The sequence below is a fragment of the Ascaphus truei genome, chromosome 3 (assembly GCF_040206685.1).
Source record: "Ascaphus truei isolate aAscTru1 chromosome 3, aAscTru1.hap1, whole genome shotgun sequence".
Classification (NCBI taxonomy): Eukaryota; Metazoa; Chordata; class Amphibia; order Anura; family Ascaphidae; genus Ascaphus; species Ascaphus truei.
In genome coordinates this window covers 426,584,080-426,655,742 of record NC_134485.1, presented here as the reverse complement: position 1 = coordinate 426,655,742, position 71,663 = coordinate 426,584,080, and the positions used below count along the sequence as shown (strand labels likewise).

Genomic DNA, 71,663 nt, shown 5'->3' with positions numbered 1-71,663 from the left:
AGGGAATGTGTTCAGACGGTCTCCCTTTCTGATAGGTAAGGGAATGTGTTCAGACGGTCTCCCTTTCTGATAGGTAAGGGAATGTGTTCGGACGGTCTCCCTTTCTGATAGGTACAGTAAGGGAATGTGTTCAGACGGTCTCCCTTTCTGATAGGTAAGGGAATGTGTTCGGACGGTCTCCCTTTCTGATAGGTAAGGGAATGTGTTCAGACGGTCTCCCTTTCTGATAGGTAAGGGAATGTGTTCAGACGGTCTCCCTTTCTGATAGGTAAGGGAATGTGTTCAGACGGTCTCCCTTTCTGATAGGTACAGTAAGGGAATGTGTTCAGACGGTCTCCCTTTCTGATAGGTAAGGGAATGTGTTCAGACGGTCTCCCTTTCTGATAGATACAGTAAGGGAATGTGTTCAGACGGTCTCCCTTTCTGATAGGTAAGGGAATGTGTTCAGACGGTCTCCCTTTCTGATAGGTAAGGGAATGTGTTCAGACGGTCTCCCTTTCTGATAGGTAAGGGAATGTGTTCGGACGGTCTCCCTTTCTGATAGGTAAGGGAATGTGTTCAGACGGTCTCCCTTTCTGATAGGTAAGAGAATGTGTTCAGACGGTCTCCCTTTCTGATAGATACAGTAAGGGAATGTGTTCGGACGGTCTCCCTTTCTGATAGGTAAGGGAATGTGTTCAGACGGTCTCCCTTTCTGATAGGTACAGTAAGGGAATGTGTTCGGACGGTCTCCCTTTCTGATAGGTAAGGGAATGTGTTCGGACGGTCTCCCTTTCTGATAGGTAAGGGAATGTGTTCGGACGGTCTCCCTTTCTGATAGGTAAGGGAATGTGTTCAGACGGTCTCCCTTTCTGATAGGTAAGGGAATGTGTTCAGACGGTCTCCCTTTCTGATAGGTACAGTAAGGGAATGTGTTCAGACGGTCTCCCTTTCTGATAGGTAAGGGAATGTGTTCAGACGGTCTCCCTTTCTGATAGGTACAGTAAGGGAATGTGTTCGGACGGTCTCCCTTTCTGATAGGTAAGGGAATGTGTTCGGACGGTCTCCCTTTCTGATAGGTAAGGGAATGTGTTCAGACGGTCTCCCTTTCTGATAGGTAAGGGAATGTGTTCGGACGGTCTCCCTTTCTGATAGGTAAGGGAATGTGTTCGGACGGTCTCCCTTTCTGATAGGTAAGGGAATGTGTTCAGACGGTCTCCCTTTCTGATAGGTAAGGGAATGTGTTCAGACGGTCTCCCTTTCTGATAGGTACAGTAAGGGAATGTGTTCGGACGGTCTCCCTTTCTGATAGGTACAGTAAGGGAATGTGTTCAGACGGTCTCCCTTTCTGATAGGTAAGGGAATGTGTTCGGACGGTCTCCCTTTCTGATAGGTAAGGGAATGTGTTCAGACGGTCTCCCTTTCTGATAGGTAAGGGAATGTGTTCAGACGGTCTCCCTTTCTGATAGGTACAGTAAGGGAATGTGTTCGGACGGTCTCCCTTTCTGATAGGTACAGTAAGGGAATGTGTTCAGACGGTCTCCCTTTCTGATAGGTAAGGGAATGTGTTCAATGGCACTGAAAGTAAATGAATTCATATTTTCCTTAGGGCACTCAGCAAAGTGTCTAGACACAGGAAATTTTCTATCTTTTTTTTTAATGGACCTTAAATGTTCCATTATCCGCAATTTAATGGTCTATTAGTCCTACCAATGTAGTTCTTTCCACACCCGCATCTCAGAACATAAATCACAAAACTTATGTTACAAGTCATAAAACTATTTATTTTATATTTATCTTTAGTAACTATGGAATTGATGTTCTTTATTGATCTGGCATGTGTACAAACACTGCAAAAGCCGCATTTGGAAAACCCTAAGGGAGGTGAGAAACGTTTGGTCTGAGTCACTGGTGTGGAGAACAGACTGGGCGATAGGTGTGCGGATACTGTTTTAGCTCGTTTAAAGACGAGTTTTGTAATGATAGACTTTATATAATCAGCATGTGTCATGCCATTGGCTGATTTCCATTGGTAGAGGCCACGCCGCCTCGTCATGCCATTGCCTGATATCCATTTGTAGAGGCCACGCCGCCTCGTCATGCCATTGCCTGATTTCCATTGGTAGAGGCCACGCCGCCTCATCATGCCATTGTCTGATTTCCATTGGTAGGATGCCACGCCGCCTCATCATGCCATTGCCTGATTTCCATTGGTAGGATGCCACGCCGCCTCATCATGCCATTGCCTGATTTCCATTGGTAGAGGCCACGCCGCCTCGTCATGCCATTGCCTGATTTCCATTGGTAGGATGCCACGCCGCCTCACCATGCCATTGGCTGATTTCCATTGGTAGGATGCCACGCCGCCTTGTCATGCCATTGCCTGATTTCCATTGGTAGGATGCCACGCCGCCTTGTCATGCCATTGCCTGATTTCCATTGGTAGGATGCCACGCCGCCTCGTCATACCATTGGCTGATTTCCATTGGTAGGATGCCACGCCGCCTCGTCATGCCATTGGCTGATTTCCATTGGTAGAGGCCACGCCGCCTCATCATGCCATTGCCTGATTTCCATTTGTAGAGGCCACGCCGCCTCATCATGCCATTGCCTGATTTCCATTGGTAGAGGCCACGCCGCCTCATCATGCCATTGTCTGATTTCCATTGGTAAGATGCCACGCCGCCTCATCATGCCATTGCCTGATTTCCATTGGTAGGATGCCACGCCGCCTCATCATGCCATTGCCTGATTTCCATTGGTAGAGGCCACGCCGCCTCGTCATGCCATTGCCTGATTTCCATTGGTAGGATGCCACGCCGCCTCACCATGCCATTGGCTGATTTCCATTGGTAGGATGCCACGCCGCCTTGTCATGCCATTGCCTGATTTCCATTGGTAGGATGCCACGCCGCCTCGTCATACCATTGGCTGATTTCCATTGGTAGGACGCCACGCCGCCTCGTCATGCCATTGCCTGATTTCCATTGGTAGAGGCCACGCCGCCTCGTCATGCCATTGGCTAATTTCCATTGGTAGAGGCCATGCCGCCTCATCATGCCATTGCCTGATTTCCATTGGTAGAGGCCACGCCGCCTCATCATGCCATTGCCTGATTTCCATTGGTAGAGGCCACGCCGCCTCATCATGCCATTGCCTGATTTCCATTGGTAGGATGCCACCCCACCTCGTCATACCATTGGCTAATTTCCATTGGTAGAGGCCACGCCGCCTCGTCATGCCATTGGCTAATTTCCATTGGTAGAGGCCACGCCGCCTCGTCATGCCATTGGCTAATTTCCATTGGTAGAGGCCACGCCGCCTCATCATGCCATTGCCTGATTTCCATTGGTAAGATGCCACGCCACCTCATCATGCCATTGGCTGATTTCCATTGGTAGAGGCCACGCAGCCTCGTCATGCCATTGCCTGATTTCCATTGTAGAGGCCACGCCGCCTCATCATGCCATTGGCTGATTTCCATTGGTAGGATGCCACGCCGCCTCATCATGGCATTGGCTGATTTCCATTGGTAGAGGCCACGCTGCCTCGTCATGCCATTGGCTGATTTCCATTGGTAGGATGCCACGCCACCTCGTCATGCCATTGGCTGATTTCTATTGGTAGAGGCCACGCCGCCACGTCATACCATTGCCTGATTTCCATTGGTAGAGGCCACGCCGCCTCATCATGCCATTGCCTGATTTCCATTGGTAAGATGCCACGCCACCTCATCATGCCATTGGCTGATTTCCATTGGTAGAGGCCACGCAGCCTCGTCATGCCATTGCCTGATTTCCATTGGTAGAGGCCACGCCGCCTCATCATGCCATTGGCTGATTTCCATTGGTAGGATGCCACGCCGCCTCATCATGGCATTGGCTGATTTCCATTGGTAGAGGCCACGCTGCCTCGTCATGCCATTGGCTGATTTCCATTGGTAGGATGCCACGCCACCTCGTCATGACATTGGCTGATTTCCATTGGTAGAGGCCACGCCGCCACGTCATACCATTGCCTGATTTCCATTGGTAGAGGCCACGCCACCTCATCATGCCATTGCCTGATTTCCATTGGTAGGATGCCACGCCGCCTCGTCATGCCATTGGCTAATTTCCATTGGTAGAGGCCACGCCGCCTCGTCATACCATTGGCTAATTTCCATTGGTAGAGGCCACGCCGCCTCGTCATGCCATTGGCTAATTTCCATTGGTAGAGGCCAAGCCGCCTCATCATGCCATTGCCTGATTTCCATTGGTAGGATGCCATGCCGGCTCGTCATGCCATTGCCTGATTTCCATTGGTAGGATGCCACGCCACCTCGTCATACCATTGGCTAATTTCCATTGGTAGAGGCCACGCCGCCTCGTCATGCCATTGGCTGATTTCCATTGGTAGAGGCCACGCCGCCTCGTCATGCCATTGGCTAATTTCCATTGGTAGAGGCCACGCCGCCTCGTCATGCCATTGGCTAATATCCATTGGTAGAGGCCACGCCGCCTCATCATGCCATTGCCTGATTTCCATTGGTAGGATGCCACGCCGCCTCATCATGCCATTGTCTGATTTCCATTGGTAGAGGCCACGCCGCCTCGTCATGCCATTGCCTGATTTCCATTGGTAGAGGCCACGCCGCCTCATCATGCCATTGGCTGATTTCCATTGGTAGGATGCCACGCCGCCTCATCATGCCATTGGCTGATTTCCATTGGTAGAGGCCACGCCGCCTCGTCATGCCATTGCATGATTTCCATTGGTAGAGGCCACGCCGCATTATCATGCCATTGCCTGATTTCCATTGGTAGAGGCCACGCCGCCTCGTCATGCCATTGCCTGATTTCCATTGTTAGGATGCCACGCTGCCTCGTCATGCCATTGGCTGATTTCCATTGGTAGGATGCCACGCCACCTCGTCATGCCATTGGCTGATTTCCATTGGTAGAGGCCACGCCGCCTCGTCATACCATTGCCTGATTTCCATTGGTAGAGGCCACGCCGCCTCATCATGCCATTGCCTGATTTCCATTGGTAGGATGCCACGCCGCCTCTTCATGCCATTGGCTGATTTCCATTGGGAGAGGCCACGCCGCCTCGTCATGCCATTGCCTGATTTCCATTGGTAGAGGCCACGCCGCCTCATCATGCCATTGGCTGATTTCCATTGGTAGGATGCCACGCCGCCTCATCATGCCATTGCCTGATTTCCATTGGTAGATGCCACGCCGCCTCGTCATGCCATTGCATGATTTCCATTGGTAGAGGCCACGCCGCCTTATCATGCCATTGCCTGATTTCCATTGGTAGAGGCCACGCCGCCTCATCATGCCATTGCCTGATTTCCATTGGTAGGATGCCAAGCTGCCTCGTCATGCCATTGGCTGATTTCCATTGGTAGGATGCCACGCCACCTCGTCATGCCATTGGCTAATTTCCATTGGTAGAGGCCACGCCGCCTCGTCATGCCATTGGCTAATTTCCATTGGTAGAGGCCACGCCGCCTCATCATGCCATTGCCTGATTTCCATTGGTAGAGGCCACGCTGCCTCATCATGCCATTGCCTGATTTCCATTGGTAGGATGCCACGCTGGCTCGTCATGCCATTGCCTGATTTCCATTGGTAGGATGCCACGCCGCCTCGTCATACCACTGGCTGATTTCCATTGGTAGGAGGCCACGCTGCCTCATCATGCCATTGGCTGATTTCCATTGGTAGAGGCCACGCCACCTCATCATACCATTGCCTGATTTCAATTGGTAGAGGCCACGCCGCCTCATCATGCCATTGCCCGATTTCCATTGGTAGAGGCCACGCCTCCTCATCATGCCATTGCCTGATTTCCATTGGTAGGATGCCACGCCGGCTCGTCATGCCATTGCCTGATTTCCATTGGTAGGATGCCACGCCACCTCGTCATACCATTGGCTAATTTCCATTGGTAGAGGCCACGCCGCCTCGTCATGCCATTGGCTGATTTCCATTGGTAGAGGCCACGCCGCCTCGTCATGCCATTGGCTAATTTCCATTGGTAGAGGCCACGCCGCCTCGTCATGCCATTGGCTAATTTCCATTGGTAGAGGCCATGCCGCCTCATCATGCCATTGCCTGATTTCCATTGGTAGGATGCCACGCCGCCTCATCATGCCAATGCCTGATTTCCATTGGTAGGATGCCACGCCGCCTCATCATGCCATTGGCTGATTTCCATTGGGAGAGGCCACCCCGCCTCGTCATGCCATTGCCTGATTTCCATTGGTAGAGGCCACGCCGCCTCATCATGCCATTGGCTGATTTCCATTGGTAGGATGCCACGCCGCCTCATCATGCCATTGCCTGATTTCCATTGGTAGATGCCACGCCGCCTCGTCATGGCATTGCATAATTTCCATTGGTAGAGGCCACGCCGCCTTATCATGCCATTGCCTGATTTCCATTGGTAGAGGCCACGCCGCCTCATCATGCCATTGCCTGATTTCCATTGGTAGGATGCCAAGCTGCCTCGTCATGCCATTGGCTGATTTCCATTGGTAGGATGCCACGCCACCTCGTCATGCCATTGGCTGATTTCCATTGGTAGAGGCCACGCCGCCTCGTCATACCATTGCCTGATTTCCATTGGTAGAGGCCACGCCACCTCGTCATGCCATTGGCTAATTTCCATTGGTAGAGGCCACGCCGCCTCGTCATGCCATTGGCTAATTTCCATTGGTAGAGGCCACGCCGCCTCATCATGCCATTGCCTGAATTCCATTGGTAGAGGCCACGCTGCCTCATCATGCCATTGCCTGATTTCCATTGGTAGGATGCCACGCTGGCTCGTCATGCCATTGCCTGATTTCCATTGGTAGGATGCCACGCCGCCTCGTCATGCCACTGGCTGATTTCCATTGGTAGAGGCCACGCTGCCTCATCATGCCATTGGCTGATTTCCATTGGTAGAGGCCACGCCACCTCGTCATACTATTGCCTGATTTCAATTGGTAGAGGCCACGCCGCCTCATCATGCCATTGCCTGATTTCCATTGGTAGAGGCCACGCCGCCTCGTCATGCCATTGCCTGATTTCCATTGGTAGGATGCCACGCCGCCTCACCATGCCATTGCCTGATTTCCATTGGTAGAGGCCACGCCGTATCATCATGCCATTGCCTGATTTCCATTGGTAGAGGCCACGCCGCCTCGTCATGCCATTGCCTGATTTCCATTGGGAGAGGCCACACCGCCTCATCATGCCATTGCCTGATTTCCATTGGTAGGATGCCACGCTGCCTCGTCATGCCATTGCCTGATTTCCATTGGTAGAGGCCACGCCGCCTCGTCATGCCATTGGCTAATTTCCATTGGTAGAGGCCACGCCGCCTCATCATGCCATTGCCTGATTTCCATTGGTAGATGCCACGCTGCCTCATCATGCCTTTGCCTGATTTCCATTGGTAGAGGCCACGCCGCCTCATCATGCCATTGCCTAATTTCCATTGGTAGAGGCCACGCCGCCTCATCATGCCATTGCCTAATTTCCATTGGTAGAGGCCACGCCGCCTCATCATGCCATTGCCTAATTTCCATTGGTAGAGGCCACGCCGCCTCATCATGCCATTGCCTAATTTCCATTGGTAGAGGCCACGCCGCCTCGTCATGCCATTGGCTAATTTCCATTGGTAGAGGCCACGCCGCCTCATCATGCCATTGCCTGATTTCCATTGGTAGGATGCCATGCCGGCTCGTCATGCCATTGCCTGATTTCCATTGGTAGGATGCCACGCCACCTCGTCATACCATTGGCTAATTTCCATTGGTAGAGGCCACGCCGCCTCGTCATGCCATTGGCTGATTTCCATTGGTAGAGGCCACGCCGCCTCGTCATGCCATTGGCTAATTTCCATTGGTAGAGGCCACGCCGCCTCGTCATGCCATTGGCTAATTTCCATTGGTAGAGGCCACGCCGCCTCATCATGCCATTGCCTGATTTCCATTGGTAGGATGCCACGCCGCCTCATCATGCCATTGTCTGATTTCCATTGGTAGAGGCCACGCCGCCTCGTCATGCCATTGCCTGATTTCCATTGGTAGAGGCCACGCCGCCTCATCATGCCATTGGCTGATTTCCATTGGTAGGATGCCACGCCGCCTCATCATGCCATTGGCTGATTTCCATTGGTAGAGGCCACGCCGCCTCGTCATGCCATTGCATGATTTCCATTGGTAGAGGCCACGCCGCATTATCATGCCATTGCCTGATTTCCATTGGTAGAGGCCACGCCGCCTCGTCATGCCATTGCCTGATTTCCATTGGTAGGATGCCACGCTGCCTCGTCATGCCATTGGCTGATTTCCATTGGTAGGATGCCACGCCACCTCGTCATGCCATTGGCTGATTTCCATTGGTAGAGGCCACGCCGCCTCGTCATACCATTGTCTGATTTCCATTGGTAGAGGCCACGCCGCCTCATCATGCCATTGCCTGATTTCCATTGGTAGGATGCCACGCCGCCTCATCATGCCATTGGCTGATTTCCATTGGGAGAGGCCACGCCGCCTCGTCATGCCATTGCCTGATTTCCATTGGTAGAGGCCACGCCGCCTCATCATGCCATTGGCTGATTTCCATTGGTAGGATGCCACGCCGCCTCATCATGCCATTGCCTGATTTCCATTGGTAGATGCCACGCCGCCTCGTCATGCCATTGCATGATTTCCATTGGTAGAGGCCACGCCGCCTTATCATGCCATTGCCTGATTTCCATTGGTAGAGGCCACGCCGCCTCATCATGCCATTGCCTGATTTCCATTGGTAGGATGCCAAGCTGCCTCGTCATGCCATTGGCTGATTTCCATTGGTAGGATGCCACGCCACCTCGTCATGCCATTGGCTGATTTCCATTGGTAGAGGCCACGCCGCCTCGTCATACCATTGCCTGATTTCCATTGGTAGAGGCCACGCCACCTCGTCATGCCATTGGCTAATTTCCATTGGTAGAGGCCACGCCGCCTCGTCATGCCATTGGCTAATTTCCATTGGTAGAGGCCACGCCGCCTCATCATGCCATTGCCTGATTTCCATTGGTAGAGGCCACGCTGCCTCATCATGCCATTGCCTGATTTCCATTGGTAGGATGCCACGCTGGCTCGTCATGCCATTGCCTGATTTCCATTGGTAGGATGCCACGCCGCCTCGTCATGCCACTGGCTGATTTCCATTGGTAGGAGGCCACGCTGCCTCATCATGCCATTGGCTGATTTCCATTGGTAGAGGCCACGCCACCTCATCATACCATTGCCTGATTTCAATTGGTAGAGGCCACGCCGCCTCATCATGCCATTGCCTGATTTCCATTGGTAGAGGCCACGCCGCCTCATCATGCCATTGCCTGATTTCCATTGGTAGGATGCCACGCCGGCTCGTCATGCCATTGCCCGATTTCCATTGGTAGGATGCCACGCCACCTCGTCATACCATTGGCTAATTTCCATTGGTAGAGGCCACGCCGCCTCATCATGCCATTGCCTGATTTCCATTGGTAGAGGCCACGCCGCCTCGTCATGCCATTGGCTAATTTCCATTGGTAGAGGCCACGCCGCCTCATCATGCCATTGCCTGATTTCCATTGGTAGGATGCCACGCCGCCTCATCATGCCATTGCCTGATTTCCATTGGTAGGATGCCACGCCGCCTCATCATGCCATTGGCTGATTTCCATTGGGAGAGGCCACGCCGCCTCGTCATGCCATTGCCTGATTTCCATTGGTAGAGGCCACGCCGCCTCATCATGCCATTGGCTGATTTCCATTGGTAGGATGCCACGCCGCCTCATCATGCCATTGCCTGATTTCCATTGGTAGATGCCACGCCGCCTCGTCATGCCATTGCATGATTTCCATTGGTAGAGGCCACGCCGCCTTATCATGCCATTGCCTGATTTCCATTGGTAGAGGCCACGCCGCCTCATCATGCCATTGCCTGATTTCCATTGGTAGAGGCCACGCCGCCTTATCATGCCATTGGCTAATTTCCATTGGTAGAGGCCACGCCGCCTCATCATGCCATTGCCTGATTTCCATTGGTAGGATGCCACGCCGCCTCATCATGCCATTGCCTGATTTCCATTGGTAGGATGCCACGCCGCCTCATCATGCCATTGGCTGATTTCCATTGGGAGAGGCCACGCCGCCTCGTCATGCCATTGCCTGATTTCCATTGGTAGAGGCCACGCCGCCTCATCATGCCATTGGCTGATTTCCATTGGTAGGATGCCACGCCGCCTCATCATGCCATTGCCTGATTTCCATTGGTAGATGCCACGCCGCCTCGTCATGCCATTGCATGATTTCCATTGGTAGAGGCCACGCCGCCTTATCATGCCATTGCCTGATTTCCATTGGTAGAGGCCACGCCGCCTCATCATGCCATTGCCTGATTTCCATTGGTAGGATGCCAAGCTGCCTCGTCATGCCATTGGCTGATTTCCATTGGTAGGATGCCACGCCACCTCGTCATGCCATTGGCTGATTTCCATTGGTAGAGGCCACGCCGCCTCGTCATACCATTGCCTGATTTCCATTGGTAGAGGCCACGCCACCTCGTCATGCCATTGGCTAATTTCCATTGGTAGAGGCCACGCCGCCTCGTCATGCCATTGGCTAATTTCCATTGGTAGAGGCCACGCCGCCTCATCATGCCATTGCCTGATTTCCATTGGTAGAGGCCACGCTGCCTCATCATGCCATTGCCTGATTTCCATTGGTAGGATGCCACGCTGGCTCGTCATGCCATTGCCTGATTTCCATTGGTAGGATGCCACGCCGCCTCGTCTTGCCACTGGCTGATTTCCATTGGTAGGAGGCCACGCTGCCTCATCATGCCATTGGCTGATTTCCATTGGTAGAGGCCACGCCACCTCGTCATACTATTGCCTGATTTCAATTGGTAGAGGCCACGCCGCCTCATCATGCCATTGCCCGATTTCCATTGGTAGAGGCCACGCCTCCTCATCATGCCATTGCCTGATTTCCATTGGTAGAGGCCACGCCGCCTCGTCATGCCATTGCCTGATTTCCATTGGTAGGATGCCACGCCGCCTCACCATGCCATTGCCTGATTTCCATTGGTAGAGGCCATGCCGTATCATCATGCCATTGCCTGATTTCCATTGGTAGAGGCCACGCCGCCTCGTCATGCCATTGCCTGATTTCCATTGGGAGAGGCCACGCCGCCTCATCATGCCATTGCCTGATTTCCATTGGTAGGATGCCACGCCGCCTCGTCATGCCATTGCCTAATTTCCATTGGTAGAGGCCACGCCGCCTCATCATGCCATTGGCTAATTTCCATTGGTAGAGGCCACGCCGCCTCATCATGCCATTGCCTGATTTCCATTGGTAGAGGCCACGCCGCCTCATCATGCCTTTGCCTGATTTCCATTGGTAGAGGCCACGCCGCCTCATCATGCCATTGCCTAATTTCCATTGGTAGAGGCCACGCCGCCTCATCATGCCATTGCCTAATTTCCATTGGTAGAGGCCACGCCGCCTCATCATGCCATTGCCTAATTTCCATTGGTAGAGGCCACGCCGCCTCATCATGCCATTGCCTAATTTCCATTGGTAGAGGCCACGCCGCCTCATCATGCCATTGCCTAATTTCCATTGGTAGAGGCCACGCCGCCTCATCATGCCATTGCCTGATTTCCATTGGTAGAAGCCACGCCGCCTCGTCATGCCATTGCCTAATTTCCATTGGTAGAGGCCACGCCGCCTCGTCATACCATTGCCTGATTTCCATTGGTAGAGGCCACGCCGCCTCATCATGCCATTGCCTAATTTCCATTGGTAGAGGCCACGCCGCCTCATCATGCCATTGCCTAATTTCCATTGGTAGAGGCCACGCCGCCTCATCATGCCATTGCCTGATTTCCATTGGTAGAAGCCACGCCGCCTCGTCATGCCATTGCCTAATTTCCATTGGTAGAGGCCACGCCGCCTCGTCATACCATTGCCTGATTTCCATTGGTAGAGGCCACGCCGCCTCATCATGCCATTGCCTGATTTCCATTGGTAGAAGCCACGCCGCCTCGTCATGCCATTGCCTAATTTCCATTGGTAGAGGCCACGCCGCCTCGTCATGCCATTGCCTGATTTCCATTGGTAGAGGCCACGCCGCCTCGTCATACCATTGCCTGATTTCCATTGGTAGAGGCCACGCCGCCTCATCATACCATTGCCTGATTTCCATTGGTAGAGGCCACGCCGCCTCGTCATACCATTGCCTGATTTCCATTGGTAGAGGCCACGCCGCCTCGTCATGCCATTGCCTGATTTCCATTGGTAGAGGCCACGCCGCCGTTCTTATTATTCATTAAGCTTTCTTTGAATGCTTGCTTTGGAAATTGGATTTAACAAGCTGCTGTTGTTCTGTGTATGTTTATATATTTTTTATAATATACTATTAAGGTTATTATCTCCAGAGTGCAGCGTGTCCTACTTTTACAGTTAACCGCTTAACTGCCATGGGAACCAGTAACGGGATTAAGTTTGCCGTAAAAGATGACATTTTATCCGCTGCGTATTGTAGCTCAGCGTTAACCCCTCCCGTGCTGGAGTGGCCAGGAACAAATCGACATCTCTTCTCGGTCACTTTCTGGCTGTAATCGGTCTCTAGAAATAAGGGTCTTGTATTTATTAGACAAAATATTTCTAAGATAAGGAAGTGCCTTCCACCGACGCGCTTTGCACGGCACCGCAACCTTTCTGAAGGTCGAGCATCAAAGAGGTGAGCAAACGTCCCCATATTAATAGCATCATTTCTAAGTCACGGCAATAAATAAAATGTAACAGTTTTATCCATCAAACCAATAACCGTACTATTCTTCTTGTTTATGAAATCTTTTCCATGCCGCTGATCCCTTTCTTCTAGACTTCGTTTCGCTGAATTTGGCACTACAAGAGATTTAAAAGATTGATTTAAACACTAGGCACATTTCTTCGGTTCTGATCACCCCAGCACTATGTCAGTGGCTCATGCTGGACACGTAAGGAAATACTTATTTGACTAATGAGGGATTTTTTTCTTCCTTCCTTTTTTTTTTTTTATATTGTCAGCATGGGGAAAAACCCAATTTGCATCATATTGCAATGGGACTTTAAACTCTACCAAATGTAGGTCTGTTACTAGGCGCTTTGTACATAGTTACATAGTAGATACATAGTTACATAGTTACATTGTAGATACATAGTAGATACAGTTACATAGTAGATGAGGTTGAAAAAAACCATACGTCCATCAAGTTCAACCTATGCTTAATTTAGATGACAGATACTTTATCCTATATCTATACTATACTTACAGTATATTTATCCAGAGGAAGGCAAACATACAACCCCAGTGTTATATCATCCAATGATATCTCATAAGGGGAAGAATAAATTCCTTCCTGACTCCAAGAATTGGCAATCGGATTACTTCCTGGATCAACATCCTTCCCATGTATACTTATTTGGTATATCCCTGTATACCTTTCCTTTCTAAAAAAAAAATGTCCAATCTTTTTTTGAACAAATCTATTGTATCTGCCATCACAGTCTCCGTGCGTAATGAATTCCACATTTTAACTGCCCTTACTTTAAAGAACCCTTTCCTTTGTTGCTGGTGAAATCTCCTTTCCTCCAACCTAAAGCATCTGTGGGGTTCCTTATTGTCTATTTCAAGCACCCCTGTAAAAAGAATGACAGTGTGTATGTATCTATAATAAAGAGCCGTGTGTCTGTCTGTCTGTCCGAGTCGTAGCTCCAAGACCATGAAACGTAGAGACCTGGCCCTTTGCATGTGTACTAAGGGGACCCTATGGATGTGCACCTGGGGGTTATTTTTTGGGAGGGTTATTTTCTCTCTCCTTTTTTAACTGATTCCCCTCTAGTTGTTCCAGGTGGTAAAGTATAAGGGGGAGAGTGTAAGGGGGGAAGGGAGAGGGGTAGAGTGTGAGGGGGAAGAGGGAGAGTATGGGAGAGAGCAGGCGGAAGAGGGAGGGAGTGTAAGGGGGGAACAGAGAGAGAGGAAAGAGGGTTGGGGTTTCCCAGACTTTCACAATCTAATTCTAGGATTCCTTAACCAAACAAAAGGTTGAAAACCACCGCTCTAACCCCTTACCCTAAACACCTTAACCTCTCACCCTAAAAACCTTAACCCCTTATCCTAAAAGCCCAAATCCTTTACCCTAGACACTCAAGCCTTAACCCCTTAACCCCTAATCCGAATTGTTCTACCTCAGGGCTATAACTGCCGTATCTAACTGTCCCTCGTCTCCTGAACGTCCGCGGCTAATAGTCCCTTTCTGGCACCACAGAGACAACGATTGTTCCCCACATGTTGCCCCCAATCCTACCCCTAATAACCAGGTGCACAGCCTGTCCCCAGTAACTTGTTAGTCTGTCTTGGCAGCCTGTGTCCGCTCAGAGTAACAGGACCTCCTCTTCTCAGGTAACATCCTCTGTTCTTTCCCCGCCAGCAGAATGTAACTGGCCAGGACCTTCTCATCAATAATACATAGGGAGCCTGTTACACTTAAACCGGAGCCTCTGTGATGCCCCAGGGAGAGGAGACCAGAGGAGAGAGACCTCAGGAGACAGGCAGCTCCAACAGACTGACCAGGAGACGGGCAGCTCCAACAGACTGACCAGGAGACGGGCAGCTCCAACAGACTGACCAGGAGACAGGCAGCTCCAACAGACTGACCCGGAGCCCTCTTCAGGTAAGCAGCTGGCAGGCCGAACCTGCCTCTACTTCTTCGGGGGTATCTATATACTGTACTTCAATGTAGCCGAGTGGGTTGTTTTCATCTGACAATGTATAAAGGATTACCCCGTTTGTATTAAAACACTAGGTTTCCCCAGGTTTGTACTGTATCACTAAAGAGGTCTCACATACTGAATTTAATATATATATATATATATATATATATATACAGTGTTCGACAAACCTATACATTTGCACGCCCCGGGCGAGTGGATTTAACATCGTGGCGAGCTCCTATTGGCCCAAGCAGCACACGTGTGGTACTAGGTGGCGAGTAGATTTTTTTGTTCGGCGAGTAGATTTTTTGGTGATTTGTCGACCACTGTATATATATATATATATATAGTATGTGTGTATATATATATATATTTTTTTTTAAAATATATATTATTGATGTAGCCTTTTAAGAAACCATTTTTATGTTGTCCATAGTTATTTTCTCCTTTCAGTACCAGATTTCTTGGAGATATCTGCTTTTAAAGTGGCAGTCCCACACAGTAGGAAAAAAATAAATATATACAAATAAATATATATTTTAAACATCTTATCGGTGTATTCGGCTGCCTTGGAAAGACCTGGATCCGCTTAAAGTGACATCTTTGCTTCCTGTGTAACCTTGAATACAATTTCTGTTTGGTTTGGATCTGTATAATTCATGACCTTTATCATTTTGACTAATGACGGAAGCATAATTAGATTAATTTAAAAAAAAAGTCTGAATCAACAATTGAGCTGCATGCACAGAAACTTACAAACAGTATTATCACAACAGAGATTAAGTAAAGAGGATAAAGACACTCTAAAGCATTTGGTTTCTAGAGAGACAGTAAAAGAATAATAATAATAAAATTAAATTTATTGTTTAGCCGAGACTGTCCCGAATTTTCATTCAATGTCCTGGTTTGTAGCTTTCCTTGTTTGGAAAGGAGGGAAGAGAGAGAATGGGGGGGGGGGGGAGAGAATGGGGGTGAGGGGGAGAGAGAATTGGGGGGGAGAGAGAGAATGGGAAGGAAGAGAGGAGGGGGGAAGAGAAGGAGCGGAAGAGAGAATGGTGGATGGGGACAGAATGCGGGGGAAGAGAGAAATGGGGGGAAGAGAGAGAATTGGGGGGAGGAAGAGAGAGAATGGGGAGAGAGAATGGGGAGAGAGAATGGGGGGGAGAGATGGAGAGAGAATAGGAGAAGGGGCAGAGATAATGGGGGGGGGAGAAGGGGAGAGAGAATGGGGGGGAGAGAGGGACAGAGAATGGGGGGAGAGGGAGACAGAGAATGGGGGGAGAGGGAGTGTAAAGAAGAAGAGTGTAAAGCTTTAAAAGTGAGGAGAATTGAGTGTGAGATGCGGGATTTGATAGGAAGCCAGGAGAGGGATTTCAGCAGGGGAGACACTGAGGATTTAGGAAAGAGTAGAGTGATTCTGGCAGCAGCGTTTAGGATAGATTGTAGGGGAGACAGGTGAGAGGCAGGGAGGCCGGACAGCAGGAGGTTACAGTAATCAAGACGGGAGAGAATGAGGGCCTGAGTCAGAGTTTTAGCAGTGGAACAACAGAGGAAAGGGCGTATCTTAGTGATATTGCGGAGGGAAAAACAACAGGTTTTAGCTACGTTCTGAATGTGAGAGGAGAATGTGAGAGATGCGTCAAGTGTGACCCCCAGGCAGCGTGCTTGGGCTACTGGGTGAATGATAGAACTACCAACAGTAATGTGGAAGGAGGTAGTAGGGCCAGGTTTGGGAGGAAGTATGAGGCGCTCACACTTCGTCATACGGTTCTGTGCCTTTGAATACTCTGGCTCGCCAAATTCATTACATTAATTACAATTACCGTTTGAAGCACATAGAAAAGCAGCTGTACTGCGCCAATATCAAGACATTGTACAGCTGTTAAACAGTGGGACAAAGCTCATTTATACAATCACTAAAACAGACGAGGCAGCGGACTTTAGAGAATGAATAGCTTTTCTGTAAAAACAAAGTGGGATTGTATGTTTGTAACTAAAAATACCACTTGCGAGCACATTCACATGTCTCAGATCTACTGTAGGGTGACCTAATGCCCCAGTTTTACGGGCTCTGTCCCGACTTTTTTGGGTGCTGCCCCAGTTTTAGGATCCCCCTGGTGAGTGCCGACTGCGCATACGTGATCGTCACTTCCCGGCTGCTTGTGCGCATGTGCGATCGGCACTTCCCGGCTGCTCGTTCGCTCAGCACTTCCCGGCTGCTCGTGCACATGCGCGATCAGAAATTCCTGGCTGCGCATGCGTGATCGGCACTTCTCGGCTGATCGTGCGCATGCGAGATCAGCACTTCCCGGCTGCTTGTGCGCATGCGCAATCGGAAATTCTTGGCTGCTCGTGCGCATGCACGATCGGCACTTCCCGGCTGCTTGTGCGCATGCACGATCGGCACTTCCCGGCTGCTCGTGCGCATGCACGATCGGCACTTCCCGGCTGCTCGTGTGCATACGCGATCGGCACTTCCGGGCTGCTCGTGCGCATACACGATCGGCACTTCCGGACTGCTCGTGCACATGCGCGATCGGCACTTCCCAGCTGATCGTGCGCATGCGCGATTGGCACTTCCCGGTTGCGTGTGCGCATGCGCGATCGGCACTTCCCGGCTGCTCGTGCGCATGCGTGATCAGCACTTCCTGGCTGCCTGTGCAAATGCGCGATCTGCACTTCCTGGCTGCTCAAACGCATGCACGATCGGCACTTTTCCGGCTGCTCGTGTGGCATTTGTCCGTGTTTTTCACAAATATGACAAATATAGTCACCCTACTCAGGTCTGCAACCCTGCCTTTCCCAATTATCTCTTAGCATACAGTGCTTCCACTGCAGCCGGGGATTCTGGGTAATGGCCTGCAAATGAGCACACCGTGTCACCTTTTGCTTCTTGTCCACTTTAACATGGATCCCTATAAGCGCACGCCTGCCGCATTACACAGCGTTTTAGCACAGCCTGGGGTACAGAAGTGCAGAGCCAGTAACCCTACCCACCTCTTTGTAAATAAAACAGCAGTGGTACACAGGGCTAATGAATCAAATATATGGGGTAGACCATCAATCCTTAGTAACAGGTTAGTCGTCTTTTTAGAAAGTAAAGGTATATAGGGATATGCAGCATAAATTCCACGTAGGAAGGATGTTAACGCAGAGAGAATTTTGAACTCAATAGCTGTGTCTTTTATAAACCAAAGTTGTAACTCACTCAATTTAACCCTTGCGCTGCCAGAGGGGGGTCTGTTGCCCGCTATTGTCCTGAGCCCAAGTAAATAACATTCGTATGTTCTGAAAGACAAGACCGGAATTTCCATTGAATATTTCTTTGGGAGAGAACAATATGGCCGCCGGGGTCAGCCTCCCTCCAGCAGCCATTACGAAGCCACAACATCATCTACTGGCATACCGACCAACATCTGGCAACTCTCTGCAGTGAGATGTGTTAGGCACATGCAGGAGATCTCCCCACCTTCCATTGAGCCGGAGGATTTCTGTGATGTCCATTAATCACGATGGCGGCCATCTTGCATTATTTTCGTTGCGCCTACTTTACAGATGTACAAGTTATTTGCCCAGGAACCTAGCGGTCCACGGACCTGTAAATACTGTGGAGTAGTTTTTTGGGACCCCTGGTTCAGAGAATGCTGAAAAAGAGAAATAAAATCAACAATTTGAAGGTATATTATGCTTTGACCCTTTGCTTTGAAAAGACTTGCTTACCCCTCTAGCAGCCGAGGTTGAGCCATTTGGGCCACTGTTCACGTATTACAATGTCACTAACTATATCACTGTCTGTCCCACTCCCGCAGGTTAACCCCACGCAGAATGGTCTCGCCAGCGATAGCGTTGGCCTTTATTCCCTTCATAGTCACGCTGATAATCCGTTACCGCCATTACTTCCTCCTGTTCTACCGAGCGGTGATTGTGCGCAAGTTCCAGGACTATCTGACCGGCATCTCCCGGGAGGAGAGGGCGTTCCAATACGTCATCACCCACGCCATCCCCGGAGACCCCCAGCACGTGCTCAACACCTTCGATCAGTACTGTTACCACTGCGAACACTTGGGCAACATCGGGCCTCACAAAGGTGACGTCTACAAAGGCTAAAGCCCCCAAATGTCGGGAGGGTGGAGATGAGCTCCGTAGGAAGTCTTCAAGTGGATTGTAGAGAGGATGATCATAAATTAGCAAGAGATAAGTATGCAGGAGTCGGAGCTGGGTGGACAGCAATGGGGTGGGGAGATGCCAGTCTGTAATGCTCACACCTTCTCTAAAATATGGACAAGGAAGCGTGTTGACATAGTGTGCCATGAATCCAGTAACTTGATTTAACCATTGTTTTTAGAGTCCAGAAGTTGGATATATGTTAATGCTCATGTTCTTCTATTACAGTACGTGCTCTTTTTAACATTCCCTTTAAGAATTAACACCCATTGTGTCACACAGTGAGTGTCCCGCTTGGAGAAAAGTGCTGTCACGTAGGAGTTCTTGTGTTGATGTCTGTTAGTGAACCTGTGGTGATTGTTCCAGGTCTGAGGGACCTGTATGGTATCCCCAACATATTTCATATCGGTGCATTTTCTACATTTTAGAATATATTCAACACATTGCTGGATTTACAGTTGAATAATCTCTGTGTATTGGTTTTATGAGCAGTGGTGATAGTGGTCTAATTTGCTAGCGGTAACGTCATTGGAACACACACATGCCCCAGAGTTTAGAACATGGCGTCCTAAAGGCTATCATGTACGGACAGGACTGCGGGTTTGTGCTATCAAGAATGAGCTAAATATCAATAAAAATAGAAAACTAAACTAATCCCTCCCAAGTATTGGACTTGATGGTTTCCCTCTGTGTGCTTCCATATTCAGTGCTCTGCATCTCTCTGCTGTCCAGCTGTCCTGTCCCGTGATGTTCTTTATGGTTCGGCCTGTGAAAGGGATCTGTTTTCTTCATGTAACTTATTTAAACATGCTACTGATAGTAGTGCACTTTGATTCTAACAGGCCCCATTGTCCTTGAGGAAGCCCGTATGACGTACCAGTTATGTAATGACCCAAACACTTTTTTTCTAGGGGATGATCAAGCTAACAGCTCCAACGGAGCACTTGGCTCGATCCAAACAGAAGTGGAACCCTCTTCACTTACATTTCCATTAGCCGGGGCGAGGGGAAGTCATGTGATCGCGAAGGTCCGCTGGCAGTCTGTAAGGTTATTGGACCAACCTTACAGTTCTTCATAGCTACAGCATGATACAAGCTTTCAAGAGCTCATAAGTCTTTTCTTCAGATGCATTGTAGTCATATCCTATTAATCCTGTATGAAAAGAGACTAAAATAGACCCTTGTACGTTAAACAAGAAGTAGACCTCACATCACATGACGAGTGTGTACAATGATGTCATTTCCTTGCCGTGTTCTCACAGGCAAGGTTTTGGACCGCCTTATCTATGAGAACGCTCCTCTCAATGTGCTGGAGCTGGGAACGTACTGTGGATACGCCACCATAATCATCGCACAGGCGCTGCCCCTGGGAGCCCGGCTCTACACCGTGGACGCAAACCCCAGGAAGGCGGCAGTGGCTGAGAAGGTCATCCGGTTGGCCGGGTTTGACGATGACACAGTGAGTGATATCTGGATGAGGGGGATGTTAGGGTGATGGGAGCAGTGTAGGTGAGTGATGGGATGAGGGGGTGGGATCAGTGTAAGTGAGTGATGGGATGAGGGGGATGTTAGGGTGATGGGAGCAGTGTAGGTGAGAGTGAGGGGGTGTATGTATGTATGTCTTTATTTATATAGTACCAAAAGTGTACTCAGCGCTTCACAAAGAATGCAGTACAGGGAATTATAATAATACAATAAGTGCAGCAAAATCAGACAATAGGAAAGGAAATCCCTGCCCCAAAGAGCTTACAATCTAAGAGGTTTGATGGGGAACTTACAGACACAGCAGGTGAGGGAATACGTGCTGTAGATGGCAGTGTTTGGCCACAATGGGTGGTAGGAGTGACTGAGTGTGGGTGAATAGCCATGAGTGCAGGCTATTGGGATGCTTTGTGGGGCGAGTTTTAAGGTTAGTCAGTATAAAAATGAGAGGGTTAGCACAATTTACAGGGGAAGAGATGGCAGGGAGGCATGGGTGAAATCAGGTGTGCATGTCTGGGTTCAGGCTTAGGGGAGATCCCCAGCAGCAGGAAGGAGTAGATAGAGGGTGTGAATAGAGGATTTGTGTGTGTGTTTTTTATTGAGGGGTAAATAAGTTGATGGAAGAAAGGTGTACAAATAATGGTACAGTGGGGAGTGGGGAAGTTGGAGAGAACAGAGACATTCACAAAGGAGTGAGGAAACAGTAAACAGAAAAAGCAATAGGGAGGGCATAGTGAGATGCAGGAGGAGAGAGTTCCCAGGTACTGGTGGATAGAAAGAGTACAAAGAATCACAGCGTTTCGAAAGTAAAGTTCTCCCAATTGCAAAGCTGTTGTGCTGAGTGCCGATCTGCCTCCAATCTTCACCTGCAATTTCAACTCCAAAATTAACCCTGCCACACACTTTAAATGTGACACTTAAGATTGGACACAGCCATATGGCTTCACAGCCAAGATATTCTGCCTAAAGTACTCTGATCACATGCAATTGAATAACAATTAAGGGAGGGGTCTGCCTATCAACTCACAGAAACATACCCCAATAGTTAATTAAATCTTAATTTCTCTTGATGGTAGAAATTCAGCTCAATGAAACATACCCCAATAGTTAATTAGGGAGTGGTAGGAAGATGGGAGCTGTGTAGGCGAGTGATGGGAGCAGTGTAGGCGAGTGATGGGATGAGGGGGATGTTAGGGAGATGGGAGCAGTGTAGGTGAGTGATGGGATGAAGGGGATGTTATGGGGATGGGAGCAGTGTAGGTGAGTGTGGGATGAGGGGGATGTTAGGGAGATGGGAGCAGTGTAGGTGAGAGTGATGGGATGAGGGGGATGTTAGGGGGATGGGGTGAGGGGGATGTTAGGGGGATGGGGTGAGGGGGATGTTAGGGGAATGGGATGACGGGAATGTTAGGGGGATGGGATGACGGGAATGTTAGGGAGATGGGAGCAGTGTAGGTGAGAGTGATGGGATGAGGGGGATGTTAGGGAGATGGGAGCAGTGTAGGTGAGAGTGATTAGATGAGGGGGATGTTAGGGGGATGGGATGAGGGGGTGTTAGGGAGAAGGTTTTCATGCCCCTGGCAAAGAAGATGAATGGAGAAATACGGTCAAGTCTGTTCTGTCCCCAGCACTATAAGAAGCCGGAAAGATCAGCCGTTGTTTGTCTCTTTACTCAATGTTCTCTTGGTAATTAGCGGGATCGCCCTTTTTATTTACCTAATGAATCATGCGTTTTCTTTCTTTCAGGGTTTTTTTTTTGCTTTCTTTCTGTTTGGATGCTTCAAACTTTTGCCAATTTGTTTGCACTTAAGTGGAGTGATAAAACTCTAATCTATTCCACGTGTGCCAGGGACTCAGGGGGCACCAGGGGGACATTTAAGGTTAAGACTAGCCGAGTAACCTGGAATGACCCGGGAGACTCCCCAAATCTCTTGTATACTGCGCATACATATGTATATCTGCATGCACAAGTGAATACGTGTATGAGCATGCTGTAAGCCCTATTATAATTTATTGTGCCTGCTATGACCCTATAATATGCTCCTGCCGTCTGGTTCCCCCAGATCTCTGTTTCTCTGATTTATAACCCTGCGTCTCATGGGGGCAGGTGGAGCAGATGGTTGGGCTCTCGGAGGAGGTGATCCCGCAACTCAAGGAGAAGCACGGGGTGCAGACGCTGGACTTTGTCTTCATGGATCACAGGAAGCGCTGCTACCTGCGGGACCTCAAGCTACTGGAGGAGGTGGGACTGCTGCAGGAAGGCACCATCATCCTGGCCGACAACGTGCTCTTCCCCGGAGCCCCCCACTTCCTGCAGTACGTCAAGGCCTCCGGGAGATACCAGTGCAAAATGCACCGTGGCAACCTGGAGTACTTCCGCTATATCAGAGACGGGATGGCGGAGCTCACTTACACCAAGCTGGCATGAGACTTGTTGTTATAGCAGCACTCCCAAAACATCGCTCGCCGGAGAACAGAAAATAAAAGCTTTTCATGTAACTGCTGTTTTTCTTGTCATCTTAAAGCCTCTTTAAATCCCTATATGTAATAGTATGTGTATACTGGGTCGGGAGCCTAAGGCCTGGGACCCGCTGCGCCCGGCGGCGCGGGCGGCCACACGAGCGTTCCCCACCAGCAGGGGAATCCTCCCGAGCCGGTCCCGGTCCCCCCTGGCTGCACAGCTCACTACACGCTGTGACGCGTCAGCCGCTAGGGGATACAAGAGAATTGTAATCCCTAGCGTCGACGCATCACGTGGTGTGGCTGTGGGCCAATGAGGACGGGAGGCTCCGGGAGGAGGGGAGGCTTCGGGGAGCGGGGAGGAGTGTGGAGGGAAAGCAGCGCGAGTGCCTGTCTGTGTGTGTGTCTGAGTGCCTATCTGTGTTTGTGTATGTGTGTGCCTGAGTGCGTGAGTGCCTGCCTCTGTGTGTGTGTGTGTGTGTGTGTGTGTGTGTGTGTGTGTGTGTGTGTGTGTATGAGTGTCTGCCTGTGTGTGTGTGTGTGTTACACATACCAATATATACGGATGCTGTTAATATTTGTAAAGAAATAGATGATTCCGAAGGGCTCAAACAGAAGATCATGAGCTTGGATGTCAGGATGGGGTAGCTGGTCCCTCCGCTTAAACCACGCCCCCTCCTTCCCACTCCAGCCCGGCTCCCGCTCCCTACAGACCGCATATCGCGGTCTGTGTATGTCAGCGCCCCGCCTGTCTGCAGTGCGGGCGCGCTGACTGAGGGAGCGGGGCCTTAGCCTAAGTCCACCTCCCCTGCACCTGGGAGATAATATTCAGCTTGGACAGAGCCAGGTTTGAGTAAGATAACGCAGCGGGACACGTAGCTGATGAATATCAATATTTAATATGCGGGGAAAGGAATCACATGCAGTGGCCCTCAGAGCCAGGAGACCAGAGATAACACGTATGACACCCACACATATAGTACAAGGACAAACTTTGCTTCACCAATGTCCCAAAGAGTTACTTATTCAGTCCCTGTGGCCTTTGTGCCAACTAATGGGCCACTGTTGGTGCCGGTACAGTGTTGGAGCTGCTTTAGAGTTGTGTGTAATAAACAGCTGCAGGCCTGATACTTTACAAAGGAAGTAGGTAGCTGGCTACTTAGAAAGGATACTGATGCGTTGTAGGCGCGATCCGCCAGATATGTGCTCGCTTTATTTACTCACAGCTTCGAGACACAGCTGACACGGGCTCCCTTTGGCCAGGTCCCCGCTGGCTACAAGAGCAGCCCCACAATGCGGCCAGGCCCGCCGTGAGGGGGGGCCGCCGCACTGCGCTGAGAGAAACTCCTGCTCTCAAGAAAAACGAGAGCAGGAGTCGCGATGCAGCACTAGGCCACGCCCCTAGGTGGTTCAGCCAATGAGGGTGAACCTGCCGGGTGACATCACGGCCGCGCCCCCATCACTCCCCCATCACGCCCCCTGTCTTTCCCCCTGCAGCTCACTGCAGACCGGGAATTCGGCTGCACGCACCCTTGGCTCGCAGGCAGCGGGCCGCAGCCTTTCTCTGGTGATGTTTCAGTCCTGGCTCTTATCTGCTGTCTCCTGCAAGTGCTCTCCTGCCAGGCTTGGAGGATCTGCAACGACACTGTCATATTCGCCGGATATTCTCTCTCTCTCTATCATTCTCTCTCATTCTCTCTCTCATTCTCTCTCTCATTCTCTCTCTCTCTCATTCTCTCTCTCTCTCATTCTCTCTCTCTCATTCTCTCTCTCATTCTCTCTCTCTCTCATTCTCTCTCTCTCTCATTCTCTCTCTCTCATTCTCTCTCTCGTCTCTCTCTCGTCTCTCTCTCGTCTCTCTCGTCTCTCGTTTCTCTCGTCTCTCGTCTCTCGTTTCTCTCGTCTCTCGTCTCTCGTTTCTCACGTGCTTCTCCCTGCCTGTGTATATCCTCACTTCTCTTTCCGTGGTGTCATGGCTCTTCGGTGTCCTTTGGTCGTAGTCCTTTCTTCTGCTCATAGCCATTGGCCAGAGAGCATGTCCATTAATACACAACACTGTGGATTGTCACAGCAGGTTAAGTCCTGGTATCCCCTGGGTACATACAAATAAATATATGTTGCAAACCTTTTCACAGAAATGTACATTTATTTTAGGTTGTGATAACTTTTTATGGGACTGGCACACACGGCAGTATCATACTATAATTGTTAAGCATTTTTAAAGAAGAATACAACACAATGTTATGCACATCCACTTTCCTCTTCATAAGAGGCCCCAATAGAGTTCTTCATAAATGTAATTTTGTACAGATGACCTAGCAGCCTTCGACCAAACCTCATCCTTTGTTACCTCCCCAAATGTAACCCTCAAAAAACACCAGGTAGCCAAGATTCCAGGTCATATTGGGCAGCAGCTTTATTGATCAACAACAATTTGTTTGAACCAAATGGAGACAGAACCTGCCCGTGTGTCCTAAACAGACATCCGGCCCTATCATGATCAGCCCCCGCCATCAGGTGCCCCCTAGCACACTAGCCCCTGCAGCACCCAAAGACCACCAAGGGTAAGTCACCGGTATCTACCACCCAGAAGACACGGCTTCCAATCCCATTTTAGACCCAGTTCCTTGTTAAATATCAGAGTCCCGGCTGGCAGAGTATCACCACCCAAACATTCCCCAAGATGTGCCGATATATTTAAAAAAAAACAATAAACCGAATGGCTCTTTTTTGTTTAATATCTATATGTCACATACAGCACACCTGTGAGCACGTGACCTGCATACGGGATAAGGGGCTAATACACAGCTCTCAAGCGGTTCCAGTTTTCACCTTCACAAAAGTCCCTCAAATTAACAATATCTCCCCTCAATCCGTCCCCACATGCCACCTGTCACGAACAGCACACAAGTGGGCACGTGACGTAGATATGCAACCAGAGTTAATACACACGGCTACTATAGCCAACTCACCTTTAACCTGCGCAAGGTACTTTCAATGAGTTAATATTAACCCCTTACTCAATTGCAATCATATCTATACGTTGCCACCAAAATGTATAATTAATATATATCTGCCAGGGTCTCAGGCCCCTCTTTATTATAGAAAATAACTATGCACATAACACACAAAATCTGTTGTAGTAAAATGTGTCAGAAAATGTAAATACTCTACAAAGCGTGCAACAATTCATTCAGAGGACCCAAAGTATCACTTATTAAAGAATTGTTTAAAATTATATATAAAAATACAGTGCTAAGATTACAGAAAAAGGATTACAAGAACAAACACGAAATAACAGGATAAAACATAAAATATAAATCCCTATGCAGTATGTTACTATATGTCATAGGTTTGCCCCCAGAGAGGGGCAAGAGGTGTAGAAATATGAAACTTTATGTATTTGTCCCCAAACACACCTCTGGTGAATTCTGATTGCATAACTCCAGGTTAAGCATGCAATGCTTCCACTGGAGCAGGGATTCGGGGTCATAACATGCAAAGGAGTACTTACAGTGTATCCCTCTTTGCTTCTACACACTTTTTCAGAGACAGTGAAAGGCAGTGAAGTCGTCCGAGCACCAATCGTTTTCATCGGCTTTTCTTTTGTAGTTCAGAAAAAAATTCACTGTTGCTGTTTCCCTTACACACTTTATTTTCTCTCTCCCTCCCCCAGTCTCTCTCTTCCCCTCCCAGTCTCTTTCGCTCTCCTCATCCCCCACTCTATCTTTACCCCTCCCCCACTCTATCTTTACCCCTCCTCCAGTCTCTCTCCCAGTCTCTTCCCCCCCCCCAGTCTCTCTCCCCCAGTCTCTCCCTCTTCCCCAGTCTCTCTCTCCCAGTCTGTCCCCCCTCCCCCAGTCTCTTTCTCTCTCTCTCCCCCTCCACCCAGTCTCTGTCTCTCTCCCTCTGTCTCTATCCCCCCCCATCTGTATCCCGCTCCCACCAGCCTCTCTCCCCCTTCCCCTCCCACCCCCCCCTCTCCCTCCCATCTCTATCCCCCTCCCCCAGCCTCTCTCTCTCTCTCCCAGTTTCTCCCCCTTCACCCAGTCTCTATTGGTCTCCCCTTCCCATCTCTCTCCCCCTCCCCCCAGCCTCCCTCCCCTTCCCCCAGCCCCTCTCTCTCCCCCTCCCCCAGTCTCTTTCTCTCGCCACCTTCCCAGTCTCTATCTCTGCACCGTCACGATGGACGGAACTTATCAACAATTTTTTATATTTTGGGGATTCTCGATTGAGCATACAAGTTGAGCAAAATAAATGATCATTTATTTCCTTAATAGACAGACACATGACAACCTCAGAATACACTTGATAAAACACTTACTTAAATGAGGGAACGGGATAAATTGTCCAGGAAACGAGAAACACGGAAATAAAGCCTTTTAAATTGCAGTCCTTTTGCCAGGGGCGCAAGATGCCAGCCCCTTATTTCCTTGAAATGTAAAAGTTCGGGTTCGTTCTGAAATCCTGAAGCAGGGCTAGTTTCCTTGTTGCGATGTTTTTAACCCCCTGCGTTCTGGAATCGCAGACGCTGTACTTAGATCTTATCCGCTTGAAGAAATCAGGTAACAACTACAGGAATAAGGGTTACGGGCCTCTTTAAGGACAGGGGTCCTTGGAGTTTTTCATTAGCCTCATCCTATTGGCAATGAATTATCTTCCTGCTAACAGAGCATGCCATGTAACGTGGGAAAATGCCAAAAGCTCTGAGCATGCTCAGTGAGCAGCTTGGTAGCACTGCTGAGTAAAAAGGGGCAACTTATTTCTGGGGACGCAACGTCTGGAGTTTGGTCCCAAGGTGGGAAATATCCAGGATGAGTAACAGGATCTGCTACTCAAAAACATCCCGGTTAAGTCACACTTTAAGACTCTGGGGCCTTTCATCTCCCACACATCCCTTGACCCATAGGCATTGCCTCAACAGGGGGCTTTTGAAGCTGGAGAGAAACATACCCCCAGCTCATGTATGCATAACATTTGTTCCTTAATGCATTTACTTACAAAGGCGAGAGTAATCAAAGAGTAAACTCCAAGAAACTTATGCTCCAAATATTGCACTCGTTAACCACAATGTACCATAATAATAAATGTACAGATAAATCCAAAAGCGCTCATGATCAGTGTCCTGATGATAGAATATATAAAAGAGGGAGTGGATCTGTGTACCCGAGACTGACCTTCGGGAAGGGGTTAGAATGTGGTAAGGAGAAAAGATAAAGCAGCAGAGCCGAGTTCCCTGTGTGGAATTATAATGCGGCTAACCGCAACTAATCTCCGCCACTGCCCTCACTTAGCCCGGAGTCTCATACACAGTCACAAGCCCTGCAGAGAGACATAGGTACTCACAGTCTTGACTCGTCGAGTTCAATCCTCAGAATGATGTAAGCGGAGATGCTGACCAGGTGCGCTGAGAAGCGTGCTCCAGCCAAGTAATGCGATAAGTAGAAGAAAAGAGTTCAGGCAGTTCACAGCTAACCATAGGGGTACAATGACAGGTATCCAAACGCAATCAGGAAAAAAGGTTGTTTATTGAGTGCATTCACACGAATCCTTCTGCTATAGAGAGAACCCTGACGCGTTTCGTCCACCAGTAGGACTTTGTCAAAGAAACGCGTCAGAGTTCTCTCTGTAGCAGAAGGATTCGTGTGAATGCACTCAATAAACAACCTTTTTTCCTGATTGCGTTTGGATACCTGTGAGTGTACCCCTACGGTTAGCTGTGAACTGCCTGAACTCTTTTCTTCTACTTACAAAGGCGGACAGGAAAAAGTTTCCTGTCCTGACTTTTAAAATTGCACACAGTAATACACTTTAATAAAAATATCTGTTCCACTTGTCTTACAGTTATATTTTTAATATGTGTGTGCTTGGGGGGTTACACTGAGGCTGCACAACAAAAATCAGGGTGCTGGCTCACTCCGTTCCTACGTTAGCAGTCTTAATGGAACGGCTCCTGTTATTCAGCACTGCAGGCAGAGACTAGCCTGCAAAAAGGGGACAACAATGCATAGAAGGGAAAATACTACATGTTTGGTGCACATAAATTTAACCCCTTCAGTCCCAACGCGAATTAGGATTAATCAGCCGAGCATACTGCCTTTATTAATGCGATGATTAATCCTATTTTTGCCACATGCCCCTCACCCCAATCTCTCCCGCCACCCTCTCTCTTCCAGTCTCTTTCTCTCCTCTCTCCCCCCTCCACCCAGCCTCTCTCTCTCTCCCCCTTCTCCCAGTCTCTCTCCCCCTTCCCCTCCCCCAGTCTCTCTCAAATGAAACAACGTAGAAATGGAATCACGTCACTTAGAAACACGGAACCATCTTTTAAGTGAAAGTATCACTTCCTTGTCCAGTAGAAACCGGTCACTGTGTCGTCAGCCACTTAGTGTCCTTCAACTTCAAAGCAGCCGTTCCTCTTTATTTGCACCAGGATGGGAAGCAGGGGGTCCCCAGAGCTGAAGCCCCCCACCCCTCAGTTCCCCAGATACCAGTATAGCAAGGGTTATTCAAAAATAGAAAATCTGGAGCACAGCTAGAAAGGAGGTGTACCGGTGGGACAGGGGGCCAATATCAAAAATGTATTACATTAAAAACATATAGCCAAAAATCCTGATGTTTCTCTTTGACAGAGTTTACTCTTTGATAGAGAATCTGTCAGGATTTTTGGCTATATGTTAAAAACATATAGCCAAAAATCCTGATGTTTCTCTTTGACAGAGTTTACTCTTTGATAGAGAATCTGTCAGGATTTTTGGCTATATGTTTTTAATGTAATACATTTTTGATATTGGCCCCCTGTCCCACCGGTACACCTCCTTTCTAGCTGTGCTCCGGATTTTCTCTTTTGGAATAACCCTTGCTGCCTGTTCCGTGCCTGGATGCCCGCTGCGCTAGAGACACACAGACAAGCATTATGGACTCAAGTGCTCCGGCTCCCTGCCAGTGAAGCAGCCGGTTCAGCCAGGAGCTTGGCTGCATAGATGCCGGTCTGACAGCCCCGCGGTTCCAGCTATCATCTCCCCTGGACATACTCCACGGAAGGGGTTAATTTTCTACATGGCAGTATCTGAGCGGTGGGGCTGCTTCTGCTCTGCCCCCTCCCCCCCCATCTGCCTTCGGTTTCCAGCCGGTGAATCGGTGAATCGTGAGTAAAGTTGGGGACATCGTCACGATTGTGCTTCTAATGAATAGCCAGTGGCCACATATATTGTATTGTATGTCTTTATTTATATAGCGCCATTAGTGTACATAGCGCTTCACAGCAGTAATACACGTGGTAATCAAATAAATAACAGATAATATAAATAACAGGTCATGGGAATAATTGCTTCAGACATAAAAGTAACATTAAGGAAGGAGTCCCTGCCCCGAGGAGCTAACAGTCTAATTGGTAGGTAGGGAGAACGTACAGAGACAGTAGGAGAGAGTTCTACAGGGGGAGAGGAATGAACTTTTCTCACTTCACACTGTCTCTAGCTGTATGAGCTCCGAGATTCTGGGCTGATCACAGTCCTGCTACTTCTTGCACTGACCAGTATCGGTACCGCCGGTACTTCCTGGGCTTCCAATACCCGACATCATGCAGACCAGCAGGAAACGGACAAGCGGTGATGCTGGCGCTGAAAATAACACGGTTCAGCGTCAGCAATGCACTGCTGCCCATTCGTGTAATAATAAACAGGGGGGAAGGGGGTGGGTGCTGTATCGCAGTCCTCCCCTCCTCCCCCAGCAGCGAGAGGGGTCACTGTTCATTGAAATAGGGGGGGAAAAAACAGAAAGTGACAGTTTGCCTACAAAACACAGGCAGCCTTATGGGGAAAAAAAGAAGAAGATTAAGGTCCAAATAGCTGTCTAGCCAGGGTTACTGGCTCTGCACTTCTGTACCCCAGGCTGTGCGATAAACCTGTGTAATACGGCAGGCATACGCTTATTATGTTAAAATGGATAAGAAGTAAAGAGTGACACGGTGTGCTCATTTGCATGTCATTACCCAGAATCCCTGTCAGGGCCGCCAACAGAAATCATGGGGCCCAGGACAAATGACAGGAGCAGCAAAACCCATCCCCCCCCCAACCCATAGTGCACCTACCACGAAAAAAGAAAAAAAAAATCCGCACGCAACTTTTACTTAAACTGTTTTCTTGTTATTGTTAATACGGAAAAATACATTACAATGCAATCTGTTTATTTTAATATTTTCAACAAAAGACAGATACCCAATGCTACATCCAATGTGACAAAAGGCCTGGGGGGGTTAAATATGGACCGGGGGGGGGGGTTTACATATGGGCCTGGGGGGGTTAAATATGGGCCTGGGGGCTACATATACACACATATATATGCAGTGCTTGACAAATCAACTAAAAATCTACTCACCGAACCAATAACATCTACTCGCCACCTAGTCCCGCCCCATTTAAAAAAAATCCCTATAAGAATTGTGTGTGTGGCTGGGTGACTGACTTGACTGATTGACTGGGTGGGTGACTGACTGGCTGGCTGTGTGGGTGACTGATTGGCTGGCTGGGTGACTGACTCCCTCCCCCCCCCGCGTGTGCCTACCTCCCCGCCCCGCGTGTGCCTACCTCCCGCCCCAGTCAGCAGCCGTGGGGATCGGGGAAATGGCGGGGGGGGAGGGAACGGGAGCGCCAAGGTGCCTGAAGCCCACTGGGGGCCCGGCCGTGACAAGCAGCAGAGCCTGGCCAGAGGTCGGGGGAAATTTGCAGCGCCAGCCGGGCCCTTGGAGCTATTACAGACATCACTATAATTAGCTCACCTTGGTCACAGGTGAATCCTCCCCATTTATTACTCCGAATCTCTCACTTTCATGATTCCATATTCCACCTAAAGTATACGTAATACGTAATTCCGGCCCAGGTTACATATTCCGGCCCAGGTTACGTACTCCGGCCCAGGTTACGTACTCCGGCCCAGGTTACGTACTCCGGCCCAGGTTACGTATTCCGGCCCAGGTTACGTATTCCGGCCCAGGTTACGTACTCCGGCCCAGGTTACGTACTCCGGCCCAGGTTACGTACTCCGGCCCAGGTTACGTACTCCGGACCAGGTTACGTACTGCGGCCCAGGTTACGTATTCCGGACCAGGTTACGTACTCCGGCCCAGGTTATGTATTCCGGCCCAGGTTACGTATTCCGGCCCAGGTTACGTACTCCGGACCAGGTTACGTATTCCAGCCCAGGTTACATACTCCAGTCCAGGTTACGTACTCCGGCCCAGGTTACGTACTGCGGCCCAGGTTACGTACTCCGGCCCAGGTTACGTACTCCGGCCCAGGTTACGTACTCCGGACCAGGTTACGTATTGCAGCCCAGGTTACGTACTCCGGCCCAGGTTACGTACTCCGGCCCAGGTTACGTACTCCGGCCCAGGTTACGTACTCCGGCCCAGGTTACGTACTCCGGCCCAGGTTACGTACTCCGGCCCAGGTTACGTACTCTGGCCCAGGTTACGTATTCCGGCCCAGGTTACGTATTCCGGCCCAGGTTACGTACTCCGGCCCAGGTTACGTATTCCGGCCCAGGTTACGTATTCCGGCCCAGGTTACGTATTCCGGCCCAGGTTACATATTCCGGCCCAGGTTACGTATTCCGGCCCAGGTTACTTACTGCGGCCCAGGTTACGTACTCCGGCCCAGGTTACGTACTCCGGCCCAGGTTACGTACTCCGGCCCAGGTTACGTATTCCGGCCCAGGTTACGTATTGCGGCCCAGGTTACGTACTCCGGCCCACGTTACGTATTCCGGCCCAGGTTACGTATTCCGGCCCAGGTTACGTATTCCAGCCCAGGTTACGTATTCCAGCCCAGGTTACGTACGCCGGACCAGGTTACGTACTCCATCCCAGGTTACGTATTCCAGTCCAGGTTACGTATTCCAGCCCAGGTTACGTACGCCGGACCAGGTTACGTATTCCAACCTAGGTTACGTATTCCAGTCCAGGTTACGTATTCCAGCCCAGGTTACGTATTCCAGCCCAGGTTACGTACTCCAGTCCAGGTTACGTATTCCAGCCCAGGTTACGTACGCCGGACCAGGTTACGTATTCCGGCCAGGTTACGTATTCCAGTCCAGGTTACGTATTCCGGCCCAGGTTACGTATTCCAGTCCAGGTTACGTACGCCGGACCAGGTTACGTATTCCGGCCAGGTTACGTATTCCGGCCCAGGTTACGTATTCCGGCCCAGGTTACGTATTCCGGCCCAGGTTACGTATTCTGGCCCAGGTTACGTATTCCGGCCCAGGTTACGTATTCCGGCCCAGGTTACGTATTCTGGCCCAGGTTACGTATTCCATCCCAGGTTACGTACGCCGAACCTGGTTACGTACTCCGGCCCAGGTTACGTACTCCAGTCCAGGTTACATCTGCTCCTTTCAGATATCCAGTATATATGAATCTTGCGTATGTTGGAGCGTAGGACTGTGATCTTGTCAGAGTTTAGCCTCTACTAGAAATGATTACATGAGGGAGTCAGGCCGGGCCCGCTGCTCAGTCTGCACATCAACCAGGAACTGTTTAGCCCTGCCCCCAATTTAATCCATACAGAAGCCGGTATGAGTATGTAGCGGTCATGTAAAATGCCTACAGTCATCTCTCCTGCTGGCAGCAAGGCCTGGTAAGTGTGGGCATGCCAGCAGTAATTATGGAGGTTTGCCCTCACACCCTGGTGAGGTGCCCTGTGTAAGGATGGGAGTGGTCACAGACTCTGACTCCCTGGTTGGTGATGTCAGAGTTGTGTCAGCCCCAGAGGTTACATAAGGCACAGCACTGAGTCTAAAAGTTAGTTCTGCTAGTTCTAGTCTGAGTTGCTGGGAGTGCTAGTACAAGTTCAAGTCCTAGTTCTGGTTATGTTATAGTAACTGAAAGGAGACTGTGTCCAGGGACCTGGCACAGGGTAAAGGTATCCCGGCTGGGATAGGGAATCCCCATTAAAGGAGAATTACACCTTTGAAGGGAAGCACCGACTCAAAATGAGTGGCTAGAGCAACTACTGCGTGGGGCAGCTAGCCCACCTCAAATCAATAAAGATGCTGTTATTCGAACACCCTCTCGTGTACATGTGTGGAGTGAATGTACAGAGGGGAGCACCACAGAGGAGTTCCTCGTCAGGACCATCCCCAAGTGACCGAAGGGACCCTGATGAGGTGGAGGCGCTGCACTGGAACTAGGTGAGACTCAAGACACTACCTCAGCTGCCTGTCTGGACGGGTCCTCCCCACACACCATCATGCTGGAGGCTCAGGGGTACTGTTGCCAACAGGTGCACCACCAGACATCACTACCATGTAATGGGGACCGGTTAGACCACAGGGGCCAATGTGAGATTGGGTGGGTCAGGCCGGGCCAGAAATACCGTTACAAGTATAACACATATAATGTTAGTATCTTGCCCCTAAGCATGTCCTGCTCTTTAACAAATAAATACAAATCAGGTATTAAAAATAATTATTTGCTTAATCGCCATCTTCTTTGGTTGCCATGGTAACCTTTAGACGGCACTGGGCTCCATTTTAACATCCCGAGCACCGAACGTTTTAGTGTGTATATCTCCGGAACGGAGCATCAGATTTCAAAAACAAGAACAGTGTTTCACAGGGAAATAAGAGATCTCTTAAGGTTGATCAGTGCAGACTGCTGCTTTAACCCTTTGAGTGCCCCATGAATGTAGCCACATCACAGAGTCTTCCACTCCAAGGGCCCCCCATGATGTAGTGCAGGCAGAGGAAGGCAACTCCTCCTCTTCCGTGTCTGTCATCAGTGACGTCGCGATCACATGACCACTCCGAGTAACGGTCACGTGATCACGCTGTGCTGCCGCTCCACCGGCACTCACCGGGTTTAAGAGCAGGACATGCCCAAGGGCAGGGCGCCGACAGGAGAGGGGAGCCCGGGACAAACTCTATGATCGTCCGCCTGGCTGGGACCTCCCCTGCAACAGGGTCAGTGCTCCCCCCTGGGGCCTCCTCCTTCTCCGCAGCCGCTACTGAGGGCCCAATCACCCCCCACTGCTCAACAGTACTTCAGTACCCCTCCCTCATGCGCAACGCTATGTCCTGAGTCCTGTAAGAGCGGTCAGTAGCCCTGGCTCAGGGGGCAAGATACTAACATTAGATGAGTTACACTACGATATCTGTGGGTGTACTTCCGCCTTAGCACGCGTCCATGGAGAGCGTCCACGCTAAAAATGCAGTGCCTCTGTGAGGTTGTCCTAAGAGAGCGCGCGATGCGCGAGAAAAGAAATACAATTGTTTCTCTCGCTCGACTGCCGGGTCACGTGAGTTGGTTCACCCAATGAGGGCGAACCAACTCCGTGAAGTCACGGCCACGCCCCCTGTCGCATCTACCCCACAAATCTCTCCTGCTACAGGCGTGTGCGTGACGCCGCACAAATGCTCGCGCACACTAACGATGGACGCGGCCTAAGTGAGGCTGCAGGGAGACAGACAGCCAGCAACGTCCGTGTGCGTTCCACGCGGTCTTCTTCCGTAGGCCGACCAATAACCGACTCGTTCAAATCACCCAAACCACGTGCGGCTCAGTTAATAACGAGGTTTTCGCGCTAATCGTTTTTCATGTTTTTATGGAAGACTCGGGGGTCTAAAGTCTCCCGGCGTCAAATAAAATGGGAACGCTTGTCACCAATAAATTTAGTGTCGGTTTTTTTGCCTCCGTTTTGCAACCGGGAAACCCCCATGAATGACCCACAAAGGGATTTACTCCTTTGATAATTTTGGCGCAATTCACTTGCACTCATGTTGCTCCAGTTTTACAAATGTGGACGTACCGCGTACCTCTATAAAAGCACTGATGGGGTTAACCAGCAAGACAACACGTCCCTATATTAACTATAAATGCCCCTAAATTGTATCAGGGACAGAGAACCAGATTGACATAAAACACACCACCTTGTGGTCCATTCGCACGTAATTACATATCTGATTATATATCTAACGTCTGCAGGCTGCAAAAGCCCTGCCAAGAAAACAGCACCTGATTTGGCAAGGAAAAAACATCAGCATTGGAACCTATGGGATTTGCTGCAGCATTTTCGGCTCACTTTTGCATGCGTGAGACTTTGATTGATGGCCTCCATACGATGGTCTAAGTCAGGGGCGCGCAATCTTTTCAGTCAGCGGCCCCCTGCCTGCTCGCGCCCCGCTCCTTACCCGGTCTTTGTCGTCAAATGACGCCATGGGGGTCACATGACCACACAGTGTCATTTGACGCCGCGTTTCCATGGCGACGAGTTGCCGAAGGTAAGGGAAGTTGCAAAGGCCTCACGCGATCCCCCGGTATGTCATTTAAATACCTTGGGAGAAGAGCGCGGGACCTCTGCAATCTCCGCGACCCCCATGGTGTAAGTAACGGCCGGAAATCCTTTAATAAATCCCGCTGCGGAAAAGCCAGCGAGAATCTCAAGCCAAGTTTCTGCAGTTTTGTCAATTTTAAATGTTTCTACATTATGCGCCCTTTTAAAAAAAAAATAATAATAATAAATAACACCGATGTTTTGAGTCAGTCTCATTAATTTTTTGCATCACCTGCAGAATTAGTTAGGGCCGGGTCGGCCAACTCCAGTCCTGAAGGATCACCAACAGGTCAGGTTTTCAGGATATCCCTGCTTCACCACAGGTGGATCAATCAGTGGCTCAGTCTTTCACTGCACCCCCTGTGCTGAAGCAGGGATACCCTGAAAACCTGTCCTGTTGGTGGCTCGAGGACTGGAGTTGGCCCACCCCTGAATTAGAGACTGATTCATAGAAGTCAGCACTTTTCCCCTAAAATGCCCCTTTTGGTCCCAAAAGGACCAGATGTCCCGGATTTCAGTCCCTGGAGACTCCTGGTTTTGTGGGTTGCAGAATCTCCCTCATCAGCAACGGAAGGGTTAAGAAAAACCCCACCGTGAACATTGTTCCTTAATTGGGATCCTTTAATGATTGATAGGCTGGTGATCTCTGACCTTTGTTCCCAGCATGCTGTGTTAAGCCATGCAAGGAGGAGTGCAGAGCCAGGAAACCCCTGCAGATTAGAGGCCAGGGGAAAGCTCAGGTGTTTGACTGAGAAAGTGAATCTGTGACTGCACATTGTCTCTGATCCCTGTGCAGCCTGCAAGCAAACGCCTCCCTACCTCAGTAAGTTCCTATTTAAACCTATTAACACACACTCTGTATTTTTAGTCTTATGTACACTGATTAAATAACTGTAGCAGGGCTGTTTTTGTAGGGGAACTTTGCCTTTCATGGGGGAGAGGAAATAATATGAAACAGACACACTATTACATACATATGTGTGTAACGTCACTTAGATTGTAAGCTCTCTGGGGAAGGGACTCCTATCTACTCTTGTGTATGGAGAGTTTATTCCTATTCTGTCGTGTACCTGCATTTCTGCTGTAACGTGCTATATACACTGATGGCACTATATAAAAAGATATATATATATATATATATATATATATATATATATATATATATATATATATATATATATATATATATATATACTTATATATATACTGTATGTACATTCCATTTCCATACTCATCCAGGTAACACAACGTATCCTGTTATAATACAATAGTGGCATAGAAAGAATAGCACTGTTTCATAGTGCAGGGAAACTGTTTGTTTCAGGCCAGGTAGCTTGGGTAGCTAAACAAACCAGGTGATGAAGGGCCCACACGGACCTGACACACTGTCCTTCCGCTGTTCTTGGCTGTCACATTATTGCCTTATTAACGTGTGAGAAGAGCTTTACTTTATCTCCCAGAGGAGACCCGCACTTTGAAGAAATAGAAAAATTAAAGCAACTTGGTCACGGTTCCAAAACCCCCCGGCACTGTGCCTCGCGGTTCCAAAATCCCTGGTACTGTGCCTCGCGGTTCCAAAACCCCCGGCACTGTGCCTCGCGGTTCCAAAACCCCCGGCACTGTGCCTCGCGGTTCCAAAACCCCCGGCACTGTGCCTCGCGGTTCCAAAACCCCTGGCACTGTGCCTCGCGGTTCCAAAACCCCCGGCACTGTGCCTCGCGGTTCCAAAACCCCCGGCACTGTGCCTCGCGGTTCCAAAACCCCCGGCACTGTGCCTCGCGGTTCCAAAACCCCCGGCACTGTGCCTCGCGGTTCCAAAACCCCCGGCACTGTGCCTCGCGGTTCCAAAACCCCCGGCACTGTGCCTCGCGGTTCCAAAACCCCCGGCACTGTGCCTCGCGGTTCCAAAACCCCCGGCACTGTGCCTCGCGGTTCCAAAACCCCCGGCACTGTGCCTCGCGGTTCCAAAAACCCCGGCACTGTGCCTCGCGGTTCCAAAAACCCCGGCACTGTGCCTCGCGGTTCCAAAAACCCCGGCACTGTGCCTTGCGGTTCCAAAACCCCCGGCACTGTGCCTCGCGGTTCCAAAACCCCCGGCACTGTGCCTCGCGGTTCCAAAAACCCCGGCACTGTGCCTCGCGGTTCCAAAAACCCCGGCACTGTGCCTCGCGGTTCCAAAACCCCCGGCACTGTGCCTCGCGGTTCCAAAACCCCCGGCACTGTGCCTCGCGGTTCCAAAACCCCCGGCACTGTGCCTCGCGGTTCCAAAACCCCCGGCACTGTGCCTCGCGGTTCCAAAACCCCCGGCACTGTGCCTCGCGGTTCCAAAACCCCCGGCACTGTGCCTCGCGGTTCCAAAACCCCCGGCACTGTGCCCCGCGGTTCCAAAACCCCCGGCACTGTGCCCCGCGGTTCCAAAAACCCCGGCACTGTGCCTCGCGGTTCCAAAACCCCCGGCACTGTGCCTCGCGGTTCCAAAACCCCCGGCACTGTGCCTCGCGGTTCCAAAACCCCCGGCACTGTGCCCCGCGGTTCCAAAACCCCCGGCACTGTGACTCGCGGTTCCAAAACCCCCGGCACTGTGACTCGCGGTTCCAAAACCCCCGGCACTGTGACTCGCGGTTCCAAAACCCCCGGCACTGTGACTCGCGGTTCCAAAACCCCCGGCACTGTGACTCGCGGTTCCAAAACCCCCGGCACTGTGACTCGCGGTTCCAAAACCCCCGGCACTGTGCCTCGCGGTTCCAAACCCCCCGGCACTGTGCCTCGCGGTTCCAAAACCCCCGGCACTGTGCCTCGCGGTTCCAAAACCCCCGGCACTGTGCCTCGCGGTTCCAAAACCCCCGGCACTGTGCCTCGCGGTTCCAAAACCCCCGGTACTGTGCCGGAATGTGGGACCGAATCGCACTAATGCCAAGCTGCCTTTTTATTTATTATAAGAGGTTTCTTGATGTGTAATGCCTTTTTGTTGCCTTAGTGCTCAACTCCGGTCCTCCAGCCCCGGCACCAGGTCAGGGTTTCTGGATATCACAGCTATAGTACAGGTGGCTCCTGTGCTGAAGCAGGGACTGACTGAGCCACCTGTGCTGAAGCTGGGGTATCCTGAAAACCTGGCTGGTGGGGGTGTGACGACTGGCGTTGAGCCCCCTGCCTTAGTGTTTTCCGGACTTGAGGGGGCTTGTCAGTCTTTATCCAATCTCTTATTTGTTAAGATTGCTTATGGAACCTGTTTCTATAAGGGAAATGTGAGCCCATCACTACCTGACTTCAGCCAAACAGCTCAGGGTGCAGGACAATATTAGGGTCTTATCAACACTATAGGTAAAGAATGAGTTAAAATGTTAGACAGGGCTGAGTGACAAAACAAATCCGTACCAAAAATACAAATAATATGCTTTTTTTTTTTTTTTCTAAACCATTTTTAGCTAATGTCTACTGGTGATTAGACTGTTTCTCAGTCATCAACGGAATTGTTCGCGCTTCTTTGCAAAGTAATTATTAAGCCGCCATTAGACAAACAGATTAAAAAAAAAAGGTACAGTAGCTGATATGCCTGAATTTAGCAGACCACGTTTAGAAAGCCACGTTTATTCATTTTTAACGGCGTGCAAACACAAGCTGCTTTAAGCAGCCCATGCAATATCCTACATGTGTGCTTATTTATTTATAAATCTGTTCTGTAGTATTAGATAACTTACTAGTTTAAAAAAAAAATATATATATATATATATTTATTTTATTCAACTCCTAATGCCATTTGTTATGAGTTGTAATACACTGAGCATCCTTTTATTTCTATAGCGGGTTTTATCCCACATCCCCAGCGGTGCAAGATCTTTGTAACACTTTCCTGCTTGTGATAATTTGTTGCCAATGTTCCCAGCAGTTGGAGCTGCAAACTGTAACAGTAGATCATGTTACCATAGTAATATAAGGATACATGATAGCTGCTGAGTTACACTGACTAAAGGATTGATTGAAACCTGAAAGACAGCCATTTAGTGAACCCTGAGAAGCAGGATCTTTGCGAATCGGTCGGCAGTTTAGGTAATCTGTAATACCTTCTTAAAATAAAGATAATCAAAATTAAAACAACGTGTCGCTTGGACTGCCTCCTTTTTAAGTGAGATTGTAAGAGAAACTGGTAAAATGGTTTTATTTATTTTAAACCCGTCCATTTTCCCCCCCACCTTTAATTTCTGTGTCCGGGTTTGAGGCAGACCTGATCTCCCGCACAGACCATGACTGATGTGAGACTTTTGTCCTAATTAGGAGCACATAATCTTTCCCTGAATGTACTATAAATTCCTCCTTAATTGATGCTCCTGGGGGAGAGGCAAAAATCTGCAACACCCCCCAGGTCTGGTGTGTGTGTGCGTGGTTCTGCACAGCGTGTGATGGGGGAGGGGGGATAATGCAGGTCTGCGCGGCGTGTGGGGGGGATGCAGGTCTGCGCGGCGTGTGGGGGGGGGATGCAGGTCTGCGCGGCGTGTGGGGGGGGGATGCAGGTCTGCGCCGCGTGCGGGAGGGGATGCAGGTGTGCGGGGGGGGGGAATGCAGGTGTGCGCAGCGTGCGGGGAGGGAGTGCAGGTGTGCGCAGCGAGCGGGGGGGGGGATGCAGGTGTGCGTGGGGGGGATGCAGGTCTGCGCAGCGTGCGGGGGGAATGCAGGGGCGTGCGGGGGGGGGGGTGCAGGTCTGTGCGGCATGTGGGGGTGGGGGGGATGCAGGTCTGTGTCCTCTGTGTCTGGGTGTTGCTGGGATTAATGGTCCCTTCTTGTTGCCCACGAGGCCATGCTGCGCTGGTTCGTGTCGGTGGCCTGCGCGGTGTCTGCAGCCTCGGTGAACTACATGGATGTCTGCATGGACGGAAAGCACCACAAGACTGAGCCGGGGCCCGAAGGCGCGTTACATGGGCAGGTAAGGCTTGTGCCGCATCCAGAGGTTCAGGGGAACTCTTTAACCCCTTAACCCCTGTGCCAGAGCATCACGTCGCTCGCATGTTTATCTTGCTCTGCCATGGGTTGCGGACGCTCTGGCAGCGATGGCGTTGCCATTTAAGAGCTTCCATGACGGGTCGGCCAGAGTAAGCACAAATAATAACCCCTTGCCTGCCAGGCGCGGCCAGTAACTCCTTGTGTTGCTGCCCCTCTTGCCAGTAGCAGATTTAAAATTTTGCTGCCCAAAGGCACTTCCCGTTTTGCTGCTCGGGCCTCCTCCTCCTCCTGCACGTGTCCATGACCAACGTGACGTCATGACAACACATCTACATGTGACGTCGGTGTCATTTGACGACGCAATGTTACAGAAGGAGGGCGGCGCGAAGGACAAGATAAGAGACCTTTACAAAGGCCTCATGCACCCCCCCTCCCCCCACCAGCAATCAGTGGGGAAGAGAGCAGGGCCTCTGTATATGGGGGGGGGGGGGAAGGAACATTTGGCAGGCTAAAAGGACCACACGAACGCACCTACGCATTTCATGCAACAGCACTTTATAAACGTGATAAAGTGCTGTTGCAAGAAACGCGTAGGTTCGTTCGTGTGGTCCTTTTATTGTCTTTTTAGCCTGCAATAAACCTGACCTCATTGCTATTTTGGAGTTGCTTGCTTTCTTCCTTCATTTTCAAGTTAAGTTGTATGTTCTTGGCTGTGCTCTTCCTCATCTGCTGCTATCCACTGATACATGTGCACCCACTGACCCCCGCGCGCGCACACTGGCGCGCACACACTGACCCACGCATGCCGTGGCTATTTTCTGGTGTGTTCTATAGGCTCACTTCTCCTATCGCTTTCTAAACAAAGAACCAATGCAAGTGACTAAAAGATGAGTATATTTATTTATTCCTACTAAGCCTGAAAACAAGAGAATGGGACATCGCTCAAACCATAATATCAAAAATAATATATAGAAAGCCTGGTGCACGGGGAAAAAGCAATATAGTGAAAGAAAGTGACAGAGGTCACTGAAGTCTCCTATTAATTGCACTCACGGCAAGAACTAGTTACACAACTAAAAGATACAAATATCCTCAGTATGGACTCAAAGTCCCTGATGTAACAAAATTTGTAGCTAGAGGATACAATATCCACAGATAGACAGAATGTCTCAAAGTAAAAAAAATACACATAATCCATAAAGGACCATATGTCCACAGAAGATGTCTACTGACCTAAAGTAAAAACAGTGGCATTCACTATTTAAAATCCCAAAAAATAAAAAAACTTTAATAAACTATATATAACGGCGAAACACAAGTGACATAAAAATAAAACAAATTGTGATGTTAAAATACCCCTGTAGGGGAGCGGGTGGGAGGGGGGTAGCAACCAATGAAATAAGGAATACCAGATCAATGGTAATGAATATTGTGCATATATCACATGGTATCCCTAGTGTTGCTACCAAAGCCGTGAAAGCTCAGTGGGTAGGTCAGGGAAAAACATATAAACCATAAGAAGCCTAAGTAAATGGGTATAAGGTCAACCATCCATAAGATACCCAATGTATCTATGTGTATACAGAATGGTATGCTTAGGAAGATACATGTAATGGTAATCTTCAATCAAAAAGCTCCTTACACACCCACGGTTATTCAGGCATAAATAATGACTAAACGAATGTGATACAACCATGCTCCTAATTTGGCTAATTCCTACTAAGCCTACCTGGAAAGATTTCTCCAGCATGAGGTACAGGCCGGTGAGGAGGAGAGCAGGGACAGAAGGAAACAGGGCAGTGAGAGAGTTGGTACAGTCCCAGTGACGAGGAGACTGGGCAGTGAGAGAGATGGTACAGTCCCAGTGATGAGGAGACTGGGCAGTGAGAGAGATGGTACAGTCCCAGTGACGAGGAGACTGGGCAGTGAGAGAGATGGTACAGTCCCAGTGACGAGGAGACGGGGCAGTGAGAGAGATGGTACAGTCCCAGTGACGAGGAGACTGGGCAGTGAGAGAGTTGGTACAGTCCCAGTGACGAGGAGACTGGGCAGTGAGAGAGTTGGTACAGTCCCAGTGACGAGGAGACGGGGCAGTGAGAGAGATGGTACAGTCCCAGTGACGAGGAGACTGGGCAGTGAGAGAGATGGTACAGTCCCAGTGACGAGGAGACGGGGCAGTGAGAGAGATGGTACAGTCACAGTGACGAGGAGACTGGGCAGTGAGAGAGATGGTACAGAGACGGGGCAGTGAGAGAGATGGTACAGTCCCAGTGACGAGGAGACGGGGCAGTGAGAGATATGGTACAGTCCCAGTGACGATGAGACGGGGCAGTGAGAGAGATGGTACAGTCCCAGTGATGAGGAGACTGGGCAGTGAGAGAGATGGTACAGAGACGGGGCAGTGAGAGAGATGGTACAGTCCCAGTGATGAGGAGACTGGGCAGTGAGAGAGATGGTACAGAGACGGGGCAGTGAGAGAGATGGTACAGTCCCAGTGATGAGGAGACTGGGCAGTGAGAGAGATGGTACAGAGACTGGGCAGTGAGAGAGATGGTACAGTCCCAGTGATGAGGAGACTGGGCAGTGAGAGAGATGGTACAGAGACGGGGCAGTGAGAGAGATGGTACAGTCTCAGTGACGAGGAGACTGGGCAGTGAGAGAGGTGATCCAGTGACGAGGTGACTTGGCAGTGAGAGAGGTGGTCCAGTGATGAGACTGGTCAGTGAGATGGTACAGTCCCAGTGACGAGTAGATGGGGTAGTGAGGGGTGGTATAGTCACAGTGACAAGGCGATGGGGTGGTACAGTGACGAGGGGATGGGGCAGTGAGAGGTGGTACAGCCAGTGGCTAGGAGACTGGGCAGTGAGAGGTGGCACAGTCCCAGTGACGAGGAGAGGGGGCAGTGAGAGATGGTACAGGGATGAGTAGAGGGGGCAGTTAGAGATGGTCTAGTCACAGTGACGAGGAGACTGGGTAGTGAGAGAGGGAGGTGGTACAGTCAGTGACAAGGAGACGGGGCGGTGAGAGAGATGGTCCAGGCACAGTGATGAGGAGACGGGGCAGTGAGAGAGATGGTACAGTCACAGTGACGAGGAGACTGGGCAGTGAGAGAGATGGTACAGAGACGGGGCAGTGAGAGAGATGGTACAGTCCCAGTGACGAGGAGACGGGGCAGTGAGAGATATGGTACAGTCCCAGTGACGATGAGACGGGGCAGTGAGAGAGATGGTACAGTCCCAGTGATGAGGAGACTGGGCAGTGAGAGAGATGGTACAGAGACGGGGCAGTGAGAGAGATGGTACAGTCCCAGTGATGAGGAGACTGGGCAGTGAGAGAGATGGTACAGAGACGGGGCAGTGAGAGAGATGGTACAGTCCCAGTGATGAGGAGACTGGGCAGTGAGAGAGATGGTACAGAGACGGGGCAGTGAGAGAGATGGTACAGTCTCAGTGACGAGGAGACTGGGCAGTGAGAGAGGTGATCCAGTGACGAGGTGACTTGGCAGTGAGAGAGGTGGTCCAGTGATGAGACTGGTCAGTGAGATGGTACAGTCCCAGTGACGAGTAGATGGGGTAGTGAGGGGTGGTATAGTCACAGTGACAAGGCGATGGGGTGGTACAGTGACGAGGGGATGGGGCAGTGAGAGGTGGTACAGCCAGTGGCTAGGAGACTGGGCAGTGAGAGGTGGCACAGTCCCAGTGACGAGGAGAGGGGGCAGTGAGAGATGGTACAGGGATGAGTAGAGGGGGCAGTTAGAGATGGTCTAGTCACAGTGACGAGGAGACTGGGTAGTGAGAGAGGGAGGTGGTACAGTCAGTGACAAGGAGACGGGGCGGTGAGAGAGATGGTCCAGGCACAGTGATGGGGAGACAGGGCAGTGAGAGGTGAAAGTTACAGTGACGAGGAGACGGGAGAGAGGTGGTACAATCACAGTGACTAAGAACAGAGACAGGACACGGGAAAGTGACCAAAAAAATTGTACTGTCAATGGTGAGCAGAACAGGAGACAGGACAGCAGTGATGGTGAAAAGAGACCGTTACACTGACGACTGTGGGAACATTGGGGACAGAAGGGAAGGGGATGACACACAGAAGAATAGACAAATAATAAAGAACAAAGTACAAGAAATGTGCCTGAGACCCCACCCAAGGGGACACCACATAAGATCAGGACTTGCACAAGCAAGATGCACATGGCAACATAACATTATGTATTACATGTATGTTACATGTATGTAACATGAATCATAGGAGACAAGGATACAAAGTCAAAGATGGACTGTGTCAGAGACGCCAGGTAAGGGGCAGAGCAATGTTTTGGGGGATTATCCCAAGCTGTTGCACAAACCCCCAAAACTGTAAGCATCACTCATTGCCATTTTATTAACCTTTTTTGCTGCCAGAGGGGCCGGTAACTGCCTTTGAAGTGGGTGATCCCAGCTCAGATCTTCAGGCGAGTCGGCTTCTCTCCCTACAATAAATGAGATGTATGTGTTCCATCGATATCTGTTCTGTCCCCCTGCAGTGCACCCCGTGGAAGGATAAATCCTGCTGTACGGTTAACACCAGTATGGAGGCCCATGCTGACCAGTCCTATTTGTACAACTTCAACTGGGACCACTGTGGCATTATGACCCCCGAGTGCAAGAAGCATTTCATCCAGGATACCTGCTTCTTCGAGTGTTCTCCCAACTTGGGGCCCTGGGTCAAGGAGGTCAAGGTGTGTCGGTGAGGGGGGGAGAGAGGGGGGATGTTCAGCCTTGGGTTATAGTAGGGCGAATGAAGCTCAAAACCATTGCCAACGACAAGTGCAGCAAATCTACAGTACACATGAGTGGATGTGCATGTCTTCCACAGGTCCACAAACCTGCTTCATTCACCACATTGTTATATCATACACATAAGGATTCTGGGTAGTGATATGCAAATGAGTGGCATAGAATTCAACCGTATCTATTTCTAATAAGAAAGATGTAAAAGTGGCTATGGGGTTGTGACAAGCAGGAGAATATTTAGGAACAAAAAAGGCACCAGACACTGTTAAAAAAAAAAAAAAAAAACAATTCTTTGACAAAAATCTCCAGCAGAAGCAAAAATATTAGAAGTCCAATCAGTAGTAATTGGGGTAACCCTAAAGGGTTCCCTGCAATATGCAGGTCATTTGAAAATTGTATCAAATACAGAAGCATTTACAATGCATCTGATCACGCTATTAGAGAGGGTTGGGGTTCCTTACAATACATCTGATCTCAGGCGCGCTATTAGAGAGGGTTGGGGTTCCTTACAATGTATCTGATCGCAGGCACGCTATTAGAGAGGGTTGGGGTTCTGCAGAATTTCACAATATAATTATAGGGTTTCTTAACCACATTAAGTGGGGAAACCCCTATTCTACAGTAAGAAAAATCGAATTAAAAAATACATTCGCCCATCCAGAGGCATCTGGATCCCCAGACTCTCGCCCGATGAGGGCAATTGCCTTTGGAAGTGGTGCTGGTGTTCTTTCCATAACTGAGGTGTCTGCCGGGGGCTTCTAGAAGACCCTGTTTAGTGAGTCACAAGCCGCTGCTCTCAAAGACATCCTGGCACTTTGTAAAGTCTCTTTGGCTCCTACTCGCCTATGATAATTCTAGCCTGTTAGACTTGTGTATTGGTCAATGAGGCTAAACCTCACTGGATCAATTCCTGGTCTTCTCCTACCTCCAGATACTTAATACTGACAGTCCTGTCCCCTTACCTTCTGCTCGCATACCAAAAAGAAACATAACTATTTATACACTTTTCTATAACCACGCCTATTAACTAACCCGAGTACACTCAAAGGGAAGGCTCAAACCTAATGGGGTAACGCCAAAAGAACCACAAGCATGTATATCATCTCAACACATTACAGTAAACCCCTATTTTGTACACACACAATCTAACTATACTGTAATCCTTGTCATTATACGATGTTCTGACTCGTGCACACTGTGGCAAGTGGGAGAGGCAGCTAGTTCACTCCCTCCCTTTAGAGGCACACGGAGTCCTTCTTTCTGTTCTTTTATTGTAAAACAAACAGTATGAAATGAGGGGAATGGTGGCTACGTGACATAAGTGGGGGAGAGGTGAATTAAGATGGATTCCACCAGGAGATGGGATGCTAATGGCTGCTGGCTCCGGAAGGAAGCGCGCCTTCCTGTGCAGACAGAAATAAGCAGAGGACTGATCAACTCTCCAAATGTAGCAGGGGAATAAAGCCAAACCAAGAGTGTTTTGGCAAAGGGGGGGGGGGGGGGAGGGTTGCCAAGGCAACAGGCTAGTGGCAATTGGAAGGCTACATCTGTAGCAACAATGTTACAACTTACACTGGGGAGTGCTGGCAGCCTGAGAGCAGAGAAATACCTTCGGCTAAGGCCCCAGTATTTACTCCTGCACGCATGCCTGGCGGTGCGCGCACAGATAAAAGCCGCGAACGGCGGTCTGTAGGGGAGCTATGGCTTGCATAGAGGGGGGGGGGGGGGGAGGGAGTGCGGCCATGACAGGGCATATCTGCCCTTCCATTGTCTTCCCTGCCAGCGTACGCGTCACCGGGCTTTGCGCGGCCACTGGGGCCTGCCCTATAGAGGGCTGTGCTGTGTGGCGCGCACGCCACAGCACAGCCACTGGGGACCTGGCCTAATCCTGTTCCAGGACACGCAATAACAACACACGAAATGTTACTCCTTATTTCGTAACATACTACAAATCCCGGTGTCTGCTCCTTGTGACCTTGGGCAAGTCACTTCATCTCCCCTGTGCCTCTGGCACCAAAACCGATTGCAAGCTCTGCAGGGCAGGGAATGACACAGACGTGCACACACCACTGTGTCGTTGTAGGAGGGCGTTTGTGTGTTGCGGTATGAATGTGGTGTGATCTCCTGTATACCCATCCTGTCTGACCCCTGTGACAGTGAAGGGGTGAGTCGGTGTATAGCGTTTCTGTGGTGTGCTGGCTCGTGTGTACCATTCCACCGCCTGTCACGGTTTCTTTTATCCCCTCTCTCCCCCTCTCCCCGAAGACGTTAGAGTCCTGGAGATCGGAGCGTATCGTGGACGCCCCCCTGTGTAAGGAGGACTGCGAGACCTGGTGGGGGGACTGCAAGCTGGATTACACCTGCATGGAGAACTGGCACAAAGGCTGGAACTGGACCACAGGTGACTATCCCCAGTCGGTCACTCATCTGAACTTCTTTAGAAGGACGGGACGGTCCTACTGGGCGGCAGGACACCCCAAACATTTCTTTTGAAGCCGTGTAACAATGGAACTGGCTTCCTGTATTATTCATTTTTATCTCCACCGTCCATTTTATTGAGCGAGGCTGCAGTGCAATGAGATTCTGCCATGCAAGAAAAAGTGGGCATGCAGTGAGGGTGGAGGCTCAGGGTAAATGGGAAATAAGTCTCCCACTGTAAGAGTAGTGGATACATGGACCGGCCTCCCAGAAGGTCATGGAGGTTAACTCCTTCAGTGCTCCAATGACGTACGGCGTAATCCAAAAAGGTGCTACCCCAGGGACCCTTATAATGAACACCGTATGTCGTTTCCTCTTGCTCCATTTTTTTAGGGTCTGAACGCTATCTGCACTTTGCATACTAAACTGAAGCAGGGGGATTGGGCTCCTGTCACATCCGTCCGGAACAGAAGCTGCATCACGGTCACGTGATACAGAAGTGCCACGGATTTGGCCCGACGGGGTTAATACAGTAAACTGGGAATGCAAAGCTACTTTTGCTAGCCCCCGTGGGCACCCTAAATGTATCCGAACGTAGGGAACATATAAGGCTTTGTTGTAGCCGTTGGGAAAGTGAGATACTGGGACTCCTGCTAGTTCCGAAACTGCAAACATCTGACGTTTTGGGGGTTTGGAAATGCTTTCTCTGCACTACAGTAGCGCTCCCGTGTTACCGCACCGAGAACCCCATGGCAGCTTATGGAATAAGGTCGGGGTGCTCTGTTCCACCCCCCATCACCCCCAACAGGTCAGGTTTTTCTGGATATCCCAGCTTCAGCACAGGTGCCTCAATCGGAGGCTCAGTCAAAAGACTGAGCCGCCTGTGCTGAAGCAGGGACTGATTGAGCTGCCTGTGCTGAAGCAGGGACTGAGCCACCTGTGCTGAAGCATGGACTGATTAAGCCTCCTGACGGGACAGCAGGGATATCCTGGCAACCTGACTTGTTGGGGCTTGAGAAATGGAGTTGACCACCACCCCCCCCTGAAATAAGTGACCTCTCCCTCGGGTCAGGCTCTCGGTCCCTACCTCTCGCCTGCTCCCCTTTTTTCTCACCCCTCACTCCCCTGACGCCCGGTATAAATCCTCCCTCTGTTTTTTTGTTTTTGCCAGGAACAAACCACTGCCCGGCAGGGAGCAAGTGCAGAAAGTTCTCCGACGTGTTTCCGGGCGCCAAGGATTTCTGCGAGAGGGTGTGGAGCAATTCCTACAGACACACCACGCACGTCCGCGGCAGCGGGCAGTGCCTGCAGCTGTGGTTCAATGCCAGCGGCGGGCAGGGGAACCCCAATGTCCGCGTCGCTCAGCACTACGCCGACCTCCTGAACTCCGCAGACACTGCCCGTCTGTGGCGGCTGCTCCTCCTGGCGCCTCTGTACGTGCTGCGGGAGTTATAAAGATGGCTTCCTTTCTTTTTCTCGTGGGGGAGCATTGCACCGTGGACAAAAGGTGTTTTGTAATACAGGGCGTCTGCCTGGGCTTCTCTTGGCCTTCCAGGCACCCCTAGTTAATGAATGAATATTGAGCAGCAGTGCTAACGGGGCTGTGAAAGATTAGTGGCAGAGTATGGAACTATGTAAGTAGCCATATATACATTGTTGGAACTATGTATGTAGCCATATATACATTGTTGGAACTATGTATGTAGCCATATATACATTGTTGGAACTATGTATGTAGCCATATATACATTGTTGGAACTATGTATGTAGCCATATATACATTGTTGGAACTATGTATGTAGCCATGTATACATTGTTGGAACTATGTATGTAGCCATGTATACATTGTTGCATTTTACCCCCATCTCTCTTCTCTACGTCCCTAGTGCTTTCCAGGGTTCAAAACAAAGTAAACGGCACTTAACATTACTAGTCTTTTTATTAACTAGCCTGAAATTCAGTGGAACTCAAAATATATCCATATTTACATAATGAGAATTTTTTTTAACATTTATCTCCCAACAGCCGATTTAACATCGACTAAAGAGCGTGAAATTCCGATCTGCGTGCGTTGTGACCATGTCTTTACACTGTTAGAATAGGACAGGGGGGGCTCAACTACACTCCTCAAGCCTCCCTAACAGGTCAGGTTTTTTAAGGTCTCCATGCTTCAGCACAGGTGGCTCAATCGGAGGACTGAACCTCTGATTCAGCCACCTGTGCTGAAGCTGGGATATCCTGAAAACCTGCCCTGTTGGGGGATTTGAGGACTGGAGTTGAGCCCCCCCCCCCCCCTGGAATAGGATCCTGAATTTAGCAGGACTGTGGCACATGACGGGTCAGCAAGCTGGGCAGGGCCTGTTGGTGTGACTTTCACTTCACATGCTTTTGTTGAGGTTAGAAGTGGGCTGGTGTGAACTGCCGGTATGTAGGTGCAGGAAAGGGACAGATGCTATCAATTTCTTCCCACTGCTGGATAAGAGATCCGCTCCACTCAAATGCATGGGACTAAAATGTTCTCCGACACAGGGAAGTGGTTTCACAGTACACAGAATAAGAGAGGAAGGCAGGGTGACTGATCAGTGCTTTTTATAAAGAGGTTTGCTGTCTACAGAACAATATTTACCAGCCACGATTTTTCACCCTTTTCTCACAGTAAACCTCTTCAATAATCACCAGTCCTTCTGTCCCTTTGTTTGAACGTGGTCTCTCTTCATATAAATAACGTGTCACAAGTCACTTATATCAGGACACTGCTAAACTGGTAGTGTGCAGCGCTTGTAGCTATGAATACATGATTAAATACTGAAATCATAACACATTGGAACAGCCAGTTTCATATGGTGTAATAGACCTCTATATAATGATTATACACTTCTCTGTTCCTGTGTGTGTGTGTGTGTGTGTGTGTGTGTGTGTGTGTGTGTACACACACATGTCCCTCCATCCAGAATGTGAGCTGGATTTTCATAACATTAATATATAACATTAAAAAAAAGTGTTTCTGATACTTAATAGCATTACTTTCTATATATTTCCTTAACTTGGACTTGGTGTTAAAAGCTGATTAACAGGACATAGATTTCAGGAAGTCCCCGGAAAGGGGTGCAAGCTAAAAGGTGACGCTGACTGGGTTTTTATTTTTTTGTGTGCCCAAGATCAAGTGTGATACTTTCAGTTTAAACACTAGGGTCTTTGTATTAAGCTCATATATCATATTTTAGTCCAGATTTGAGCAGTCAAGTAATATAAACCTTTATAAAATGTGCAACTTGCATACACCTCATATATGACGGTTGGTTGTGGGGAATGAATTGTGATGCATTGCCTCATGTTACCTGATGGATAGTTTAATTTAAAACAGAATTATGTTTATTCTTTTTCTTGTATTGGTAAAATATAAATTGGCGCAATATTTATAATAGCCATACAGAGAAAATACATTTTGTTAACATATAATAATGCGCCTTTGCGGCGTGAAATTAATCTTGGTTGATGATAATTATATCAATACAAAAATACTTTGTATGCCAAGTTGTATTTGGGGGATTTTGACACTTTATTTCCCCCTGTTTTTTGGTGCGTGGAAACTTTTTTTTTTTGGGGGTACATACCGATAACACCTGTACACTAAGCGCAGTCCGTTTTCCAAAAACGAAACCGCTTAGTTTTGCTGCTGACGGAGCGGTGTGAGACGTACGGTTACTGCAGCGGAGACCCGAGCACAATGTCCAGCCACAATAACAGCTGCACCGCTTAGTACAGAGGCCTCGCTGGGATGTTTTAGAGAATAGAATAGCCCTGGGAACCTGAGAGACGTGTAGATCCCGTCTTAAGAGTTTCAGGTTTCCTTAAGTTGTCTGTCTGTGTTTTCAGCTGTTTTCTGCTTTTGGCTCAAAATGTTTATACTGAGAAATAGAGGGAATTATCAAAACAACCAAATAACTCCCACCACAGGGAAAAAAACACTCCCGATTCCAGCACTCCCAGTCCCTAAATGACCATTAAAAATATATATAATTAAAACACACAGGAAATAATGTAATATAGCAAACCACGGAAAGTGTATTCGTATTATTTAGACTCTACCTAATGAGATGCAATCGGCAGATGGTGTGAATATAGTGCAAACCGGCTGCTAATGGTAATTATTTTCCATTAAGGAACGTGCCCTATATGGTTAGCACCTATAGTAATGACCCAAGATTTGTTCTCGTGCTGGAAGAGGATTAAACATGTTCCAAGCAGGAGTTCCTTTTAGAATGAAGTGAGAAACCAGAGGCCCCTTTCACGGATGAAGAATTTTTGGAGTCCTTTATTCTCTCTCTATACCTGTGTTATTTCAGAGAATGGCTTTTGACTACTTTAGAAGCCGCCCTAACACTGGTGCAAGGGGAGGGCAAACATCCATTGAATCCTGCAAATTACAGGGACTTTTTTTTACACAGATCTTGAATTATATTGTAAAGTACGAACCAATCCCTTGCAGAAATTATTCTATTTCTCCCGGGCGGTGATAACACGAGAAGGATTTTGAATCAGTAGTCCGCGCTGATAATCTTTTTTTATTTAATTTGACGTAAAACAGGGGCGCGCAAACTTATTTTGCTGCGCCCCCCCCTTGCCTGATCCTCTCCGTTCTGAGTCCCCCCCCCCCTCCTTACATCGCGCAGAGTCAAATGACGCAGCTGGGTCACGTGACCCAGAGCGTCATTTGACGTGTGACGTCTCATGACCCCAACGCCACGTTACCATGGACACGAGTGACGCCGGCAGAGTCCATGTAAGTTTTAGAGTTGCAGGGGCCTCACGTGATCCCGTGGCATTTAATTGCCTCGGGGAAGAGAGCGGGACGTCTGCAACCGCCCGCGCCCCCCAGACAAATCCAGAACCCCCCCCCCCACTTTGCACACCCTTATTTAGAAAATACTTGTGCTTGGATGCATATGAAGCTATAAGTGCTTAACATGCTATAAATAACTGCATGCGCAGAAATTGATGTTTCTTTTGATAGAACACATTTTTATCAAATATAGCAACACTGCCATCTAGTGGCACAGAACATGCCTGCAACAAGAATCCACTGGTAAGCTCACCAGATACTCAAAGTAAAATACTATATACAGTGTGTATTTATCATGTGTTTATAAAATGTTTTACCAGGAAGTAATACATTGAGAGTTACCTCTCGTTTTTGAAGTATGTCCTGGGCATGGCGTTATGATGACAGATGCATTTAAAAATATATATTGTTATTTATAAATATTCACAGCTGCATTCACTCTGAACTCCTTCAATGCACATGTGCTTCGCCTCTGCACAGGACCAGCGTGCCAATGGTTAACATTTGCTGTACTATGCGGAAAGTCAACCGCATCTACTGGAATGTTAATCAGCCAAGAGGACAAAGGGCTTTGAATTCACAGCTGCATTCATTCTGAACCCCTTCAGTGTACATCTGATCGTCCCAAAGGCGGACAGCCTTTGGTACAGCCGAAGGGTGTGAGACGATGACTGATATTTGGTGATGTTAAAGCTTCTCTATTTCAATCTGAAACTCCCCAGCACCCAATTTACCAACTCGATCTGTCCATGAAATGTCTGTAAATTGACTATATAACCCTGTTCTTTAAATGTAACCATGTATTGTTATAACTCTGTACCCGGGACATACTTGAAAACGAGAGGTAACACTCAATGTATCACTTCCTTGTAAAACATTTTTGATATTATTATTTACAATATTATACATGGTACATTAAGTGAGCAGGGTTATACATTTTATATATGACATGGCATGCACAGTAAGAGATAATATATGTTATAGGCGTATGTAACAGTTACAGACCATATGAAAATGTGAGACAGTGTGTGTGTGTGTGTGTGTGTGTGTGTGTGTGTGTGTGTGTGTGTGTGTGTGTGTGTGTATATATATATATATATATATATATATATATATATATATATATATATATATATATATATATATATATATATTAGCACCCCATGTGGGAATAGTACTTTACTTAAGGGCCCTAGAGGGGTAATTGTATGGGTAGTTGTATCGTCTCTATCCATCACATGGGGTAGGAACCTAGCCACACCCACCTTCTAGAACAGCTGTGCGCAAACTGGGGGGGCGCGGGCAGTTGCAGAGGTCCTGCTCTCTCCCCCCAGGCATTTAAATTAAATTCTGGGGGACCGCGCGAGGCCTCTGCAACCTTTACTTACCGAGGTTCAGCCGGCTCCAGGACGCGTTACCATGGCAACGCGGCAGCAAATGACGCCGCGGCTGCCATGGTAATGCAACGTCAAATGACGCCGTGGGTCACGTGACATCATATGTCCCCGCGGCGTCATTTCATGCTGTGCGAGGTAAGAAGGGGGGCGCACCACGGAGAAGAGCAGGCACTGGGGGGGGGCGCAGCAAAAAAAAGTTTGTGCTCCCCTGTTCTAGAAGGTACCTAGTGATGGGATTAAGTAATGTTACTTTGTAGAATCCAAACCACTCCACTAGTGACTACCTGTGATGCCACTATGGGGTGTATGTATGTGTAGCCATGTGTAAAATTGGTGTACATATCTCTTTCTCATGCTGGCAGTAAACCTGGTAAGTATGCAGGAATGCCAGTAGTTATCATGGAGGTTTGCCCTCACACCCTGGTGAGGTGTCATATGTCCCATAGGAAGTGACAACATGCTGGTGTCCACGGTTAGTGACATCAGAGATGTGCCTGTTCCTAGGTGATATAAGACACAGCACTGCCTAAAGTTAGTCTGTTCAGTTCCTGTTGTTGTGCTGCCTCTGTTCATTAAGAGGCACATGGAGGTCTGCAACATTGTTGCAGTAGTCTGATGCAGAGCTGTGAGTCTGGCAGCACAAGGCAGAGAGAAGCTGGTGAATCTCCCTAAGGGGAGAGGTGGAAGCAACTCCATTAGAAAAGGAGGAACCTTTAAAAGGGGAGCACTCATGACTATGAGCGGCTAAGCTGTCTGCTGTGAGGGGCAGCTGGCCCACATCACCATGCAATAAAGAATGGCCTTGTTCAAATATACCCTCGTGTGTGAGTCTGGGATTACTCTACCGAGGATGGCACCTGAGAGGAGTTCCTCATCAGAATCATCCCCAAGCGGACGCCGGGATCCTGATGAGGTGGAGGCGCTGCACTGGATCTAGGTAGGACTCAAGCACACTACCTCAGCTGCCTGTCTGGGTTGGCGATCCCCAATACAACATCATGCGGGAGACTCAGGAGTCCTGTTGCCAACAGGTGCACCACCAGACATTATTTATTTATTTATTTATAAAATATTTTACCAGGAAGTAATACATTGAGAGTTACCTCTCGTTTTCAAGTATGTCCTGGGCACAGAGTAAAACAAAATAATACATGGTTACAAATACAGTTACATAAATGAACAAGGTATACATTATATACAAGACATTGCATGCACAGTTAAAGAAAATATATATTATGAGCGTATGAAACAGTTACAGACCAGATTAAAGTGTGAGACAGCCTTAGATTTGAAAGAACTTAAGCTGGTGGTGGATATGAGAGTCTCTGGTAGGTTGTTCCAGTTTTGGGGTGCACGGAAGGAGAAGGAGGAACGTCCGGATACTTTGTTGAGTCTTGGGACCATGAATAGTCTTTTGGAGTCTGATCTCAGGTGATAGGTACTGCATGTGGTAGGGGTGAGGAGCTTGTTCAGGTAGCTGGGTAGCTTGCCCAGATAGTATTTGAGGGTGAGACAGGAAAGGTGAACTTTGCGCCTAGACTCTAGTGATGACCAATCTAGTTCTTTGAGCATTTCGCAGTGATGTGTGTTGTAGTTGCATTGGAGAACAAAACGACAAATTGAATTGTAGAGGGTGTCAAGTTTGCTAAGGTGGGTTTGAGGAGCCGAGCCATATACTATGTCTCCATAGTCAATAATTGGCATTAGCATCTGCTGTGCAATACGCTTTCTGACCAGGAGACTTAGGGAGGATTTGTTCCTGTAAAGTACCCCTAGTTTGGCATAAGTCTTGGTTGTCAGGGTATCAATGTGCATCCCGAATGTTAAGTGGGAGTCAAACCATAAGCCCAGGTATTTAAAACTAGTGACAGGAGTTAGGGTGGTGTTAGCATTGGTTCTAATCAGGAGCTCAGTCACTGGAAGCTTTACAAATTTAGTCTTGGTCCCAAATACCATTGTTACAGTCTTGTCAGTGTTTAAAAACAGTTTGTTTTGGGAAATCCAGTTTTCGAGTCTCAAAAAGTCAGACTGAAGTATGTGTTGAAGGTCAGAGAGGCTATGGCTGTGTGCATACAGGATTGTGTCATCTGCATACATGTGTATTGAGGCTTCCTTACAAGCTGTGGGAAGATCATTAATGAACACTGAGAAGAGTAGGGGCCCCAGAACAGAGCCTTGCGGTACACCACAGGTGATATCCAGGGGGTTGGAGTTAGAGCCTGAGATGGACACATGTTGGGATCTTCCTGATAGGTAGGACTGAAACCAGTTTAAAGCATGTTTCCCTATTCCAGAGCTCTGGAGTTTGTTAAGCAGGATAACATGATCAACTGTGTCAAAAGCCTTTGCAAAATCTAGGAATACTGCACCAGTGAGTTGTCCCCGTTCCATTCCACACTGGATTTCATTGCAAACTTTTAGCAGGGTAGTTACGGTGGAGTGTTTGGGACGAAACCCAGACTGGAATTGGCTAGGGAAATTTGTCTTGGTGTAGAAATCGCTTAATTGGGAGTGGACACATTTTTCCATAACTTTGGATAGAATTGGGAGAAGTGAGATTGGCCTGTAGTTTGAGACAGTGTTTTTGTCCCCACTTTTGAAGATTGGGACAACTCTGGCAGTTTTCCAGGTCTTAGGGATATGGCCTGCAGACAGGATAGAGTTGACTATGGACGCAATTGGTTTGGCAATGGCTGGGGCACCAAGTCATAGGAACCTAGATTGTAGTAAGTCGGGTCCACATTGGCTGCTTAGTTTTAGTTTGAGGAGCGCTTGTGTAATCTCCTCTTCAGATACTGGGCTAAATTGAAAATTGTGGGCAGTGTTGGGAGGGGGTGGGACTATAGGGGTACTCCCAGGATGAGATTCAGGTTTGGGGTTTGTGCTGCGTTTCGCTAATAAGTTAGTGGCACACCCCACAAAGTAATCATTGAATGCATTTGCAATGTCAGTGGGGTTTGTCAGAGTAATATCCCCCTTAGTGATATTACTTGGTTGTTGATGGTTAGGAGGCTGGAATATATTGTTGATAACCTTCCAGAAGTTAGCTGGGTTTGATGTATTTTGGTGGAGATTGTCAGAGTAATATTGTGCTTTTGCATACCTTGTTTGCCTTGTGCACACGTTCCGCAGGCATCTGTAGTGATTGAGATCCTTGGTAGTGCCAGTTACTTTGTAGCTTTTCCACAAGGCATCCCTGAACTGGTAGAGTGCTATAAGGTCAGTTGTAACCCATGGAAGGTGGGCCCCCCGTACCCTTATTTTGCGTAGTGGAGCAAGAGTTTTAAGAACTCGGATTGGAAATAGTCGAGCGCAGAATCAGGGTCGGGAATTAAATCGATTCTGTGCCATGGGCAGTTGGTAAGGTCATCCAGAAACTGTTGTGGGTTAAAGTTTTTAAATGTTCTAGTGAGGAGAACTTTAGGGCTTGAATGGGGCGGTTTAATTTTCCTTACACAGTACACTATTGCATTGTCACTGAAAATATCAGGAAGGATGCCAGAGGATTGGATTCTGCTGGGGTTTGAGGAGAGAATCCAGTCTAGCAAGGAATGGTTATGCGACTTCAGGTTTATTCGTGTGGGTTGGGAAATGAGTTGCGATAGGTTAAGTGACTTGAGTTGTATCTGGATTTTGTGGTTTTTAGGGTCAAGCCAATTGAAGTTGAAATCCCCTAGAACTAGCAGCTCACTCTTCTCATTCAGAGAGGAAATGGAGGCAAGAAATTGGGTGATATCAGTCAAGGATTGTAGAGGGGCTTTAGGGGGGCGGTAGATGCCAGCAAGCAAGATGGGCTTAGAAAAGGGGAGGCAGATTTTGCCAACTAGAGTTTCAAAAGAGGGTGGACTTGATGGGCAATGTAACAGTGTAAATTGTAAGGTGTCTGCAATATAAAATAACACCCCTCCTCCTCTCTTTGACCTATCTCTCCTAAAAATGGAGTATCCCTGAATGGCGATATTTGCATCATGGGTTTTAGAGGATAGCCATGTTTCTGTAAGAACGATGGCTTTGGGTTTATGCATAAGGCACCATGCCCTTAGTTCATCCAGTTTGGGCAGTAGGCTCCGGATGTTTATATGGGCGACAGATAGCACTTTTTGGAATTTAAAGGTGGAATTCTCAGGGGCATGGGACAGAGCTGAAATGGGAGGACCTGGGTTAGTTTCAACATCACCTGCTAGAGAGAGTAATAGTATGAGTAGAAATTTGGGTAGTTGTTTGCAAGTTGTAAATTTGTGGTGTTTTCCATTAGAGTGAGCAGTGGTTGGTGTGCTGGTTTTTAGAGTTCTCCACCAACATTCAGTAGATAGTGCAAGGCTTTTGAGTAGTCCAGGGTGTATGGTGATGTTGGGTGTGGGCCAGGATGGAGGAGTTTGTAGTGGATAGAGGGAGTAACATCTCCATGAGGCCAGGAGAAAGAAAATAGTTAGAAGACATAGCAGGTTCATGATGCCAGAGGTAGGCAGTGCTGCAAGGAGCTGTTGTGAGCAGAGTGAGTGTGTGCAGACTAAACAGCAGGGGTGGGCCTGTTCTTTGTCAAGTGTTTTGCTGCATTGCAATGCTAGGGTCAATTCAGGGTTTCAGTGTTTTGTGCAGTCAGTTTTGGGAGAGGCTGCAGTGAAAGAAGTTGTAAAGGGGTGGGGGGTTAAACTATGCAGGCTAACAAGCATGGGATCATACCGTTTGTTGTCTTGAGTAAAAGAGTGTGCAGTAGATCCAGTCCCCAGTCACCTCTAGTCAAACTGTAGTCTAACTGTTTTTATCACTTAAAAACCTCACTGTAATGGGGACTGGTTAGACTACAGGGGGCCAATATGAGATTGGGTGGGTCAGGCCGGTTCAGAAAATCCGTTACATTTGGAGGCGCTGCTGAGATAGTCCTGTCAACAGGACAGGTTTTTGCTAGGCACACTGGGAAACAGGGAGAGTGTCTGCTGCCACTTTGTGCTGTGTTGGGACGGACCTAGGGGTAGTCAGGGGGCTGATGGAGGCTGTCAGGTAGTCAGCTCGCAGGGACGCCCTAGGGGCCTGAAAGGAGTTGGGGGTTTGGAGCCGGGCTATAGCTGTCCTAGTCACCTTGAGGTAGTGCTAGTTGGTAGGATGCCTAAAAGGATAGCCTGTTAACGTGGTCAGGAATCCTGGAGAGGGTCTGCGCTAGGCTGACCAAGAGAGGTAGACGCCCAAGTACTGCATGGAAGCCCCAGAGTACTCTAGCCCATTCCAGACCACTTACCGAAGGGAGCACAGACTGGGAGGAAGGAGATACAGCAGACACTGAGAGAGTGAGCCTAGCCTGAGGTAGTGCAACACGAGTCCAGCCTACATTAGGTACACAAGGTGGTGCATCAGGTCAATCTTTATTGTACCGGTGTGGTGGCTGCCCCGCAGAGAGGAGCCCCATGTACGATAACTGCTACGAGAGAATGTCGACCGCAAGAATGGAGGATACGCGCGGTGCGGATAGTCCAAAATGGCGACCGGAGGCTGATGGGGAGAGCACACGTGGCGTGCGCCCCACTGAAGAGCAAGCTGTTGCTGACGTGTCTTTCACGAGCTTGCTATGGAATGGAGCGAAGGCTGTGGCCGCACCGTTTTGGTCCATCTTAGGACCGCCGGGTACTACCCTGGAGGACAGTATTGAGGGCATTGTGATTGGGGCTGATGGAAATGAATTCCAAAATGGCGGTTCCCGCTTCCCCGGGAGACCGCGTGGGCCGAGTGCAGAGAATTCTGCAAATGCAAAACTTACAGGGAGTTGGCCAGGAGTGGCGCCAACAGGAAAACCCCGCCCTAATGGGGGGTATGGCGCGAAAGCTGCGGCCGCGCCTTCATGGACAGTGACTAATTCAGCCCCAGTGCTGGGTCACCCGATAAATCTATGGGACCTCCCCTTAATCTCAACCAGGGGGAGTGGTTTCCAATTATGCCCCGTGGGCATGAATCCAGCGGAGCAAGGAGCTGGTGAGCCGGCGGTACTGTTACCAAAAGTAGTTCCTGCCGCTGATACTGCATGCAAGAAGGAAGGGTATTTTGCACACAAGGCAGCTGAAAGAAAACGGCTGGAATTGGCGGCAAAAGAAGGACCCCACCCTGTTGGGGATAAGGGCGCGAAAGCTGAGGCCGCGCTCTCTAGGACTGAAAGAGGTGCGGCCTCAATTAAAGGACATCCTATCCTGTTGTGGGACCCTCCCCAAATATTCACCAGGGGGAGGGGTCTCTATCTCTGCCAGGCAAGACCCGAGTTGTCTGAGGGAGGAGATGGGTGTGAGCTTCCTGGCCCACAGTTGCGAGCTGGTGAACAGGAGAGACCATTGTGCAAAGTGTCTCCCGTAACCAGCACAACAAAGAGCAAAATGGACATATATCCCTATTCATTGCCAGGAGGCTTCCTGGTAGTCAAGGCTGGGGACAAAGAGACATTGCGGTGCCTGTGCACGCAGGGCAGGTTACCCGGCGGAGAAGCTAGCACCACGGCAAGGTGTCCCCAATGTGGCATCCACTACCTAGGGGCCAGGCAGCCCTTCGTACCAGGGCAGACCGTGGAGGCAGGAGCGGACACAGCCATGCTGACGGCTGAAGCCCCGCGTGCGGCCTGCACTGAACCAGTTGATCCCGGAGAATGGGGATCGCTCCTAATGATCAGAACGGAGCCTGAAGAGAGAGGGGTCTACAACCGCGGTGAGAACCCGGAACCTCACCGTCGGTCCCCTGCGGGAGTGCCACTCCCCGAGTCGGAGTTCGGCTCCTCGAAAGAGGAACAAGCGACCCTAACGACAGTGGTGATGCGCCTACCGGCGGACCACTACAGCGGTGCTGCAAAAGAACCAGCACATACCTGTGTCGCAGCTGAGCGGAGTCTCGAGGTGCCGAGATTGCCTGTGCAGAGACAACCGGAGCGGCGGAGTCCCACGGCCGTGGTGACTTACAGCGCGGAAGGAGGAGAAGATCCCATCCCGAGCCAACGGAGCGGTGAGATACATCCTTACCCTCCCCAGGCACCGGTGGTGGCAACGGCGGAGGAAGGCCTAGCCCCGGCCCAAGCGGAGCGGAGAGCAGAACCATCACTTCCGGCGGCGGATGTCGTTGTGGAGGAAGAGATCCCGCATGGGGATCCATCGCAAGATGGCGGAGTATCCGGTTCTGGTGATGACGTCACTTCCGGCGGAGGTAGCGGAACGACCGGAGAGATGACAACAACGCCTCGGCGATCGGGCAGTGCTTCCCGATCACCTGTGTCAACAAAGAGCTGGCAGGCTGCGAGGAGAGCTGAGACGGGTGAGGCCCAACCAGCGGCACGTCCGCACAATGATACGGGAGTATCCGAAGGCAGAGAGCGGGTCGGAACCCTGCGGATGCCCATTTCCTGTCCCTATACCCAACCCCATGCCCTAGGTAATGCCCCTGTCCCTGTCACCTTTTCCTGTGGGTCCACATCCAGTTTGGGAGTGTCGGAAGGGTCCCAGGGAATCGGTGAGGAACGGACTGGGGAGAGACTGAACAGCTATGCCTCTGATGGTGGGTCGAGGGGTGGAGGGCAGTTGGGAAAAGTATCCGAGTCCCGATGGGTACCCAGTGTGGCCATAGTTAAGTCTCAGGATAGCTCCAAACAAGAGAGGTGGTCTAGGCCTCTTTCATCAAGGACCTCTGGGGTATCTTCTTGGGGGGATACAGAAGAGGGGGACTCACTAGAGTGGGGGTCTGAGGAACGTAAGGAGACCCGATGGTGGGCTCCCTTATTTGAGGGATACGTGGGGTGGATGGACCGCACACGGTTCTTACTACAGAAAGAGGACGTAGTGGACTATTGGTGGGCAGTGGGGGAATTTACACCGGCCCAGAGGAAGAGGGAGATGCAGGAACGATGGTTTCAGATATGTCAGCATAATATAGCCTGAGATATTATCTGACCCCGTGGACGCAGACGAGCCCCTGTCATGGGTGTTGCCAGGGAGGGCAGGGAACGCAGAGCTGACTAGGAGCAGCCGGGCCGAGAGGGCTATTATAGCCAAGTACAAACACTCGCATGGCCTGGAATACCCATACGTCCCTGAGCCCCTCATGGAGGGAGAAATTGAGTTCTACTGATGAGGATAGGGGATATGGCACTGATGAGGAGGAAGGATCAGGGGAAGAAGATTGGGATCCTGGCGGGTTACATGAGAAGTGTCACCCAGAGGGATACAGCATTGCTGCTTTAAACCCAGTGGACCATGCTGTGCGTAGGCCACCTTAAAAGGGTATGGTAGTACCACTAATGGATACTCCATCAGGGAGTAATCCTGGTTGTTATCATCTAAAGTTAGGATGTATCTGTTATATGTTATGATGAAAAGATATGTACTGTAATGAGTATTGTTGTGTTTTGCAGTGCTACCTGAAGGAAGGTTCCGCAAATTTAGATCCCAGCCGGGCTGTTGGGTTCCACCAGGGGGAGAATGTAGCCATTTGTAAAATTGGTGTACATATCTCTTTCTCATGCTGGCAGTAAACCTGGTAAGTATGCAGGAATGCCAGTAGTTATCATGGAGGTTTGCCCTCACACCCTGGTGAGGTGTCATATGTCCCATAGGAAGTGACAACATGCTGGTGTCCACGGTTAGTGACATCAGAGATGTGCCTGTTCCTAGGTGATATAAGACACAGCACTGCCTAAAGTTAGTCTGTTCAGTTCCTGTTGTTGTGCTGCCTCTGTTCATTAAGAGGCACATGGAGGTCTGCAACATTGTTGCAGTAGTCTGATGCAGAGCTGTGAGTCTGGCAGCACAAGACAGAGAGAAGCTGGTGAATCTCCCTAAGGGGAGAGGTGGAAGCAACTCCATTAGAAAAGGAGGAACCTTTAAAAGGGGAGCACTCATGACTATGAGCGGCTAAGCTGTCTGCTGTGAGGGGCAGCTGGCCCACATCACCATGCAATAAAGAATGGCCTTGTTCAAATATACCCTCGTGTGTGAGTCTGGGATTACTCTACCGAGGATGGCACCTGAGAGGAGTTCCTCATCAGAATCATCCCCAAGCGGACGCCGGAATCCTGATGAGGTGGAGGCGCTGCACTGGATCTAGGTAGGACTCAAGCACACTACCTCAGCTGCCTGTCTGGGTTGGCGATCCCCAATACAACATCATGCGGGAGACTCAGGAGTCCTGTTGCCAACAGGTGCACCACCAGACATCACACTGTAATGGGGACTGGTTAGGCCACAGGGGCCAATATGAGATTGGGTGGGTCAGGCCGGTTCAGAAAATCCGTTACATATGTATATATCTTTCTTTCTTTCTTTCTTTCCAAAATGTAGGATCTCATTGTAAATAATATAAGTCTTGTGAGTCTGTAACTATGTGTTATAATATCAGAACCCCCTGTTATTTTTCAGTTTACGGAAGTGTCACTCCTAATTACTAGGACCTCTCTATATGCCCTGAGGCATGTTCCACTCACAAGATGGGCAGGTACTCTATAGGACAGGGGGGCGCAAACTTTTTTCCTCGCGCTCCCGTGCCAGCAGTCCCCTCACTCCCGCGCCCCCACTTACCTGCGCTCCGGCGTCATGACGTCACGTTGCCATAGCAACGTGACGTCACATGACCTCGCAGCGTCATTTTGATGCTGCGTTGCCATGGCGACGCAGGAAGGAAGCCGCCGGAGCCACGGTAAGTAAAGGTTTACAGAGGCCCTGCAGCTCCCCCGGCACTTAATTTAAGTGCCTTCGGGAAGCGTGCGAGGCCTCTGTAAAACCCCCGCCCCCCCCGCCGGCAGTCTCATGCCCACCCCCTGGGGGTCACGCCCCCCAGTTTGCGCACCGCTGCTATAGGAGATTCCTCAGTAAGGGCCTCAAAGTATGACCCCAGAATATCTCTGATAGGGTGGCATCCTTATACAAGAGGGCACCCTGCCTAGGGATCCTAGTGGAGGAAGAAACAGCCACAGACAGGCATTGGATTGCCACAGATGGGAGACAAAGAAGAGATGCGCCCGCTCAACCTAGTGTGACCACAAGGGTCAAAATTACAGACTGGTGCAATAGGGCAGGGGGATAATAATCAAACACAAAGAACACTGTATGACGCAACGACACTGTGCATACAGATAAGGCCCTAAAGAATGCACTCAAAGTCTGATAAGAGAGAGCACCCCGCTGAACGTGCAGTACAGCAGAGAAAAACTGGACCAAACAAAAATAGTTGTAGTGTTAAAATACTTTATTAAGGATAACTAAAAAAAGGAATTGGTAGCAGAAAATGTGGTGAATAAAGTGAACTGAAATCAATACAGGCTCATTCCCCTTGGGGGGGGTCTCAAATTGGCAGAGTGCCCAAAAATCCACAATAGAACTATAAACATAAGCACTGTAAAATTCCAGAAACCGCTGACACCTATGCCTGTTGTATCAAGGCTATAGGGGCTGTTTCTGGTGCACGACGTCACTAGAACGCTATATGTAATAAGCACTCACATAAAGCACTAGTGTGTATATAGGCTCGTGATCATATGAGGCCACGCATAATAGTATATACTGTAAAAGTAAATGACAATGGCATACAGAAATGATCAACAGTGTAGGTATAGGTATGTAACCATGCTGTAAAATGGTTGCAGTCATCTCTCCTGCTGACAGTAAGGCCTGGTAAGTTATGGGCATGCCAGCAGTAATCATGGAGGTTTGCCCTCACACCCTGGTGAGGTGCCCTATGTATGGATGGGAGTGGTCACAGGTTCTGACTCCCTGGTTGGTGATGTCAGAGTCGTGTCAGCCCCCAGAGGATACATAAGGCACAGCACTGATTCAAAAGTTAGTTGAGAGAAGGAGTTGCCAAGTGATTAGTAGGAGGAGAAGTAGTTTGCTAAGTGGTTATGTTATAGTAGCTGAATAAGGAGACTGTGACCAGGGACCTGGCACAGAATAGATATCCCTGCGGGATAGGGAATCCCTAATCAAGGAGGACAATACCTTTCAAAGGGAAGTACGGTGAACAATGGAGGGCTAATTACATCCATTGTGGAGGGCAGTTGGCCCACCGTACCAATAAAGATGACTCTGATAAAGGAAACCCTTGTGTGTAAGTGTGGAGTGATTACACAGGGGGCTGCACCACAGAGGAGTTCCTCACCAGGACCATCCACAAGCTCACGCTGGGATCCTGATGAGGTGGAGGCGCTGCACTGGATATACGTAGGACTCAGCACACTACCTCAGCTGCCTGTCTGGGTTGGCAAATCCCCACACACCATCATGCGGGAGACTCAGGAGTCCTGTTGGCAACAGGTGCACCACCAGACATCACACTGTAATGGGGACTGGTTAGACCACAGGGGCCAATATGAGATTGGGGAGGTCAGACCGGTTCAGAAAATCCGTTACATTTGGAGGCGCTGCTGAGATGCCAGACCTGTCAACAGGACAGGCTTTAGCTAGGCACACTGGGAAACAGGGAGATGTGTCTGCTGCCACTTTGTGCTGCGTTGGGACGGACCTAGGGGCAGTCAGGGGGCTGATGGCGTATGTCAGTTCACAAGGACGACCTAGGGGCCTGAAAGGAGCGGGGGGTTTGGAGCCGGGCTATAGCTGTCCTAGTCACCTTGAGGTAGTGCTAGTTGGTAGGATGCCAGAAGGGATAGCCTGTTAACGTGGTCAGGAATCCTGGAGAGGGTCTGCGCTAGGCTAACCAAGACAGGTAGACGCCCCAGTACTGCATGGAAGCCCCAGAGTACTCTAGCCCATTCCAGACCTCTTACCGTAGGGAGCACAGACTGGGAGGAAGGAGATACAGCAGACACTGAGAGAGTGAGCCTAGCTTGAGGTAGTGCATACACGAGTCCAGCCTACATTAGGTACACATGGTGGTGCATCAAAGAAATCTTTATTGTACCGGTGTGGTGGCTGCCCCGCAGAGAGGAGCCCCATGTACAACATTACTGCATACAACGAGCAATTGGCGACTGCAAGAATGGAGGATCCGCGTGGTATGGATAGTCCAAAATGGCGACCGGAGGGTGATGGGGAGAGCACCCCTGGCGTGTGCCCCACTGAAGAACAAACTGTTGTCGACATGTCTTTCACCAGCCTGCTCTGGAGTGGAGCGAAAGCTGTGGCCGCACCGTTTTGGTCCTGCCTAGGACAACGAGGCGCCACCCTAGAGGACTGTGTTGAGGACGTTGCAATTGTGGCTGATGGAAAGGACTTACAAAATGGCGGCTCCCGCTTCCCTGGGAGACCGCGTGGGCCAATGGCAGACTATTCTGCAGATGCACAAGTTCCCAAGAATTGGCCAGAAGTGGCGCCAACAGGAGAGCCCCGCCCGCATGGGGGGTATGGCGCGAAAGCTGCGGCCGCTCCTTCTTGGACAGTGACTCACTTAGCCCCGGTGCTGAGTCAACCGCTTTGTCTGTGGGACCCTCCCCTAATATCAACCAGGGGGAGTGGTTTCCAGCTATGCCACGTGGGTATGAATTCCGCGGGCCCAGGAGCTGGTGCGCTGACGGCCCCATTACCAGAAGTAGTTCCGGCAGCTGAAATTGTGTGCAAGAAAGAAGGATACTTTGCACGCAAGGCAGCTGAAAGGAAGCGATTGGAGTTGGCAGCAAAAGAGGAACCCCACCCTGTTGGGGAAAAGCGCGCAAAATCCGTGACCGTGCCCTCTAGGACTGAAAGAGGTGCGGCCTCAATTAAAGGACATCCTATCCCATTGTGGGACCCGCCCATAATCGCCACCACTGGGGGCGGATTCCAATTGTGTCAGATGGGGGCGGAACTAAACCAAGGAGTGGCTGACCATTCAACCCCTGTTGGTCACTCACGCGGAACCAGCTTCCAGGACAGACCAGTGTTACGAGTGGCTCCCACCCAGACCATGGCCTGCTCCCCAGATGTAAATCGGATGGTCTCGACTCAGCCCTACGCAGTACCTGGCGGGGTACTGGTGATCCGTGTAGGGGGCGTAGAGACAGTAGTGGGCCTCTGCCTGCAATGCAGACTGCCCGGCGGCACCATGGGCACGGCGGCGCGCTGTCCCCAGTGTGGCACACAGTATCTGTGGCCAATGCCCACCTTCGTGCCCATTCAGAACAATGACCCAGGGGGGAATACGGCTATGCTGTCCGCCGAGTCCCCCGGTGCACTATGGACCAAGGGCGCGGATCCGGAGGAATGTGACGTGGTTGGTCCAGCAACCGACAGAGAGAAAAGAAGGCGGTCGCCGCGCTCAGCGACCCCAAGTACCCTAAGTGCGGATCACTCGGACGAGGGACCCAAAGAACCAACAAGTACCCTGGTCTGGCCGGTGGCGGTGTCCGGTGGAGGGAATGGGATCAAAAGGCCACTTACCGGAAGTCACAGTGGACGGAGCCGGGTGTCACCGATGGAGCCAAAACCGGAGAGGCGGAGCCCAGCTGTTCTCGGGACCGGCGGGTCCAGTGGTAACGGACGGTCCACGCCCAACCTGCGGACTGGTAAGGATAGCCCTTGTCCTTGCCAGGCTCCGATGCCATCGCTCGAGGAGGAGAGGCCGTGCCAGGCCAGGACGGCGCACGTGGGCACAGAGGGACTTCCGGACCTGATTGTGGAGGAAGAGATCCCGCATGGGGGTCCATCCCAAGATGGCGGCGTTTCCGACTCCAGTGATGATGCCGTTTCCGGCGGAGGTGGCGGAACCAGCGGAAGTAGAGGACACGCGTCTCAGCGATCGGGTGGTGGCTCCCGATTGATTAAGAAGAACCGGAGTAGGCGGAGACCGGAGAGGGGTGAGACGCAACCGGCGATACCACTGTCCGGTGGTACGGGACAATCCAAGGAAGGCGAACGGGTCGGAACCCCGCGGCTTCCGACTGCCTATCCCTATGCCCAACCCCACGCCCTAGCTAAGGCCCCTGTCCCAGTCACCGGTTCCCGGGGATCTTCATCCAGTTTGGGGGTGTCGGAAGGATCTTTGGGGGTTGGTGAGAACCGGACTGGGGAAAGACTGAGCAGCTTTGATTCCGGGGAGGGATCAAGGGGAGGAGGACAGTTGGGACAGGTATCTAAGTCCAGGTGGGTGCCTAAAGAGGCGGATATACCTTCTGGGGAGGCACCAAAGCATGAAAGGTGGTCCAGGCCCCGTTCTGTAGGGACTTCCGGGGTATGCTCCTGGGGAGGTACAGAAGAGGGAGATTCTCAAGAGTGGGATGAGAAGCCTAGGGAGACCTGTTGGTGGGCGCCCTTATTTGAGGGGTACGTGGGCTGGATGGACCGCACGCGGTTCTTGTTACAAACAGACGACATCGTAGATTACTGGTGGGCTAGAGGGGAGTTCACGCCCGCCGAGAGGAAAAAGGAGATGCAATATCGGTGGCTCATGATAGACCGAAATGAAATAGAACCCATGGGCCCTGGTATATTGTCTGACCCCTTAGATCCGGATGAGCCCCTATCATGGGTGTTACCAGGGAGAGCAGGGAACGCCAACCTAACTAGGAGTAGTAGGGCTGAAAGGGCAATCGTTGCAAAATACAAGTACTCCCATGGGTTGGAGTTCCCGTATGTTCCTGAAGCCCTCATGGAGGAGATTGATGAGAATAGGGATAGGTGGTTAAGGGAGACCATAGAGGAGTACATGGTCAACAAAGGGGGTGCCATTACAGGTAGTAAGGCAGAGGAAAGGATCGAGCACCTGATAAGGGTTTGGAGTATTGGGAGAAGTGTATACAAACACAGGGTAGTATACAGGCCTGAGAGGGGGTTGCCGCGTAGCTACCATGTACCTGTTCTGGACATGGGGGGTCGGGAGGTAAAGAAACCTGATCCAAGGCACTACTATTAGGAGGTACTGAGTAGCATTTCGAGGGCTCGTGGCTCCTGGACAGGGCGTGCTTGGCGCGATGTGAACTGTTTTGTTATAATTACGAATCTCATGTATGATGTTCTGATAATTATGTGTGTTCCATTTTACAGTGCTTCCTGACGAAAGGTACTGCAAATTTAGGTCCCAGCCGGGGACGGTGGGATTCACCAGGGGGAGAATGTAACCATACTGTAAAATGGTTGCAGTCATCTCTCCTGCTGACAGTAAGGCCTGGTAAGTTATGGGCATGCCAGCAGTAATCATGGAGGTTTGCCCTCACACCCTGATGAGGTGCCCTATGTATGGATGGGAGTGGTCACAGGTTCTGACTCTCTGGTTGGTGAAGTCAGAGTCGTGTCAGCCCCCAGAGGATACATAAGGCACAGCACTGATTCAAAAGTTAGTTGAGAGAAGGAGTTGCCAAGTGATTAGGAGGAGAAGTAGTTTGCTAAGTGGTTATGTTATAGTAGCTGAATAAGGAGACTATGACCAGGGACCTGGCACAGAATAGATATCCCTGCGGGGATAGGGAATCCCTAATCAAGGAGGACAATACCTTTCAAAGGGAAGTACGGTGAACAATGGAGGGCTAATTACATCCATTGTGGAGGACAGTTGGCCCACCGTACCAATAAAGGTGACTCTGATAAAGGAAACCCTCGTGTGTAAGTGTGGAGTGATTACACAGGGGGCTGCACCACAGAGGAGTTCCTCACCAGGACCATCCACAAGCTCACGCTGGGATCCTGATGAGGTGGAGGCGCTGCACTGGATATACGTAGGACTCAGCACACTACCTCAGCTGCCTGTCTGGGTTGGCAAATCCCCACACACCATCATGCGGGAGACTCAGGAGTCCTGTTGCCAACAGGTGCACCACCAGACATCACACTGTAATGGGGACTGGTTAGACCACAGGGGCCAATATGAGATTGGGGGGGTCAGACCTGTTCAGAAAATCCGTTACAGGTAAATACTAACACTTGCTAAATTTCACACAAATAGAAGCTAGTAATATATGTCCACTCAGGTAAATGGTCAAAAAGACAGATAAGAAGTGTAGCAGTGAAACCCCACACAAGCTGACCCTGTTAATTAGTAACTATGCACAGGGACAGAAAAATGGGGGGGGGGGGGGGAATCCCTGCACACCAATATATGCTAACCCTGTGGGGGGAGCAATGCAGCAGGATCGTGTGGTCACCAAATCTGGCCCTCAATAGCGTACAGTACCTACAACACATGGGAGGGAGGGAGAGGGAAGGGTGAGGACAGAAAGAGGGAAAGAGGACTCTCAAACCACTTATCTGTGCTGGCCCTGGGTACACGATCCTTGTGGAGCAGACTAAGTGAGTGCTGGGTGAGTGCGCAGCTGAAGGGGACTCAATCTGTGTGCCGATCAGGTCTGCTTGGAGCTGCAGGCGTCCATGCTGGAAAACGTGATGTGTGACGTCATGACGCCCTCTGACGTACGTTTTGCGATAGCTTCATCCACAGATGGTGATGACAAAAGGAAGAATGTGCCTCTTTCGGGGATGCTGCACGAGCACCGGAAGGAAGAAGTTATATATGTGTTCCTGCAAAGAACAGCAAAAGAAACGTTCCTGGCGCCCTCTTATCTTTTCTTCTAATTCTTACCTTAGCAGCCCTGGATTAATGCCCGCACTCTGATAAACAAGGTAAATACGATATACTGAGCATCACCTGCATATAAGCAACACCTGAATAGACATTGGGTCAATTTAGAGTGGCCCTCTTCTGTTGGCCGGGGGGAATAGGTATTACATTTTGGCGCCCAACACGGGGCCCGGTATGCAAAAGAAGATTTTCTGCATTTGGCTAATTTTAGATCTTTGGAGGCGCAAAAGTGTGTTTCACAACTTTAATGTTATAGACTATAAAAAAAAATGGATTTCCGTGGGTCTCCGAATATGCATAGCAGTGTTCGTTTTCCGCCATGGAAACACTGATGTATTACTGTCGGACTGTGGGTTCAATATTTGTCCAGCTATAACGTTTCCTGAAGCGACTGCATTGTTGCGCAAATGTTTCCTGCCAAACCGTGGTTTACAACCAGCGTGCATGGGTGCATGCAATCTGCAGAGCATTTTCCAAGGTGGTACGAAATCACAGGTGACACCTTGATCCTGGATTATTGCACTGTGAAAAATAACATGGCCCTGCCCTACCCGTTTCACTTGCTTCCCTACGCTGTTTACCGCCTCACCCATTACTGCGAGAAGATGAACGTCTCCTCCCAGGAGCACGAGAGATCGATTGAGCCATTCCA

At 49.9% G+C, this 71,663-nt stretch overlaps 2 protein-coding genes and 1 long non-coding RNA gene across 3 annotated transcripts; 2 read left to right on the top strand and 1 right to left on the bottom strand.

Annotated features, from left to right (window-relative positions):
• Window positions 1–18,583: 18,583 nt before the first annotated feature.
• On the top strand, window positions 18,584–22,882 carry LOC142491209 (transmembrane O-methyltransferase homolog). Its single transcript, XM_075593479.1, has 3 exons — window positions 18,584–18,845; window positions 20,184–20,380; window positions 22,511–22,882. The coding sequence occupies exons 1-3, from the start codon at window positions 18,584–18,586 to the stop codon at window positions 22,829–22,831; spliced, it is 780 nt and encodes a 259-aa protein (XP_075449594.1). The 3' UTR covers window positions 22,832–22,882.
• A 1,546-nt stretch (window positions 22,883–24,428) lies between these two features.
• Window positions 24,429–26,454, bottom strand: LOC142491208 (uncharacterized). Its single transcript, XR_012800343.1, has 3 exons — window positions 26,378–26,454; window positions 24,818–24,955; window positions 24,429–24,497 (listed from the first exon to the last, which is right to left on the bottom strand). It is a non-coding gene; the product is annotated as an uncharacterized LOC142491208 (long non-coding RNA).
• Window positions 26,455–36,855: 10,401 nt separating this feature from the next.
• On the top strand, window positions 36,856–50,994 carry LOC142490468 (folate receptor alpha-like). Its single transcript, XM_075592800.1, has 5 exons — window positions 36,856–37,014; window positions 40,981–41,109; window positions 45,652–45,846; window positions 48,167–48,302; window positions 49,491–50,994. The coding sequence occupies exons 2-5, from the start codon at window positions 40,984–40,986 to the stop codon at window positions 49,772–49,774; spliced, it is 741 nt and encodes a 246-aa protein (XP_075448915.1). The 5' UTR covers window positions 36,856–37,014; window positions 40,981–40,983; the 3' UTR covers window positions 49,775–50,994.
• Window positions 50,995–71,663: the final 20,669 nt, after the last annotated feature.

Coding starts and splice junctions, on each gene's coding strand:
- LOC142491209 (XM_075593479.1), top strand. CDS start 18,584: ATGGTCTCGCCAGCGATAGCGTTGGCCTTTATTCCCTTCATAGTCACG. Junction 18,846..20,183: donor CAACATCGGGCCTCACAAAG/GTGACGTCTACA, acceptor GTGTTCTCACAG/GCAAGGTTTTGGACCGCCTT. Junction 20,381..22,510: donor CCGGGTTTGACGATGACACA/GTGAGTGATATC, acceptor TCATGGGGGCAG/GTGGAGCAGATGGTTGGGCT.
- LOC142490468 (XM_075592800.1), top strand. CDS start 40,984: ATGCTGCGCTGGTTCGTGTCGGTGGCCTGCGCGGTGTCTGCAGCCTCG. Junction 41,110..45,651: donor AAGGCGCGTTACATGGGCAG/GTAAGGCTTGTG, acceptor GTCCCCCTGCAG/TGCACCCCGTGGAAGGATAA. Junction 45,847..48,166: donor CCTGGGTCAAGGAGGTCAAG/GTGTGTCGGTGA, acceptor CTCTCCCCGAAG/ACGTTAGAGTCCTGGAGATC.